Raw genomic sequence first — 70,282 nt, 5'->3', positions numbered from 1 at the left:
CATGCCAAGAAGGGGATCATAATCTCAATTTCTGTAGCATTTATGTCATGCTTTAGTGCAATGAAGGTACTTCAGGATACCTAAACTAGACATTCCACTCCATGTCAAGATGCTTCAATACGCCTATAATGTATATTTAACAATATGCACTCACATACAGGTTTATTGCTATGAACCAAATGCCATGTCATCTGTTAAACGGGGCACCCACGTTAGGATCGATTGCTCATAAAACTACTGCGCTGACGCTACCTCAAAGAATGAATAACCCCACGGTGTATGGGAACAAAAGAAAGAAATGCTACAAAATGCTACTTCAGAAGGCCTAGCTATTTAGCTAATCATTGAAAGGGCCAAAGTCCCATAAGTGGGGCATCTTACTTATCATCCTACAGCTTAAATAACCATAGTGAATGTTTGGTACGGATACATATGCAAATAAAATTGCCAGTTGAGGTACACACATAAGTCCAACATCTATTCAAAATATGATTTATTGTCCCCCTGAAGCTTCTCTCTAAACTTTCCCTTGAAGCTCTTAAGCTTACAACTCTACACGAAGACTCCATACTTATACACTCAAGAGACTCCTAAAAATAGTAAATACATTAAACACACAGTTGCAGTTCCCATGATTCATCTAGGTATCCTAAACAACAACATAGAAACTCACCATTTGACTCTTTGATAATCTAACTAGACTTAAAAGACTCTTACATTTTCCACACACAATTACACACCATCAAACCCTAGATTTCACATAAAATTGAATACCAAAAACCCTAGAATCAAGAAACAAAAAAGAACAAAACAAGATCTAAAGGCAGAAACAAAGAAGAATTCAATTTCCCTTACCTCATCCGCTTCGGAATCACAAGACGAAGACGAATCCTCATCGTTCTCCTCCAAAACACCTGGATCTTCGGTGTTTTTGAGCAATTCTAGGGCTCTTTGGCATTGATCGAGAACGGATTGTAAGGTTTCCCTCCTGACCTTCACCTGCTCTTTCAACCGTCCATTTCTCGTACGATCGACGGTGAGGATCGAGGGTTTTGAATCCGATACCTCCACCAATTCCATTGCCCTAGAAAAAAGAGAGTTATACTCAGACGCCCTCTCCGTCTCACCCTATTTTTTCTCAGAGCTCGACATCATAGATGAGCGCACCGCTCTCTTTCTCTTCCCCCAATTTTTTTTTTTTTTTTTTTGTATTCTTCTCCGAGGTGAGCTGGGTTTTGACAACTCTTCGTTTTGGATTTTGAGTCTAATAATCAGTCAAAATACCCTTCTTCAACCCATCAATTAAAACACTTTGAAAACGAGATTCCGTTTGGAAAATCAAAACGGGACTTAAATAACCGTTGATTTGACGTGTATTTATTGCTTTTATCATCCATTTGTCTTTTAATGGACGTGGCTCAAATGGTTGATGCCCCTTTTTTTATTTCCCTTCTTCAGTCTAATAATCAGTTTTGGATACAAGGATAAAGATTTGGGCATAGCAATTGGATCCATGTCTTAAGGTCCGAAATTATTTTGGATAACTATGGATTCGTCGAAAATTTAATCTCAAAGGTTAGTCGAGCATCCTCGCAAGACTCCTTTTCACTGCTGCTATCTTCTTTATCTGGTCCGAACGAAATAGCAGACTTCATGACAGGTAAAAACCCATAATGCTGTGTTTGGTTGCTTTTTAGCACTAGGTTTATTTTAATCCCACTCTTGTAATGATTACTTGTGGGGTGAATTTTTTAATCCCACTTTTGTAATGATTGCCTTTTCATCCCATCCCAAGATAACCCCAGGAACAAAAATAAACTCAGGAACCAAAAATAAGCTTGAGAAGAATTTTTTTCTACCCAACAGTTCAAGCAACCAAACAAAGGTTTTTTTTTCTCCCACCATATCTCCCAGGGTATTTTTTTCTCCCACATAACCAAACATGGGATTTTTATTTTACCAGGATACTTCCAGGACTTTTTTTTTCCCACCTATCTCCCAGGGTATTTTTTTTCTCTCACATAACTCCCGGGAACAAAAAAAACCCGGCAACCAAACAGAGCATAAAAGAATTATTCTTAACAGAATTATTTGTGCTGCAAGAAACCGAGTTATATTCCTGAAGCTGGAAGATGATCGTAATGAAGATAATGCCCGGATAGCCCAGATATGGAACCTTTCTCTATTTCGTTCTGCTCTAGCGCTTAAATATTGTGTCTGGATTCCCCCGCAGCCCAACGAAGTCAAGCTTAATACTGATGCCTCGTTGTCCAGTGATTCCGCTTCCATCGGAGGCATTCTCAAAGGCATCTGTGGAGATGCCCGTTCTATGTTTTCCATTGATGTCGATCGTAGGCCTATTTTTGAGACATTGAATTAGATGCAATCATCCAAGGAGTCCATTTGCTTGACAAAGCCGCCAATCCAAAGCTATGGATTGAATCTGATTCCCTCCAGGCAGTGAATATAATTAGAAAAGAATGGCCTTGCCCTTGGAAAAAAATTCCACCATTAGAGAACCTTCTCATCGTTCTCAATAGATTGGAATCTTGGAAAATTTCTCACATTTGGAGAGAGGGTAATAGAGCTGCTGATTATCTCTCAAAAAGTAACTGTTTATGTAAACGGAACCCGATCCCTCTTAATCTCATTCCTCTTGATCTTTCTGTAATTCTCTCCGAGGATTTTTCGGGAAAATCCTATCTTCGGTTGTAATCTTCTTTTTCTTTAATATATTGTGGTTGGGGTCTGCCTAACCCCAAATTACTTACCAAAAAAATAAAAATATTTTGGATTGTTACCCAAATGTAGCAAAAAAAAATCTGATTGAGTGTGCTAGATCCAAATGGAGGGTGCCACCATGAGTTTAATAATAAAATATTATTTTATTTGATGTCGTTGGACTTTGGCCGAAATTTGAAACCAAGGGTGCTCCTACCCTTTTTACCTTTGTTTATTGATATCTATTTATGAGAGATATTTTCGTAGCATTTAAAAACCTAACTTAAACAACAAATAGGGCAGTGATAAATCGACCCCCCAAAATGATAAATCGACTCCCCATGTGTCTATCTCTCTCCTCTTTCTCTCTCTAACCCAGAGGAGAGAGAAAGAGACATGGGGAGTCGATTTATCACATTTGGGAGTCAATTTATCACTCCCCAACAAATAACATTTTATTCTCTCTGTCTCTCAAAAACGACGAACCTAGGGTTCTTCGACATACAGTCCTCAAGTTAAAATGGATCATGACCCAACATCAGAAAGTAGGATCCGAAGACACTTCAAAAAGGATCCGACCGATAAGGGATCCGAAACGGATCGTGGCCAAGACATAGGTGGAGTTGATCCGATAAGGGATCCGAACGGATCGTGGCCAAGACATAGGTGGAGTTGATCCGAAGGTGGTTGATAAACACCCCTATTCCTATCTTTTTTTTATCTTTTTTTGTCTAATTTTAAATAAAAGCAATAAAGAAAGGCGCAAGAAGCTGATTTCTCGGAGAAATTTTTTTCCTGAAAAGGGGTGAAAATTTGATTTATCAAAGAAAATCATTCTCTTCAAATCAACTTCATCAGTCTTCTCTCATCTTACATATCTCGTACCCTAGTTAGTAGAAGATGATGCTTTAGGTATTGAGCTCTACAATTTAGCAAATCCTTGTTAAATTTATAGCTTGATTAACTTTTTCTAAGATTGAGTTCTACTGATGACAACAATAGCCAATCACATTACCCTCTCCTTCTCAAATCTTACAGGAATTCTTGTTTTGTGTTTTGATGCTAATCCTTCAATGGGTATGATTTGAAAATTATTCACTCATAACCTCCCCATCAAGCCAACCACATCGCCTTACTCATTGTTGACAAAATCACCCAGCAAAAACCTATCTTATCATGCACAAATAAGTGGAAAAGTAAAAATAAACATAAGCAACATGATGAACTCTGAGATTTTACACGGTTTGGCCAAGATGCCTACATCTACAAGCGAGAACACAATCTTCCACTATGAGAAAACAAAATCACGAGGATTATGACCGAACACGCAAACTCACAAGTTGCAACACTTTCCTTGTTCTCTCAACCAAGGTTGTACCCACGAGCAACATGAGAAAAACCCACCAGAGAAAAAAACAAAAGTCTCTTTCTCTCATACCCGCCTCAAGAGAACAATCTATTGCTTTTTATATCTTAGGTTTTACTAAAACCTTACAACTGGTTTCCTTCTTTTTTACTTCCCACCGTACGTGGGAAACAAGCAACTTCTCAACATTTATTTTTCTTTCCAGCACATGAAAAATGCACTCGGTATATGAAAACTGACTCTTGAGGTATCTTAAGTTCTATTCATGTTGTTGCATTGTGCATATACAGATGTAGATTGCTCTGGATCTTCTAGTGATAGGAGGTCAACATCTGGTATTGTACCTTTGTTGAATGTAACTGGGTAAGTTAGAAAAGCAACAAGTAGAGATCAAGTGCAGAAACTTAATACAGAGCAATAGCAAAAGCAAGTTGTGAGTTGGTATGATCGATTGAAGGCCTCTATGACTTCGGTGTTCTTGTACATTATTCTATGCCAATGGTATGTGACAATCATGCTGCTATCCATATAGCATCTAAACCATTTTTTCATGAGAGAATTAAGAATGTAGAGGCATATTATCACTTAATTGGGGGGAAATAGAAGCAGGCATTATTTCTATTTCTTCAATTTGATTAGTGCGATTTGCTAGGGACCATCGCAGAAGGCATTTCGCAAACCGGCTGTTGCATGAGAGAGCAGCCGCATAGGATGAATTAAATGATTAAGACAAAATGTAAGCCTATCTGGCTGCTCTCTCCTGCAACAGTCGGCCCGCGAAATGCCTTCCGGGATGATTCTTAGCAAATCCCCTGGTTTGTGGATCAATTAGCCGGCGTGATTACCAAAGCACAAGTCAACAGTAGAATCTTATTTCGAAGTTGGGAATAATTGACATACATTCCTCGAGTTGAGGGGGAGTTTCGAAGATTACATTTAAGTTTATTTCATATAAAACCCTTTGCCTTTTTTCCCTTTAAGAAGGGTAATGATGTAATTCCTCATCTTAATTCTTAAGGAAGTATTCAACAAATGGAGAGAATTCCATCCTTGTGAGTGGGGCACTTCTCTCCCTCCCTCTCAGCTTCTTTTACTCTTCATATTTCTCCCAAATTTTTTTCTTCGGAGGTGATATATTGCCCCCTCCACCCCCTTCTTGCCCCCAACCCCGTGGCTTTTCTTACTTGGAACAGTCCCCTCTGGCGTATTTATGACTAAATATTTGCACTAGAGCGAGCTGTCCTGTTTTTATGCCTTGGCTCGTTGTATCTTTTCATAGTAATGTTATCAGCCTCAAACTGTTATGGTCCTAAGTGGGGCTTGCATGGGACTAGGTGACGCCCAGCCTGGTATAGACCTGGAAATATAAATGGAAAATGATATGGGAATCATCTTTGAATAACTTCCTGTTTGGTTGTTGGTGATATTTCTGGATTGTAATGGCCTCTTAATAGCCAATTAAAAAAGTGGAAATTAAAGAATGCTACTATCATAGTTTTAAAACCCTCCTTTTTACCTTGGCTGTGTTCCGCGTTTTACCGCGGTGTTCTATGTTTTGCCCTACAGAGTCAATAAAAACTCCATTACTCTCTCAAATTATGACCACGTCAACCGAGTACTCAGCCACATCAACTGAGTACTCAACCGAGTGATGGCAAGTTGAGTAGAGTTTTCTTCGTCCGTGTTTCTCGCCACATCAACGTTTTTAAACACTATTCTATCCAAACAGGAGAGTGTCAATATCACTTACGAAGAGAAAAGCATTAGTTGGTGTTCTTGGAAATCGATGGTTATATCAGTTTTCCAACTTCTTGTAGATGCTGGCAACTCAGATTTGATTCGTCCGCCTTTTAATTATAACTGGAATCGGTATCCTATTCCAATTTTACCCAATTCCTGCATTTGGTTAAAAATGAACAGAATAAATGAGGAGTTGTCATTGGGAGAGAATTAAATGGGGGAAGTGATATGTTCTCACTCTTTTTTATACTTGGGAGCTGGGACAGCCTCATCTAGTGTAAAAGAGTAGTCATAAATTCACTAGAAGGGGCTGTCCCAAATAAAAAAGGGGTGAATATACTATTTCCCTTAAATGTGAAAAATTGCTGGAATCTGTTTCCAGCCCCGAGAGGTTGTTTTCTGATTTCTCTACAGTCAAAGAGGTGGGGCCCACCAGTCACCACCACTGGTGTGGGTTCGTGGGATGTAGACACTGATTAAAGAAAGTCATAAATAGGTGGGCCCCGCTGCACCCACAAAAGCGTTACAAGTGTACATACATTTATGCAAATGGAAAGGGAACAATCCACATGCCATATTTTTAATTAGTTTTTCACAGCTGTTACAATACTCAGAAGTGGGAAGTGCTATCAACGTCACATTAGGAAGAAAAAAAAAACTGTAGAAATCAGCTGCAACTCCTGCAAGAAAAGGGTAAAAGGGCGCCCCCCATTCGTCAATAAAATTAGAGGAATGCTAAGCTGAGAGGCACACTTGCAAAAAAAGGGTAAAAGGGCGCCCCCCATTGGTTAAAAACTTAAAATCTATTTAGGACAGTTGTCATGGCATGGTTTTTTTTTGCAAGGGCATGTCAATCTAGCATTCCCCATAAAATTAATATCACTGAAGAAACAACTTTAAACTGAGATTAGATTTGGAAATAAAGAGGATGGATTTAAATCAGGTGGCTATTACTTTGAAGAGGAATGCTAGACTTAAGGGAGCACCTGCAAAAATCAAGTGAAGGGGCTCCCCCATTGGTTGGACATCACCATCCATCAATGCAGAGTCAAAGAGGATGGGGACGACCAACCAATGGGAGGTGCCCTTCCACTCAAAGGCTCCCTTTAGTCTAGCATTCCACTATGAAAATTTGACCTAACACAAAATTAGTACATTTTTCTTACCGAGTTACACCCGCTTGTATAAAGGTTATACTAAGGTGTAATGGAAAAGTAATTTTACACATGTTTTGAGTATAAAAAAAAAAGTCCCAAAAACATATGTAGAGATTTCAAAACTCAGTTTTTATATGGTGGCCGACATGAAGGGCAGAGAGAGAAAAAACTCTCCCCCATAATTTTTGATGATATTTTCTCTCTCCGCCCTTTATACGTAAAGGGCGGCCGCCATATAATTTCTCATCAAAACATGTGTAAAATAACTGCAAGGTTTAAAATTTCGGTTTCGGTACTGGTTTCGGACTTTGAAATTTCAAATTTTCGGTTGAAATCTGGTACAAAACCCAAAATTAATTTTTTATTCAATATTAAATTTCGGCCAAAATTCCAAAATTTCAGCCGAAATAAACGACCGTTTCGGTTTTGGGTGATTTTGGAGCAACCAAACGTGGGTTTCCTGCGGAAATTCCACAAAAGTCCCAAGAACCAAAATAATTCTGGTATCCAAACGGAGCATTGTTTTTCTTTCCAATCTCCTAATAAACAGTAATAATAATTGCAGAGAGAGGTTTTGATTCCACCGAATAAAAATCCAGCTACTTAACAATTCAAAAATAAAAGAAGAGAATTTTCGTCATCATCAGAAATCTTTGAGCAGCTTCCGGACCTGTTCAAGTGTAACAAACAGGACCACAGTGAAAGGACCCTGCCTCGTTATGGTGGGAATAAAACCCTTATAAAGAGCCATAGGCCCCTCGGAGCGCACGGTCGTCAAGGCGCAATCTAGCGCACCGGCGTACGGAGCCTTCCCACTGGGGTCCACCTTCATGTTCATCACCCTTGTTTTTATCACGTCCACAGGATTAGACGCCACCGATGCCACAAATCCGGCCGCAAAACTCGCGGTCACGTGGGTCCCAAGCCCATCCTTCATCAACCCCTTCTCTAAGATCATCTCCTTGAACTGATCGTACGAAGCCAATTGGGAGGCTGTCACGATCATCGCACGATTAATGGTCAGGGATGATCCACGCCACAGGCTTGTGACCCCCTCTTGTTTTGACATACGGGTGATTGCGTCCACCACACTCCGGTAGTTCCGACGCTGCTCCGGCGGGAGTCGACCGTCCGCCTGCATCCTTACCTGTTGAAGTATAAATGATTAAATAATTGGTTACTTTCACATGTTAGTAGAGCGCTCTGCCCTAGGTTCAAAACCCAATAATTCTCATTTTTAGGGTTTTGGCGAAGGCCAGGACAAAATTTACATGAAATTGGATCTTTACAAGAAATGGGTGGAATTTCGCCAAAATTTACTCTTTTTTATCTACAATTTACCTACAAATATTAGGATTTCCATTGAAATTTATGAAATTTCCACAGAAATCAACAAGATTTCCCCCAAAATTGTTTTAGTGAAAAAAAAAAAAAAAAAATAAACCCTAAATTATTATTATATTTTTACATGATTTGAGCCGAAATTTCTATCTACAATCAATCTTGGTGGTGGCCAAAACCGGTACCGAAACCGAAATTTAAAATCTTGCGTGTAAGAGTGTTGAAGCATGAATGATTAAATAACACCAACTCTAACAACATAAGCTTTTGGACTAATTGGTTATTTCACATTACCATGGCGACATCGGCAGGGTTGCCGACCGCGGCTCCGATCCCGCCGGCGATGAGCCCGGCGGCGATTTTCCGAACGAGGGGGATGTTGCCGGAATTGGGATCGGTCCATTTCTTCTTGAGGATTTCGTAGAGGCCCATTCGGGTCGTGGAGTAGAGGGTTTGCCGGAGAACGGTGGCGGATATGCCGGAGAATAGGGCAGGTACGCCTTCTAATTGGACGATCCGGATCCCAACCGAGATGGGTCCCGCCCGTGGTGGTGGAGGGGTTATGGTGGTGGTGGTGGTGAAAGTTAGGGCTGGATGGACGGTCCGAATGGGCTGGCCCGCGGGGGCTAGGGTTTCACCTTGGAGTTGCATTCGGACCTTGATTAGATCCAACGGGTGGGTTGTACAGCCAGCAACTATAGAAGCAATGCCTCCCTCTATGAATCCTTTAAGACCCATTTAGATTTTTTTGTGGGTTTTATTTTCTTTTTCTTTTTTGGATCTAAAAGAAGGAATCGGATCTGGGTTTTTGCAAATAGGAAGAAATTGATCTGGGTTTTTAATGGGAAGGTTTTTAGATTAAAGAAATGAGAGAGATTGGGTTTTTTTTCTTTCACTTTTTGCTTAGGAAAGTGAAAAATCTAAGAGGAAAAAGACCAGTTAGAATTAGGGTTCATCTCACTGGAGACCAGGAGATGAGAGTGGAGAGCAAAGGCAATGGAAGAAGAGTGAGGAACGTTGGGCCTCTGAGACATGTGCAGAAGAAAAAGAGATTTTATGAAGGTGGTTTTGGAAGAGAAGAGAAGGAGAGTATTTATAGTTAGATGAACGGTGGGGATTTACAAGAGGGAAAGAGGGAGGAAAATAATAGGCTTCGTCTCTGTACAACGCGTATTTTTTGAGAGAGAGTGAATCTGAGCTTAGACGAGGCTTCTGGGAATCTGTTGCTGCGTAATTTACGCAATCTAACCAGATCCACGAGTTAAAGTATATGCTATTTTCTAACTAGGGTTTAATCTCCCATTAGGTTACACCTAAACCACTAATGAGTTTTATATGGAAAATTATATTTCCACCCTGGGAAATGATACCAGCACAACCATATTTTGATATTTTCACAAAGGGTACTGAAAATATTCGCACCCCTTGAGGATAACGCGCACCCCTTGAAAGAGGTATGTGCCAGACTTAACCCTTTTTAATTCAAGTTACAGGGATGCGAATTTATCATTGCCCTTTCACAAACCATCGTGTCTTTTAGTATGTAAAGAGCTGTCAAAAGCTTATAACATTTCCCAAAATGATCTCATTTGCCAATTGAAGAAGAAGAAAAGATGGTTGGGTTTGTGAAAATATCTAAATATTGTTGTGCTGATAGCATTTTCCTTCCACCCTCTTTTTCAATATTTTTCGGGAAGTGACATATCCACCCCTCTTTATTACTAGGGACACCTAGCGCCAGTGTACGTGGCAATCAGGCCCATCGAATTCTTCTGACGTCAAGTACGTCAGCCCCACTTTAATCATTTATACACCGGCTCTGGGTGACCTAGTAATCAAAAGGGGCAGATATATCACTTCACTTTTCTGATATATAAAAAGATCTCACCATAGTTTATGGAAAGATCTCACCATAGCTAAGCAACACATTGTTCGGCAAAAAAATGAGATAGGAAAAAATTAAGTTAAATACGGCTTGGTTCAAACAATCACAGTAAAAGAACGGAAACACAAAAAAAATGTTTAAAATTGGGAAATGATAAACGCGCCCCTTTTCATCACATGGGACACCCAACTGCAGTGTACGTAGCAATAAAATCCGTTGAATCCTAGTTATGAAAAAGGGCGCATTTATCATTTCCCTTAAAATTTTGTAATTTACATAATACAGTAGGGCTAAAGTTGGAATGTCGGGCAAAAAATGCGTATAATATGTTTAAAATGCATTTTAATCATGTTTAAAATGTTTTCCTAGAAAAACTAGAGTTTGTTTTTTCTTTTAACTGTAGAAGTTTTAAACAGAGTATTAAATGGCAAACCGGGCCTTTTTTCAACCGCGTTTTGCTAACTATGAGGAGGACTCCATTTTACATTGAGAGGGGGTGGCACCGTGAAAAATAGGGGCGAATATGTCATTTCCCTTTACCCTCTTTTTGCTTTTTGATGAAAATAATGCCATTTTCTTGGTGTATTTTCATTTTTACAAGAGACAAAGACCTGCCAGGACCAATGGTGACAATTAGAAAATTTCTTTTATGAATCTGTTAGAAAATTCCTGCAATCCAAATTCGGTAATGAGAAAATTAGCCGATTATGTAATTAACAAGTATTGAGCATCTTGATTGCTTAGGCTTAGTGTCAGCTCGCTCATACGTGTTGAGCTTTGGTTTCTCCCTTCCTTGCATGTTTCCACGTTAGGGTTTGTTTTATTCTTTTATGAATCAAATTGGTAGGGGTCCCACTAAACCCCAGCTTGCCCATCAAAAAAAAGATAATGTGAAAATTTTCTACAATGAAAGGAAAATGATATATTCCCCCTTTCCTTCCTTGGGACACCCCATTGTACTGTAAAAGCGTAGTAATGAATACACTAGAGGGGTCTGGCCCAGGGAAGGAAAGGGGGCGAATATATCACACTAGAGGGGTCTGGCCCATTACAAGATAGTTACGTATTGCTGGAGGAACTAATGAAAATGAAGATTCATGGCATAGTGGCCAAAAATGCTACAAGCAACAATGTTTTGGGGGATATGAAAAGGAAGCCCACTTGGGTTTTGCATAGCTTCCTTTCTTTGTGAAGGAGGAAACAATGTGGTCGACAAAAAAACACTACAAAAAAATGATCAGAGTACCACTCACTCATAAAAAATGACCAATACACTTATATATCATAGAAAATAAAAAAAAAGACCTATCTAATGCAAGACAATTTACATGGTGGACTGCTTTGCACTTTCGTGCAACCCTAAAAAAATACTGGTGGTCGCACTTTTTGGGTGATCCAACCATTCATTTTGTCGGGCCCTGATTTTATTCTCTAATTCAGATCTAATTTTATTCTGTAATAAAATCTTCTCCATAGAATGATCTTAACCCTTTTGATTTTAGAAGGTTTAAAATGGACACCGCAATATAAAAAAACTACATGGATCGGGGTTAGGATTGAAAAATATTTTCTGGGCACACCCCCAACAAATGAAAAAAATACGTGTGCCGACATTGTTTGGGTGGGTGATCCAACCATTCATTTGTTGGGCCCTAATGTAGATAGTGTGGGCCCGTAAAATCTTCTCCATAGAATGATCTTAACCCTTTGATTTGAGGAATTAAAAAAAATGCATAGATTGGAAGGTTAGGATCATCGATCCTATGAACAAAATACACTATCTCATGAAAATGACAAAAATAAACTTATCTCATATAAAATAATAAAATATTTCAATCTCATGGAAGATGGGTTAAGGTACTCTGGCTATTATCTTTTATGACATAGGGGTATTCTTGCTATTTTCTCGTAATTAAGAACATTTATAAAGTGGAAAAATGGGTGTGAAAGAAATGGAAAAGGATGCTTGGCTTAAAGATGTTTCTTCTATAAAAAACTCATAAATCAGAACCCTCCTTTTCCTCTTAGCGTCAGCATTTTGAGCAGTTGTTCTCACTGACTATCAGCCAAAGCATTAATAAGATAGGGAGATCAATCTACCATCATTCAAAAAGAAGACTTCCAAGCAGGTTTTTGTTTGCTAGAGAAAGTAACATGGTTCTTGGAAGCGTTTTAGTAATTACAACCCCTTTATTTTGGTAGCACCACCACCACCCCTGTCTCTATATTAAACTAAATTTTTCAGCACCTCAAATGAATTATATGAATAGGACAAAATCTGCTGAAAAGTGAGCTTGTGTGTCTGTTCTATTGTGCAAAAGTCAGCCGCGAAATGCCTTTGCGCAAAATTCCCTAGCAGATTCCTCTCAATGAACCATAAAATCGATTTGAATTCGCGTCTGTCGAATAAAAATTAAAATGAAAACCCTTCTATGGTGTCTCATCTGGGGAAAATGTATGGAAAAAAAATGCATAAAAAATTATATTTTTCGTTGAAAACAGGGAATTCTCTCTCTGCACTGCCCTATATGGGGTCCCCTTTTGTTTATGACCTTCGTTTATGAGAAAAAAATTCATGAAAATTCCCATAAAAATCCAATAATTTTTTTCCATGCATCCAAACAACCTCTATAGCTTGATGAGGGTGAGAAATAATAGTAATAGTGAGATTTTATATGGTGTAAGGGCTTACTTTTGATCCAACAGCAGCTCACTTTTTGCAATTATCAAATATCAAGGATGAGATATCAAGGATAAAAACCAGGGGAGTGATAAATCGACTCCCCATGTGTCTTTCTCTCTCCTCTGGGTTAGAGAGAGAAAGAGGAGAGAGAAAGACACATGGGGGGTCGATTTATCATTTTGGGGGGTCGATTTATCACTGCCCTTAAGACCAGGCAAGAGTGAAGCCTTTTCTTTTATGGAACCCACTACCGTAGAGTACAGTCCTGGCTTTGGATCAACTGTGAGTCTGTGACCAAGAACTTATTGCAATTATGTAACCCAAGCATTCAATAATGTGTACTATTACTCGCTGTTCAACAGCCAGAAATACACGCCATTTGATGTTAAAATTACATGATTGACTTGAATTTTGGGTCATAGGAGGAGATCCAAAGCAGTGCTTAGAAGATGAATGGTTTAGATCAATCAAACGTAGGACCCACTCTACAGTAATGGAAGCAAAATTTCCCCTCAGGTCCAAACGGTCCGTTGATTTTTTTTTCTTCTGTGTGTTTCTGTTGAACTTTCAATTTTGAGTTAGAATTGATTTGAAGAGAGGAGAGGTGGTCAGCATATATGAAGTAATACTTAGAATTTTTATAGATGTATTAAAAATCAATATTAATTTAATATCACTAAGGCTCTGTTCACTTGCCTTCTCGAGAGATGAGAGGAAAGAAAAATAGGAAATATTTTCTCGCGATTCTTGCTTTTTGCCGTTCGTTTGATTTCCCGTCAAAATCGAAAAACCCATGTGGAAAATCAAGAAAATGATGTGGTAAATAGATTTTCCCTCTAAATCCCGATTCCCCTTTCCCATGAAATCTTGCAAAAACAGTGGGAAAAGCCAAGACAATCGTGCACGGGAAAATTTTCTTTTTTCTCATCGCTGTGGCTCTCTCCTCTCGAAACCCTCATTCGACGAAACCCTCGACGAACCCGCCGGCAACATCGTCTTCTCCGGCGAGCTCCACCACCGGCGAACACTACAAAGGTTAGTGCTCTTCTTCCTTACTCTCATTTTCTAATTTTTTTCGCCCAAACTCCCCATTCCCTCTCGGTTTTTCATTTTATTCGAGATTTTTTCGTATTTTTTTGTGGTCAAACGTTGGTAGGGTTCAGATATCTCCTCCCTCTCCCTCATTTTTTCATTTTTTTTACTGAATCTCTGCATTCCTTCTTCGTTTTTCATTTTTATTGAGGGATTTTGGCCTTTTTTCTTCCAACTATCCTCGAGAAGTTCTGATCTGCACTAATATTTTTTTCATGGAAATATCAGTGTTAGTGTTGAGAAAGCTTTTATTTAGGTTTTTTAGGGTTCAGATCCCTTTTCTTCCCTGTTTTAGGGTTCGGATCTGGAGAACCCCCTCTCCCTCGGTTCTACGGTTGTTGTTGGTGTATGGCTGTTTTGGTATGCATGTGTTAGTGGTTGTTAGTGTATTTGGGTTTTAGGGTTCGGATTTGGTTGTTATGGCTAATTTTGGGGGCATTTTGTTTGCAATGGATTGTCTAAAAGCTTTAATTTGTCAGCTTTTATTTGGGTATTACGGTTCAGATCCCCTTTCTTCCCTTTTCTCTTCATTTTTATGCTATTTTTCTGTCTACAATGGCTTCATATAGATTTTTTTTCTTTTTTGTGATAGTATGTACGTGTTGTTTATGCGGTAGCATTAAATGTGAAAAAAAAATTTGGTTGTTGGTGATGTGGGTTGGGGATGCATTTTTTGTGGTGGATTTGAGGTGCTAATGTGGGTTGGGGATGTATTTTTTTGGTGGTGGATCTGAGGTGCTGATCAGGGTAGGGGATATATTTTTGTGGATGATGTTGTTTGGTGTTACGGTGGTTGTGGTTGCTTGTTGGTGCTTTGGTAGTTAGTGGTGGCTGTAGGAGTTTTGTATCGATGGTTGTGACTGTGGTTATGGTGTCTTTGCCGGTTGTGTTATTATCCTAAATGTTATTTGTTTTAGTATTTGGTAGGGTTACCATCATGCCTCGTCAACCAGCAGATAGGCGGATGTTGATCCTTCGAGCTGCAGCTATAGTAATATCTGCGGCGGCGGCAGTTACGCTTAGGGTTCGACTATACCTTGAGCAGAATATTACAAGAACCCCTTACGAAAGCGGGTACTTAACCCGTAGGACCTTTGTTAGACGTATCACGCACGCAGAGAACCATTGTGTTGCTCTTCTTCGAATGGATGTTCGGTGCTTCCGCTCCTTCGTGGGCCTTTTCAGAAGCACAACATTGTTGAAAGACACAATTCACTGCACTGTTGAGGAACAGGTGGCTATTTTCTTAACTGTCATTGCACACAATGAAAGGAATCGTACAGTTAGGGCAACCACAAGAAGGTCAGGGGCTACTGTTTCAAAGTATTTTAATAAGGTTCTCGACGCTGTTCTCATCCTACAAGACATGTTCATAGTACGTCCATCAAGGGAGACACCACGGGCAATCCTTGATAATCCTAATTTTATGCCTTACTTTAAGGTACGTTTACGATAGCTACGCATTTCGACTGAAGGTTGTTAATTCAGGTTGACATTTGAATGTCCTTATTATAGGATTGTATTGGTGCAATTGACGGGACCCACATTCATGCAAAAGTATCTGAGGATATTCAAAAAAGATATATTTGTCGTAAGCACTTCCCATCCCAAAATGTGTTAGCCTGTTGCGACTTTGACCTAAAGTTTACCTACGTCCTTTGTGGGTGGGAGGGGTCGGCATCGGACTCACGGGTGTTAGCATCTGCTATATCAAAGCCGAACGGGATTCCCATTTTGCCAGGTAATAATTAGCTTATTAGACTGTTTGTATTGATGCAGTTTCTGTAGTACTTAGCTAATTTAATTGTAATCCTTTGTTTCATTGTAGGAAAGTTTTACCTTGGTGATGCCGGGTATCTGTGTCTGTCCCATTTTATAACTCCAATCCGAGGTATTGGTTACCATCTCAATCAGATTAGAGGGCGCAGACCTAGGAAAGCCGAGGAGTTGTATAATCAAAGGCATTCTTCAGCCAGGAATGTAATCGAGCGAACTTTTGGTGTCTTGAAGAAGCGATTCAGCATATTAAATTCAGCACCCATGTATTCATATTCCAAGCAGATCGACATAGTGTTGGCCTGTTGCTGCGTCCACAACCACATTAGGAGGGAGATGCCTGACGACTCCTACATTCAGGATGTTGACGATGAGCTGGCATCGCTTGTAGCTGAGGAGGAAGAGGAGGAAGAAGGACCTGTTCCTCCTCCTCCTATGACCAGGGCCGATGATATAAGGGAAGGTCGTAACATTCGAACCGCAATCATGAATCAAATGTGGAATGATTTCGAAGCACGTCGTCATTAGGAAATGACATGGTCGCAATAGTTGTGCACCACCTGTGTTTGGATGTGGATTTCATAATTTCGATGTGTAGTTTGCTGGAACCGTAGCTTATATTCCTTGCTTTGTTGAGATTTATGTAATTTCTATGTTTGCATTAGTATTGGTTCATGGGTTAATGTTACTTCTATGTTTGCATTAGTACTGGTTATCTATACTTCTTTGAGTGAATATTTTTTATATGAATGTTTTTGGAAAGTTGCAGGCGAGATGGCAACAACTGCAGGTACGACGGAAAAGAAGTCGAATGTCGCGTGGAATGGAGCTATGGATGGGGTTCTTTTAGCAGCCCTTAAGAATCAGATAGCTGAAGGGCAAAAGACTGGTGCCGGGTTCAAGGAGTGCGCTTACAATGCTGTTGCGCATGAAGTGTCTGATGTCCTGAAGAAGACCTTGACTAAAGATAATGTCAAGAATCGGTTAAAGACACTCAAGACAACCTACAGGACTCTGAACTCCATTATTAATCTCAGTGGCTTTGGCTGGGATGAAACCTTGTGCAAGATATCGGTTGACGAAGAAGTTAAGAATGATTACTTGAAGGTAATAAATTTTTATCGTATATCACTGCGAGTCATTTATAAGTTACGTGTTTAAATCAAGGAAGCGTGACAATGACAATTATTGTTTGCAGATGCATCCAGAAAACCAGAGGTTCTTTTCGAAACGATATCCACTCTACGAAGAGATGAAAGCTGTATGCGATGATGATTATGCACGTGGAGAGGAGGTGAGAGATAGGAGAGCGGCCCCCACTCAAGCGACGTAGGAAACACCGGCTGGTTCTTCATCGACCCTACCGGTTGGGGTCGATGATATGGACGACAGCTTCCTCCGTACTCCGCCACGTGCTAGACCTTCTTCATCTACACCTGCCGCAGATGCATCCATGGGCTATAGTGACTCCTCTCCTATCAGGGGCCCAACTTCTGCTACTGGTGGGAAGAAGTCAAGGAAGCGTCCTAATGCTGCACTTCTATCGGAGTTGCAAGTTGTGTCTTCCAGCATTAATAGGGTTGCTGATGCCATAATTTTTACTGGTGAGGTGCACAGCCTCCCTGACCTTAAAGATGCGGTGCTGAACATTGGTGGTTTCCCCAGAGATGACCTCCTTGATGCTTATGTGTACCTACACGGGCGTCACAAGGAAGCTGAGGCATTCCTTTCTTTGGACAATATGGACCGCGTTTCGATGTTGGGGCGCATTATGCGGCGCTTGCCTACGCAGTTATGAGTTCATTTTTTCGGTCGATGTTTTTTGGTGGTTGGGTCTTTTTGTTGAACCGTTTATATTTGAACTAACCATGTGATGGGTTTGATGGACTAACTTATGTATGGGTTTGATGGGTTTGTTGGTATGGGTTTGATGGACTAAATTATGTATGGGTTTGATTGCATCAATAGTTTTTGTATGTTATCTTATAAAGCTTGTGAATGAAAAACCTTGCTTGAGATCTAAGTAAATGTTCTTTACCTATCATTTGTTATTGCAACTATTATTTGCTTATTTTGCAGGTAAAATTCAAGAAGCATCCCTTTTATTTGGCAAGATGCAGGAAGAAGGAATAAGACCTGGAAAGGTATTCAATATTCACATATTCTAAATGGTTTCTGAAAGAACAATTTTAGGAAAAATGTGAGCAAAAGTCCTTACTATGAACTGACTAACTTGCATATGGCTCTTGAAGTTGAGATTGTATTTGGAGTGTCCTGTTTCTGACGATATTTACTTTGCTCATATAAATTTTGTTAAACATGAAGCATCTGTTTATTGGTACAGCACAATGACCATCAATTTATATGGCTAAAGGCATGATCACATTCTAGCCTTGGACACATTGGTCTACTACTAGTACCACTCCCATTTTGGCATCTCAGGATTCCTTGACGCTTTGAGTCTTAGGCAATGTCTGTCAGCCAGGAATTTTTTTTCATGATAAATCCGTATCTCCGAGTGGTGAGAGAGGGATTTGAGAATTTTTTTTCATTATAAATATGTATCTCCGAGTGGTGAGAGTAGGGCAGGGGGAGAAGGAGAGGGATTTGACAGTACACGATGGAGATTAGCATGGGAAGTGGCCAAAAATGAGGAAAAAGTCAATTGTATTTTGAGTAGAGTTTTTCAGTAGAGTTTTTTTTCCTAATTTTTAGCCTCTTCTATCACTTGGAGACACTAGTTTCATGTTTTTCTTTCCTTATTTTTAGCCACTTCATCTCATCTCCACTTGGAGATGCAGATTTATCACGAAAAGAAATTCATGGTAGCCAAACATGCCCTTATTGTACCTTACTTTCTATGTTTACTTCCTGTCCTTGCATTTCCTTTCTTGCGCTTTTTGTGCCTAAGCCTCACATTAGCATTTTCTGTGACTATGCAGATCAGCTACATTTTTTTTTTAAAACATTTGTTGTGGGTCTTTTGAGTGGCAGAAGAATCTTGATTCTGCCACAGATGAGAAGGATGGGGGTTAGACAGGAAAGATACGCAGAATGTTTTGTTCTGCTTTTGTAGCCATTGAAATCCACGAAGAAATCAAGAATTATATTTGATTACGTTCAAATATTTTGTATTTAGTCGTGTTTTTCTGTACTTTTCTGGTAATTACTTTTCAGGAAAGGCTGCAGCAAGGGGTAGCAGAGAAGTGTGCAAATCCCTGTTTGGAGCGTATAATTTACATCATATTTAGAGATATATGCTCCTTCAAAATTCCTTCATCAAATTCCATTATTTGGTCAGATTGGATGTAGCCCTTCAATTTTTGTAGATGAAATTATTATGCTGCAGATCAGGCAACTCTATTTTCATAGTCGAGGTTGTATTTTTTTCATGTAAACAATGACATAAGTTTTAATACATTCCAATATCATTTTTTTGTTTCTTATACACATTCTGGTGAATGTTCTGCGTTTGGTGGTGTTTTTTGGTAGGGATTTTATAGGGACCATCGCAGAAAGCATTTTCGTGGAACGGCATGTTTCATGAGAGGGCTGCTACATAGGCTCAGATTTTCAGTATATTATTCTCCTTGAAAATACAAAAAGGTTTCCCCTTATCAACTACAGAGAATAATATACTGAACATTTTGTTTTGCATATGAAAACTTTTGAAACCTTTTACTGTGGAACATCAAATGGGTGACCTGTTCAGACAATATTTGGTATGCTTAGCAATGTTGTGGGACCACCTATATACATTCGAATTATGGTAAGGATGAAGATGATTCATGTTGATGGTCAGCCAATCTTCATGTTATTTTTCATTTTTTACAGTCATATCATATATAAGAATAGTTTACTGTTCCTTCTAGTGTTTTTACGTTTCTAAGGAACTCAAGATCCCTCGATGATTTTTACAGTAGGTAACCATGGATATCTCAAACTACAGGAGAATAATATACTGGATATCTCATTAGGTAACCATGGATCTTACAGTAGGTAACCATGGTAACCCTGCATAAGCTTGAAGATTTAACTGGATTATGCAATATACTGGATATCTCATTATTTCAATGCACAATACTTAGTTGCTATCAAGGAAGTTTCTTGCACAATTCTACTTGTATTATGGAATAATATTTTAAAATTTGGGAGGTCGCTCTGTCTCTTCTGTGGGAAACTGAAGTCTGGGTACTAATGAATTGGTTATGTCTTGGGTATCACAAAAACCAGCTTTAGACCAACAAGGACAAGATGGTGTTTTTTTGCATTATGCATTTCAATGCCATATACCAACAAGGACTAGATGTCTTGGGTATCATGCACATGGAATGATCTTTTAAAATTTGGGAGGTCGCTCTGTCTCTTCTGTGGAAAGCTGAAGTTTGGGTACATTAATGGGACTATTCAATGCCATATACCCCAAATTTTGTTGAATGAATTGGTTATGTCTTCTTGGGTATCAAAAACCAGCTCTTTAGACCAACAAGGACTAGAGTGTAGTATGTTGTTGAGAAAAAAGGCTCTGTGACAACCTCTTAATCGCAATCTATACAGTATCTATCCTACTTTTGACGTTCAATCAAATTGTGATGGATATACAACTAGATCAGGCATTTTGTTTGATCATTGAAGCCCACAAATCCAAAATCAATCCCGAAAATTCATAATTTGGCATGTTAGTCAGTGGTAATCTGGATCAATTGGTCTGTACACAACATTTAGGCCCTTTTTTTGTTTTGGATTTTGAGATAACGTAGAGGCCCTATTGGTTTTGGATTTTGAGAACCTAATGTGAGTTCATAATTGATTATTGGACTCCAATTTATGTTTAATTTAGAGTCCAATAAACCAACCGGGTTTATAGATACAAATATAATAGAAGAATCTCTTATCTCAAAAGAAAGCCATCATATCTTACATTATTTAACTAATTTAAACCCATATAACCCATATTTTCCCTTGCTTTCTGGGCAAGTGAACAGCGAGAAAATAACTTTCCTGCATATTTTCCCTCCCTTTCTGGGCAAGTGAACAGCGAGAAAGCGTGGGAAAATCACAGTTTCTTTTCCTTTCCTTTCCATTTTGCCACGTCAGATTCCTTTCCTTTCCTTTCCTTTCCCGGGAAAACAAGTGAACAGAGCCTAAGAGATCTTCTTTCTAGAGAGATTTGATTCGGAATTATTATATGTTTATTCGGATCACTCGGAGTTTGAATCCAACTTCATTCGGATTCGATGCGTCATAGGTTGGCATGATTTTGTAGCCATGAAGAAATATTCCATGGAATATTAATGGAGCCATTTGTGAGTGATTAGCGGCAAGGGAGATGGACCACAAATATTCCATGGAATAATGGGATCTTTGCATGCTCTCTCCACCCGTCTCTCTCAAGCCTCTTCCCACCTTCCTTTCTCAGGCTCTCAGCTTCTCTCTTACAATTGGGCCCACAAATATTCCATGGAATGATGCGAAGTGATGATATATTTGCCTTTTTTTTACTTGGGACAGCCCCCTGTACTGTAGTGCATTTATGGCTAATCTTTTACACTAGAGGGGGTTTTGGCGAATGTATCATTTCCCCATCTAGAGATGGTGTAAATTATGGGCCTCACCTAGATTTGGGTGGAGATGGTGGGCTCACCCATGTGTACAAAATAATGGGTGGAAGTTATAATTTCAAGAGTGGAACCACCCACCCTCGTAGAAAAACTAATTAAGCATGGGTGGGTCATCTTTGGCAACCATGAAAAACTATTCCACGGAAAGAGGAGAGAATTGAGAGGGTGGAAGTAAAGATGGCATCAAGAATCAATAAAAGCTAGTGAAAAGAAAATGCATATTTAGAATTTGGGTTTTTGTTTTACTGGTTTTTAGGAGCTTTACATACTCTCCTCACTCCCAAGCATTCATATCACCATGAAAAAAAAATTAGAAAATATAAGTTTAGCTCATGCATCTATATAGTCATGGCCAGTAAGACTAAAATGTACCCACAACACAGTACTATAGCAACATGCAGAGGTTTCACAGTTTTACAGATGTTTATGGATATGCTTACTTAAGGCTGAGGACTTCAATCTCGAAAATCAGAGGTGAGTTGGGTAGTATTCCCCAATCTGGAAATCCGTTAGCACCGTAGGCATAGTCAGGAGAGCACTGCAAATTCATTGGACAAGAGATCATTAGACGAGATTGATTAATCACCAAGAACCTAATATAGCTAAGCAACTCATTATATCTATAATATTTTCGGCAACGATAATTCAGAGGTTACTAATAACATAACATTTAAAACGTGTGAACCATGGATCAATCTGCTTGATTAGAATGCACACACAGACACAGACACAGACACAGACACATACACATACACATACACGGAGGAGATATTCAAACTCTTTGTGTAGCTAGAGACACCCTGGAATACACGCCCAAGATTGTAGAAGACAAGACCCGAAAAGAGAACAAGAGATTGTTGGGCATTAGTAATGCCTTGTGGAGAAGAGTTGGTGCGTGGGAAGAGTTGCAGTTTTATACTCGGATTTTGTGCTTGATAATGACACCTTTGATTGTTTCTTAACACACCATGATTTGAGCGAGCGAGTTTTAAAGCATTCCCAACCAACGAACCAAGTTAATTCAGCAGTAATAGCAGTCATACATCTATAATCTTCCTCTGCTAATCAACAGTTATTTGCCTTTTACTGCTCCATGAGATGTGGTAATTATTAAGAATAGACCTGGTGCCCAATCACCTGACCCATCCGGATCAGAATAGACATCAACCTGAAGTTTAGCACTCCCTTTTGAAGAATTAAAAGTCTATTGTAAACCATTCCTTTGTTATAAACCTTTCAAAAAAAAAAAAGTTTGAAGATGATCATCTCTTTATTCAAAGATTATATTTAGACTAGTAAAGGTCCGGTGCTGAAGTGAGCCACATTCGTAGAAGAGCCTTGCTCATCTCTCTTAAGACTTCTAATGTGAATCTCTTCAAGAAAGTCAAGAAGAGGAAGAGGAAATCACAGCTGACGGAGAAGGATTGATGATTCGTCGAGACCCTTTCTTTTTAAAATTTGCATACCACACCCCAAGTGATCAAATAGTACTTCTACTTTCTTCCTTATTATTTCACAAAACTTTATTTTGGAGTCATTCTATCATATTGATGAGGCTAGCTAAGCAATGAAGTGTTGAGAAAACTTCCCAACATTAAGAACAGACATGAAGTAAATTAGCACATTGGCCATAACTGACTTAATCAGGGAAATTCCATTGTCAAGTGATGGGATGTGTTCTCTCGGGTGCATTACTTCCTTTCAACTTATGGAGTGCCCAACCACCAATCCATCTCTAGTAATCTAGTCCTCCTCAATGCCAACACTCATAACCACAAACTTGGTGAAATTAATCCGCTGACCAGAAACTATTTTGTAGCATCTCAAGATAGCATTTAGATTCCGCTCATGCACCTCAGAGACCCTCTTCTCTTCTCTTTTGGATTTGCAGACCGCATCCCAAGCAACCAAATGACAATTCCCTATTGACCCAATGACACTGTTTACTTAATCACTCTACAGTTTTTTTTTTTTAGTCTTTCTATCCTACCAATGAAAGAGACATAGTAAAACAACATATTGGACAAAACTGACTTTTTTTAAAAAATGATTGGACAAAACTGACTTAATCAAGGTAACTCTATCGTCAAGTGATGAAAGCCTTTCTTTAAGGTAGATAACTTTCTTTTGACTTATAGAGCACCAAACCAGCAATGCATGTCTAGCCATCAAGGCCTTCTCAAAGCCAACACCCATGACCACTAACTTAGAGAAATTCATCCGCTGCCTACAAACTATATTGTAGCATCGCATGATAGCCTTCAAATTCTGCTATTTTGCTTTAAAGCGTCGCAAAAGACAAGTGTTTTATGCATATTGAAATTGTGAAACTGGAGAATCCAAGGAATCAACACTAAAACTCTCAATCAGAGCCTTTGAGATCTTCTTGCTAAGGGATTCAACCACAGTAGAGAAGAGGACAGGGGAGAGCTGGGAGAGTGTTCGAGGGTACCCCTGCCACAAACATTTGGAGTTCTAGCAGAATTTCAGCAATCAATTCACTATGGAAAACCAAGCTGAAGAAAGGAAATTCCTCATCATCATCTGATGTGACCCAGTCGATCACCTTTCATTTTAGGAGACTTAGTTTCTATTTTGTCTAATTTCTATTTTTTGCACTTAGGGTAGTTTTCATTTCCGAGCACACTTTATATTTTGATTTTGTTGCTATTTTGGGAGCCTATATGTGGGGGTTGTCGACATCATCTAGGGCCCACACCACCTCATGTCTTCTAAAACCAACACTTTTGATGTTATTTGGCGTACAATAATCTTGCAGTCCGGGATGGTTTCAGCCGCAATCCTTTTACCCCCCCCCAAAAAAAAATAAAAAATAAAAAAATGTGGGGGTTGTCTACATCATCTAGGACCCACACCGCCTCATGTCTTCTAAAACCAACATTTTTGATGTTATTTGACATACAATAATCTTGCAGTCTGGGACGGTTTCAGTCGCAATCCCTTTTATCCCCACCCACACAAAAAAATTTCCCTCTTGCTGTTTTCCCCAAGTCCCTGCATCCTTCCAGTCCAAAAGGATTCTTGGCCTGCACAATACTGTGGCTGCCCATTGCCAACAGCCCTCCACCTCCCCTCCTTTACATCTTTGACGTCTTCTTTTTCCCTCGGGCGGATAACCCTGCTGGTTATAGCTCTTCCACTCCCTTTTCCCACTTTCTCCTTGACTTCTCTCCTCTCTCTTGACAAGTATAGCCACTATTCACATTGGGAGGACTGCACAGTCGATATATCCGCAGTTATATACCATGTTTGGGTGCGATATGTGCCATATAAGTCACCTTGCTGCGTGGGGCCTCACACGATCACCTCTCCGACATATTTTCCTCTTGGGTCTGATGATCTGATCTAGATGCCTTGCCTACTGTTCCTTCGACTGTTCGGGTCTTTTCGGCTTCTCTAACATCATTCTTGAACCTCCTTTACACGAGATCCGAGGGCAGGGTGATTATCTTTCTGGTAAGATCTGACCATTGACATTCTCAGGCCATTAGCCCTGATTTTGTTACTCACCAATACCCTTTGGCCGTCGAACTTTGACCCAATTTTAATCATGAGATTACCTGCCCTAGTAGAGGTTGTTTGGGCCCCAGATTTTCCTTTCCTTTTTTTTTTTTAGATTGTGATCTGACCTTATATTGTTGATGCCATATTTATATAGTTGCTCTCGATTGGTGTGATCTAGTAATGCAATGTATGCTTGGGCAGATTTTAATCTCATTGTTGAACTTAGGGACCAGTTGTACTTTTAAATTTGAAGATTTATACATCGAGCTTCTAAACTTCTCTAAACTCATCCACGAACTCAATGATAGCAAACAAGATGGCTTGAGCGAACACGATGAATCTCCTCTTGGCATTAGCAAAAGTGGGCTGTGTTTTTATCTCTGTGTTCAAGCCACTTGACTTTTGCTCTTTGTCAGCAAATGATTTTTTTCTTGGATGGCTAAGCTTTTTGCCTCTTCCAACTGATCTTGCCTTGTCGACAACTCAACTTCTACCAGCAACAAGAATTCCTCTTTCCTGTCCTTCTCTGAGATTTTACATGGGTTGAGCTCCTTGTTCCATATTTTAAACTTAGCTTTGATAAAGGATAGACTGCGAGTGGTCCCTTTGAAAAGAAAATCTTGAAACCATTGTAAAAATTACATTAAAAAAATAAATCTTATTTCAATCACTGCATTAGGTCTTTTTTTTTGAAATGGTAAAAGATTTAATTAATAAGGGAACCAAGAAGGTTGTTGTTCGGGTCTTATAATCACTGCATTAGGTCTTCTCCAACCTCGTACTGATTGTCCCTATGTATCGTCTGGACACATAGGGACAAGAACATGGTTTCTATCACTATCATAAGCTACAAGAACCAAAAAAAACTAAGGAGTGCTAGCCAATTTCACACTTTGCCTATTTTGGATGGATATTTCAGCATATGAAGACCACCAGATCACAGGGATCAAACAGGAAACCTATATTCCTATCAAAGGGCTCTATTTAGGCCTCATAATTAGAATGAAGATAAAAAAACCCAAAGAATCTTATGGTTGAAACCTGATAAAACTAGCAATGATGATACAATCTCTTCCCAGTCTGCAAAAACTCAACGGCTTTGCCAAAGAACCAACTAATCCACATAAAAGCAGTACATTAGATCAAATAAGACCAAAATGCACAGAATAAATTACTCTCTAAGAAGATTGTTGTTCATCGATCCAACAGACTTGACTAAGCATAAAATATTTCTTCCATATAACACTAGTGTCTATCTCTACAGAATGCCACCAACTGTCATAATTTGATGAATTTCAGATTTTTTCCTGAATCGCACAAGGAAAGTTTTGATGGTGACCACCTAACACTGGATTAATATCTACGGTACAACCAGCTTACCCACCATAAATAAATAAAGGAAGATGATATCCAGACAAAGTTGTTTTGATAATGCCACGCCTCTCCTTATTTTACACTTTTCTGATTGGCTATTGATAGCCTTTGGGGAATTGAAACAGCCACTAACAGTCAAAAATTAAAATGTGTAAAATAAAGAGACGATTGTCAGTATTAAAAGAAGGGATGAGAATATAGTCTGGCAAAATAAAGCATAAAACAAGCAATTTAAAAAATAAAAATAAAACATCAAGAGAGATGTTACCTGAAGACGAGCAACTTCTCCTACTTGCATACCCATCACACCTTCATCCCATCCTATAAATGATAAGATTGAGTGAATAATACCCATACGCATGAAGCCCTTAAACCTATCTTACATCAAACATTTAGTTATACTATTAATTGCACGCTACATCACTGTCTTGAAAAAATCTATAACATAAATTCTCGTAAAAAGAAGTACATCATCTCAACAACAATAGATCATTTGTTCTAAATTGCTTCATTAAGTAAAATAACTTTAAACTTTGAACATCTATGATCATTAAAAATCATATCAAAGAATGAGTTCCAGTGCTATCTCCATCACTCTGCCATTTTCCTATGCATGGGGTCCCTTAGCAGTGATGACAGTAACTATAATGGGTACGCCATATAAAATCCCATTCCTTTTTAGTTGTTACTGTTACAGGCAGTTCAATAATCAACACCAACACTTGGTAGGTTTTGTTTCTTACTATGACCAATTTGGTGTATCTATAATCACTTTTGATGGTAAATCTGTATTTGGCACATGCAGTGGAGGGCAGATATGTCATCATTCAGAAAAGGAAAAAAGGTGGATGGGAGATATGTCTCCATTTATGCATCAAGTCGGTTTGCTTTGGTGGTTCTCTTTGCTCAATTGGTTCTAGTCATTTGCAAGTAGGAGGCTGAATTCATTGATCTCTCTCTCTCTCTCTCTCTCTCTCTCTCTCTCTGTGTGTGTGTGTGTGTGTGTGTACACAATTATGCTTTTGTGATTTATCTTGTTAGATATGTTTGTGAAATATTAACTCCATGATTAGTGAATTTATCAATCCATATTTGCCTCCCAATTCACACGGTAAAATCTTGTACAGATAAATTAAAATTTGGTTCAAAAGCCACAAACAAACCCAAATTGAAATGATATTTTGGATTTCAAGATCTGTCAATGTTAAGACCTCTAATGATTTTACACGCTCCAAGACAATTAAAGGTCCAACAAAGACATGCTACTTTAGCATAATGTGTAGATGAATCGTCACTATAAAACCGACAGAATCTCACTTATGCCGAATGCTATCTATTGAAATTTGAGTTGATAGCTGGGACAAAGAAAAAGATGCAGCTGAGTTACCTTTTATAACGGAACCTTTGCCAATCTGAAAAGTGAAGGGCTTCTGTCCCGGATCTTTCGTGCTAACAAAAAATCAAAACAATACCAATCAAAAAATAATAATCAAAACAAAAATAATTTACTCCATTATCGATAGGAAAGTATATAGGTAACAAAATCATGTAAATGTATATTATTTTTCTGAATGTTAAAAACAGTAAATTTTATTAGCATAATGAAAATGAGAAAGAAAGTAACACTCACCTCCAAAACTTTTGAGAGAAATCACCATTTTTACCTATAAAACAAGTATATGAGTGGAAGGACATATAAAATTCAGCGAAGAATGTAGCATAACACAAAACTGGTTAAAATACCATATTTAGTCAACTACTAGTAGCAACAAAAGCACAAATATGATTCTTTCTTTTGTTTGTTTGCTTTGTCTTTTTGTGTTTTTTGTTTCCGTGCATCGGCCATCTCGGGCTTATTTGTTTGCAATAAAATTGGCTACCATTCCAAAAAAAAAAAAGCACAAATATTTATGACAAGAGTGGTGCGCTATAAACATCAATCAGGCACTACTAGGACCTATCTTTTGATTTTCTGATTTCCCGAGCATATTTTCATGGCAGTGAAACTAATCAAGCCAGCCTTCTGTAGGGTGTGGTAACTTTCTTCCCTTTGATCATTGGACTTAACAAAAAGAAATCAGATGAAAAAATCCGTGCTTCATACATAGTGGACATTATGAAATGAAGAAAGCTGCCCTCATCTCATGGTTATCTTAAGATAAATTTTCAGAGCCCATGGAATTGTGGAAACGACAGTAGGAGATGCCCTATGCTGTCTTCTAGAGGTTCCCTCGGTGAGTCGGATATGACTTGAGCAGTAAATGAGAATATTAGATAATATTTGACAACTTTAGAGGATGGGACGTAGTGACATATAAGATGAGCAAACATGATATCAACCCATCAAAATCATAGCTTAGATATTTTTGGAGATCTTGAGTAGCGTTCATTGGCGGCTAATTAAGGGCATGTTACAACCACATAACAAATAATATAAAGGAAGGATTTGTTAATTAGGACTGAGTGACTATACCATAGTTACTTTTAAGCTTTCCCATCTTAAGGGTGAAGCCCTTACTCTGCAATTCTCTCTTCACTATAATTTTGTTTCACTTGATAAAAAAAGTCATTCTTTTTTATTTCATTATCCAAGACAAACAGTATTTTGTTATGTCAATGAGGTACCCCAGACCACCCATATATGATTTAAGTAGCGTGCCATGCCGTGCCATGTAAAGGAGTGTCCCCAAGTACCGGCACAGCAAAAAAAATGAGAGAGGAAATGTCCACCAGCAATGGATTGAAGCCAAAGGGGCAAAGTCAATACATCAAAAAGACACCACATCTGAAAGCCAGTACATAATCCCATTCCCATCCACACCACTCCATTTCAATGACACTAAGAATTACATACAACATAGCGTATATTGTCAATCTAAAACAGGATCATACAAAATTACAAACATTCCAACATCAATATCTCCCCCTTTTAAAGACTCTTCTTTCCCAGCCTTAAATAGCTATAATTGACATCAAAGAGTGTAACAAACCATAATACTCAATATTCCATTCCCTTTGGCTACCTATAGGTCACCACACCTATTAAGATAGATTTTTTTTTGAGACGGGCCTATTAAGATAGATATAGGGGACATCCCACTTTTTAAACAATAAAAGAAGAGTATTATCAAACATGCCAAGCAAAAGCCATACCAAAAAAAAAAAAAAAATGCCAAGCAAAAGAGCAATGAAAAGGTGGGTGAATGGCAGTCTCAAAATCCTGACTATACACAGAAAGAACTCAAAAGGCATTATATAATATATACACTATTGCTAATGGCCAACACAACAATCAACTAGGGGTGTCAATGGATCCACTTCGGGTCGGATCCACCTATGTCACAGTCACAATCCATTCAAATTCCTTATCGGTCGGGTCGGAGTCGGATTGTTCTTCAGATCCTACTTTCCACGTCATGATCACGATCCATTTTAATTCGGACCGTCCATCGGACTGTCCTATTATGTCCCACTAAGCTAAGTAAACAATTAACTTTTTTAAAAAGCGATAGAATGGCAGTCCACTATTAGTTTGTCTCTATGCATTTTCTTCAACTAAATTAAAAATTTATCTATGTTTAATCTATGTGTAAATAATGCTTGTAAACAATAAAACTATTCAAAATTACATAAACAAATATAATGTATAATTATTATCAAAGAATATGATGCATAAAGAACAAAACCCCTCCCTCTTTTCCTTCATGAAAGTATGAAATGAAACGACTGAAATGAGTGACATCGCATTTCCATCCGATTCATTACGTGATAGAGAGGTTTTGACCAAAATACCCTTCATAGAACGGTTAGCATTAACAAAATTTTGCAGGGTATTTTTGTAAACCATTTCGGATCGTGACTATCCAAAGGGCATCTGTGGCGTGCCAATACACAATCCAAAAATTTTCGGATCCCAGATTTGATGATCCGAAATATGCCACGGATCCTATTCATATGTTTAGATCCCGTTCATTAACGATCGGATTCGGACGATCCATCGGACCGTCTGGATCCATTGACACCCCTAAAATCAACAAGAAAAACAACATCAAGAAGGGAGTGAGTCAAACATCTCTAAGCTTGTCCAGTGTACTCGAACTCGAGTGAGTCAATCCACCTCACGGTTAATAGATCTCCTAACACGGAAAGCCCTCTACCCGATATGGATCTCGCCTCAATCCTACCCACATTACTGGGGTCCACCAGGGCCCTAATCTCTCATTCATTTTGAGTCCTTTATCCCTAATAGGACCTTAAAAAACCCTACATGGTGGGATCCGTCTTGGAACTATCTTATACACGCTCACCCTCTTCTTAACAAAATTTAGACATTTGCCCTAAAAAAACAGATAGATACAGAGAGAGGGAGAAGGATGCTAACCGAATCCAGTACAGTGAACGGTGACGTTTTGACCCGGGGCGGGTTTCGGACCATTACCGGAGCTCAAGATTTGCTTCTCCACTCCCATTTTTTGGTTTCTGCTGTAAATTAGATTGATGTGTCTAGTCTTCTCCCACTTTCATGTATCAATGACTATGAGATAGAGTACGGAGAAAGTCACTTTTACGATCATTCGAGAACGAATAGGCATCCGAGATCATCGGCTCTGATTATATCTCGTTTAAAGGGGTGTATTATCCTATTGGGGGCGAAACAATCGTGTACCTTTTTTTTCAAGAGATTTTATAGGATGTCAAAACGTACGGTACAACCCACACTATGGAGTATGGGATGATCCAAACTGTTCATTTGTTGCGCCACACCTTAAATAGGTTGTGCCTCAAAAAATCATTTATCCTAACCCTCCATCTATAGAAGTTTCCATAATGTGCCGTCCTTCTATAGATCGGAGGGCAAGGATCAACCTATGGAAATGATTTTTGGGGCACAAGCTATTTATGTTGTGGCCCAACAAATGGACGGTTTGGATCATCCTATCGCATGGGTCGTACCGTACTTCTTGAACAAATTATCACGTTAAAAGGGGGGCGCATAATCATGAGGGAGAAAATCATAGCCCTTTCTCTATTATGGCCACAACAAGTACAACTGCGGCAATATTTCAATCTTCACTTGGGATGTCTCCGTGAGTAAAAAATTTGTTTAGGCTCCCTGAATCTTTCGACTTAAAATGCGGGTATAAAAAAATTTACACCCAATTTTAAGTAAAAGAAATGAACATAAAATTTGTTTTACGCCCATTTTCCATAGAAAGAAACAGAGCCCCAAGTGCAACAACTCAGAAGGGAACGGATTTGATTGATTTCAACATGCTTCTTCATATTAAATTGATCGGCTGATTATCTATCCATCCACATTCACAATATTTCAATTCTCATTCTCATCCTCATATAGTTTCGGGCTTCGCAAACATATTTTATTTTCCGCATATAAATGTTGTGATCAAAGGGTTGCTGAAAATGCTTGCTTAAGCCCACATGGCTCCTTTTTGGTATTGGTTTTGCAAGATGAGAAAGTATATGGTGACCGCCAGGAAGTCAGTGAAGGTGGTACGTTTGACGTACCAACCTTGATATTTGATCCAACAGCAGCCTCTTAAAAACTGGGCTGTTATGAGATCAAATATCGAGAGTGGTACCGCTTGCACGGTACTAAATGCTCGGGCCCCAAATAAAAACTATTGCAAGGTTAGGTTAATCTTGACAGATAAATAGAGCTAGTTAATTAATCAATTAATTACAATTGTGTTCTATCCAAAAACAAACAAACATAGAGAAGACGAGCGATATTTTACCATTCAACTAACGCACCAGTCCTCTAGAGCATAAGAACATAATACAGTAACTATCTGAGGTTGTTGAGTTTGGGTCAGGATATTCATCTAGAAAATCGACCCAACCCAATATGTACCCATGATTTCTGAACCCAACACATGGTATTTTCGGGTCAGGTAGATGTGGGTTAGGTAAAACCCGACCCGAGCTGCAACCCTACTATGCAGCACACTTAATTAATGCATGTTTGGCAATAATGATTTTCTTGGAAAAAATAATTTTTTCAAGGTTTGTTCTTGCTTTTTTAGGTAAAATTTATTTAAGCTAAGGTCATGTGTGGCAAGTGGCAACCATTAATTTGTATTTTTTTTTTCACAGAATGTTACATTAACTCATTAAGACATACGAGAGGGCCTGAGGGAGGTAATATTGGTGCGGGAAATGATAAATTCACCCCATTTATTTACATGGGACAGCCACTTCCAGTATTTTCCCCATGGTATTTTCCTTAGATTGTTTTGAAATAAAACCTGCCTCTGTATTTATTTGATTGTTATTAAAATTGCTTTCCATAATATCACTGACCTTAGTTTCTTAATTTATCAAAGATTGCTTTCCACGATTTTTATTTAGAATTTTGGAGTGTCTTTAATATGGTGCCCATTAGCTTTATTGCTATTTTCATTTCCAAACATTTTTAAGCTTTCCTTTTCTCCTATGTTATTAGGTTGCCTATTATGAGTAGTAATTTGATTATCTGATTCACCGGGTCGCGTGGTAGGTGATTTTGCAGTCACTTTTTATTAGTTAAGTTCGATTCCGTGTCTGCTAAAGACAAATGCCTCCCCTCCCCTCTCCTTTATCAAGTGAAAACTATGACGAGATCCGATTGGAGCTAAATCCCATAAAAGCAACATAATGAAATTTGATATATATTCACCAATAACTAGAATTACCACCATTAGAGTTTTGATTGCTATAGCAGCAATTCATAATTTGGAGATCCATCATATGATGTAAAAACAGATTTTCTAAATGATGAATTAGATGAAGAAATCTATACGGGTAAACCTCAAGGCTTTATAATTCAAGGCCAAGAACACAAGGTGTGTAAACTGGTGAAATCATTGTATTGTCTAAAACAAGCTCCAAAACAATGGCATGAGAAATTTGATAGTATAATGTTATCAAATGGATTCATAATTAATGAGTCAGATAAATGTGTTTATAGCAAATTTAATGAAAACACAGGTGTGATTGTGTGTCTGTATGTAGATGATATGTTGATCATCGGAATAGACATTAAGATTATTAAAGAAACCAAAAAGTTTTTGTCAACTAATTTTGACAAGAAAGATTTGGATAAGGCTGATGTTATCCTGGGTATTGAAATTAAAAGAAATCTAGATGATTTTTTTTAACCCAATCTCACTATGTGGAAAAAATACTCCAAAAGTTTAACCAGTTTGACTATAAACCAATGTCTACACCTTATGATTCAAATCTAAGGTTTTGTGTAAAAATAAAGGAGATGGTGTTAACCAACTAGAATACTCTAAAATAATTGGGAGTCTCACGTACTTAATGAACTGCACCAGGCCGGATATAGCCTATGCAGTGGGGAGACTTTGTAATTATACTAGTAACCCTGGTCATGAGCATTGGGATGCTCTGATTAGAGTAATGAGGTATCTTTAGGGTACTATTAATCTTGGTTTACATTTTTGTAAATATCCAGCTGTATTAGAGGGGTATAGTGATGCTAATTGGGCGTCAGGGTTGGAAACAAAGTCTAGGAGTGGATATGTCTTCACTCTTGGGAGAGCTGCAGGGTCTTGGAAGTCCACCAAGCAGATATGCATTGTTAGATCCACTATGGAATCTGAATTTATTGCTTTAGAGAAAGCAAGTGAGGAAGCCGAATGGCTTAGAAATCTTCTTATGGATATTCCTTTATAGAATAAGCCAGTACCGGGTGTTGAGATCCACTGTGATTGCAAGGCTGCCATTGGAAGGGCAGAAAACAACGTATACAATGGAAAATCCCAACACATTCGTCAGAGGCATAACTCCATAAGACAACTGTTGAAAAATGGAGTGATCACAATTGACTTTGTGAGGTCAGAAGATAATATATCAGATTGTCTGACAAAATGACTAAGTAAAAAAACTTGGTCTTAAGCACATCAAGGGGGATGGGGCTGAGGCCCATGTGTTGAATCACATGTAATGATAACCCAACCTAACTGACTGGAGATCCCAAGAAGTAGGTTCAATGGGAACAATAAGTTACTTGAGTGGTTTGTTTTGCACCGTGTTAAAGTGATATGAATTCGTCAAACCTATCCCTATGGTGTGCGTGAGTGCAACCTGTAACGAAAACAAGATGAGTTATCATAACTCTTAATGATATCTGTAGCTGAATCTTCAGTGGGGTGCGAGATTACATGGCACTCTTGATAGATACACCTATGTGAGTGTGATGTGTGGCCGCTTCTATGAGAATTTGGGTTGATTCTCTAGAGCACTCATGAAACAGGATCGAGCACATGGCCAAAAAGTGCTACATCGAGAATACGTTTATGTTTGAATTCGTTGTGTGTGTGATATGTTGTCTAAGTTTATCACTCAAAGTTCTTGGTTCAAGACTTTAGTTCACCAAGTGCTTGGTAAACTCGATATATTTGTACTAGGTCCAGGTTCAAGTCCAAAAGACACATATACCGATGCATAACTTATTCTCTTGCCTTGATCAGAGTTGTCTTTTAATGATTTTGTTTCTTTTGTATAATTTTGAATTTGTGAGGAATTGTTGACTTTCCTTGTGAAAAAGGAGAAAGTCTTTGTAATTCAAAATTACAAAAAGGGAATTTTATTTGTCTTTTGTGGTTTGTCCTTTAGGACCTACTTTTGATTTTGAATGTCTTTACCAAAATCTGAACTTCCCTCCAAAAGGGCTAAAATCTTGTGAAAACATTTAATCCAAGATGGGAAGTTCATGGGGAAGAGAGTGGCCATATATATTCTTTCACTCTCTTTGTCTTGTGAATGAGAAAGAAGAAAAAGGGGGTTCCTCGTGCATGAGCCGACGGGTGGCCCGGTGGGCTAGACCATACCACACACGCGCACTTCTAGGCCCTACCAGGCTTGGCGCGCGCGTGGGTCCAAAGCCTTTTTACTTTTGTTTTATTTCTTTCCTCTCATTTGTTAATTATTTTACCATTTTATCCTGACTTGTTACCGTTTGAGATACAGTGTAATCATGTTTTTAAAACCGCCCACTTAATTTGCCTTAATTTCTACCCGTTCGGAAACGTCTTAAAACGTGTCCCTTAATTAAGGAATTATGGACGAGTCTTTCGGAAGTTTATAAAATCGTCATTTGGAAAGAGGGATAAACACGGAAAAAAGTTCTTCTCTGGAATTTTTCTTCCTCTCTTCTGCTTCTTTGCTTTTGAACAATTTTCCATCTCTGATCAAAGCTACATAAGCGTGTTCGCAAGGCATCTGGGTAGCATGAGTGCACACCTCCTGGAGCGGAGTTGTTGTATCCTGGAGACATACGCCAAAACACCCAATCTGCACCACGATTCGTCGTATGTGAGGGTGAAACTTGTCTCAAGGACAACGAATTTAGATTCGTGCCTCAACTCACCGATAAGTTCCACTAATTTTTGTTTCGCTGCTGTTTTAGTTCTACAGATCACATTTTATTGCATTGCTTATACATCTACCATATTATCAGATTAATCAGAAGAAAGGTATAAAGGTATAATCCGAAATCTCCCAAATTCCTTACTAACAAGATAACAGAGCTAAATCCCATAAAAGCAACTTACTGAAATAATTTTCACAGCCAGCAGAAGGCCATCTTTAAAATATATCAATGCAAGAAGGGCAGTTTCGGGTCCTAGGAAGCATGTGTCTGAAATGAAGACCGTTGATCTTGGTCCCATTTAGACAGCTCGTGTTTAAGATAAATGTATGAATATATCAGATCTGGTAATATCTAGGCTCTGTTTCTTTAAAATTATGCCAACCGATTGTGAGTCTAAAACTAATTATTTTGAGTCCGATAATTTGATTTGGAGTCACCATCGGTTGGCATCATCTCAAACGAAGAGGGCGTACGAAAATGCTCTAATGTAATGCGATGTGTACGAAAAGGCTCAAGTAAGGAATAAAATGACTGCCTGAAGTTGAGCATTAAATCATAAAAGAATCCAAACTAGAGTGTAGTACAGAAACTAGGCTATTTGTCACTCTAAAGAAGGTTCTGATTTCTGTCACTCTCAGGGGCTGTTTGCAGCGGCAGAGCCAGGAGTTTACAGTAGGGGGCCGGACTTATACACTTGCTAAGCATTGGTCCGCCGGGGGGGCGGGGGGGGGGGACCCTAATGGTTGGGCCCACAGTTAGACGCTTTGACCTAGGCCATTTATCGATCAAGAAAAGGTAAACCGTTGCCTGTTGATGTCCTACGAGATCAACGGTTTTGATTTCACATACATGAGTTGTACTTACGTGTGTATGTTCGCCTAAGCGATTAGAGTTGCTATCTAGAATGAAAACTAATTTTGGCAATACTTTTCCAGAAATTGGTCTAATCAATTATCAGACGAGGAAAACTTGGAACAATGTGAAAGCCTCTTTCAATTAAGTGTCAAAAACCATGGGTTACACACCGAGGCAGTCGGCTCTTCAGCATAAAGTCACGGGCATGCTCCCTGTTGACGAGTGTTCGAATCCCGCCTCCGACTTACCTGATACACGTGGTGTGTGTGTCGTTGCGTGTATCCGTAAGGACTAGTCCTACTCCCAAAGGGGGTGGGGACATCCTACGTCATCAAAAAAAAAAAAAAAAAACCATGGGTTATTAGCGACCACAGCGCAATTTGGCTGCTATTACTTCAACAATGTATTTGAGCTTTTCCATGTTCAAGACTCCCTTCTTTTTAGCCTGCATCAACACACCAAATTCACACACACAAAAAAAAGAACAGTTCAACTAGAATTATACGTGAAGGCTCTTTTTATTTTCCACGTAAAATAGGCATAAACTAAATTTTACACCCCCCTTTTTTTTTTTTTTTTTTTTGAAATGATGGAATTTTATTAGATAAGCAGATCGATGACCAAGATACACGAGCACAATTTTACACACATTTTTTACAAGGAAAATGGGCGTAAAATTTGTTTTAGAGCCATTTTATGTAGAAACAAATGAAGCCGAAATGAAAATTTTGTGGGAAAATTACCCGAAGGAATGTCGTGATTAGCATGTGATCTCTGTTGACCTCATTAATTGATGTACATGTAATTTCCAAGCCGAGCGATTCGATCACCCGTTGAACACGACCCACTGCTCCAGTCGCTCTATTGCAAGTAATCTTCAACACGGATCGCTCTTCGCCCAACATCTCGGCATTGATCTGAAAAAAGAAACAAAGATATATAGAGTTCTTAGCTTTGATTTGAAAATGAAAATTAAGAAAAAAAGAAGAAGGAAAAATACACTTAGACCCCCTGTGGTTTCTGACACATTCAACTTAACCCCTAATGTTTAAAAAGTTACAAGTAGACTCCTTTGGTTTCAATTTGTATAAGGTACTAAGGTAGGCCCCCTCAGTTGACGGTTAGTCCATAGATTGAAGGGTTAGGATGATCCGATGGAGCTGATTTTTTGGGCACACCCAGGGCCCATCAAATGAACACTTTGGATCATCCAAACAATGTGAGCCCATATCCGAATCCAAACACTACCAAAAACACAGTGGGCCCACATTGTTTGGATGATCCAAAGCGTTCATTTGATGGGCCCTGACATAGATAGGGTAAAAAATCAGCTCCCCCTGTGGTTAATGGACTCTAGCCCATGTAGGCCCACTACACCGGTCCATTATCTTGCAAAATAAGGGGCAAAGGGCGCCCCTATTGGTTAATGTTCATTTAAGATGGTTATGATTGTAATTTTTTGTGCCATCTTAAATGGATATTGACCAGTACGGCGCCCTTTACCTCTCTTTTTTTGCCCTTTACCTCTTTTTTTTTTTTTTTTTTTCCCAAGGGCGTCTGTCAGTCTAGCATTCCTCTAAAAATACATATAATCGTAATTAATAAACAATAAGCGCACCCCTGATATAGCCGGAGAAGATCCACAATGACCATTGTTTTGAGGTTGCATTGGTGGGACTGAATACCCCGTAGCAATAGAGGAGGAGTCCTTATTAGAAGTGTCTGAGCTGGCATTGATCTTTTCCATTTCCTTCTCCGTTTGTTGCAAGATGGTCTCTAAATAAGCATGCGCATCCACGAGTATAGACTGCTTATCCATCTGTGTCCAAATATTGTCATTTAGATACATGGTTATGTAGTTATAAAGTTCAAATTTGGGAGTAATCCTGTGGGTAAATGTTCAAAAAAATAGATTGTTACATGCATGTCTTTTTCCGATCGATGCGAGTTCAATTTCCACTTCATTACCGGTTTCTGATTTGTTTTTGGGAGAATGCTAGATGATAACAGCCCTTGCAAGGCCGCCCTTCAGTTTAGCATCCCTCTTATTTTTCTACATGTAAAATGTCACTTTGATAAAAATGGGAAATGCTATTCGTCCCCTTTTGTTCCCCGGGCCAGCCCCTTCTAGTGTAAAATTGTAGTCATAAATAGACTAGAGGGGAGGGACCATCACAAAGGCATTTCGTGGGCCGGCTGTTGCATTAGAGAGAAGCAACCTCAGATGAATCAGACGAATAAGACAAAATCTGTTGAAATCTGGGCCTATGTGGCTGCTCTCTTATGCAAAAGCCAGCCGCCAAATGCCTTCTGCAATGGTGGCTAGCAAAATCCCTATTAAAAGGGAGCCTAGATATCATTCCCTCGCCCCATTTTTCTTCCATGGGCCACCCACTCGTAGTGTAAATTGTAAAACATTAAAAGGGTAGTCATAAATAGACTAGAGATGGGGGTGCCAATATCAAAACAAAGGGGTGAAAACAATGTGGATGTGGTTTGTACTTTGTAATGCCGATTACCTTTGTGATGTTGGGGACGAGAGACCTCAACGTGAAGAGTTGGTGGTTCAATCGATTCCTTCGATTCCTTTCCGTCATCACATGCTTTGCCCCATTCTCATTCCCATTCCCTTTCTCCTCCTCTTCTTGTTTACCCTCTTCTTCACGTCCTTCTTGGAGGGTCGATCCACCGTCCATCCACAGATGAAAGAGATCTGAATCAAAGCTATTGAGCTCTGGTAACTGCCCACAACACAAAGATCCCTCCTCCATGCCAACACTTCCCTGAAAAAACTCATCCTCCTTCTCCTTTAGAAGCCACTCAAAACCCTCCATTCCTTTAAACGGAAAAAATACTCTACAACACTGAGAAAAAATGAATGCCACCCTCTCTCTTTTATGGAAAATCAACTGCAACACTAATGAATGATTTGTCGGACCCAATTTACTGCGACAACTACTTTTCTTTTCTTTATTTCAACAACCCCACTCCAACCATTCTCCCCACCACAAATTGGGCACATTTCCCATTGTGGATCAATTACGGGCCCCAATGTGAGCAAGTGTTGCCCCAAAAGTAGACCCGGCAAAGAGTGACCCTGACCAGTAGGTCGACCCAGCCCGCCCGTAATTTCCTTAAATAACCATACTTGACATCAAAGAGTGTAACAAACCATAATAATCGATATCTCATTTCCTTTGGCAACATCTAGGTCACCACACTTATTGGGATAGATATAGAGACATCCCACCTTTTACACAATAAAAAAGGAAAATGATCTAACATGCCAAGGTAAAGAGCAATGAAAAGGAAGGTGAATGGCAGCCTGAAAATGCTAACATAAACAGAACGAACACAAAGTGGATCCTGTGAGGATACAATTCCATTCAATTGTCTATAATATACCACGTAGTTTCAAAACTCCCCCCGAGTAGACTCCCTTTTTTCTTTGGCCGCGTTCCGCATTTTGGCTTGCAAAGTCAATAAAAACTCATTTGACTCTCCCAAGTTATGACCACGTCAACCAAGTACTTAGCCGCATCAACTGAGTACTCGACCGCATAGTGCCGAGTCAATTAGGATTTTCTTTGTCCCGCGTTTGCGTTTTGAAACAATGATTATAAAACATGAACTATATTCCCATATTCTACCTGTCTCTACTCATGTGTCCGATCCGACTGATAGATCGATCTGAGAAGTTGCAAAGGAACTTCCTATAAAGGGAAAGCGACCGAGATAATCAATACAAAAGAAAGTAACAAAAGCAACACAAGAATCAACAAGAAAAACAACATCAAGAGGGGAATGAGTCAAAGATCTCTAAGCAAGCTTGTCCAGTGTACTCCAGATCGGGCGAGTCGATCCACCTCACGGTTAGCAGATCTCCCCAATCTTATCCGCAAATCTCTATCCATCCATCTGATAACATTTTAGGAACCCTCCCACCACAATAAGCCTATTCGCATCACTGTGATCCGTAGATCTAATACCCCCAGGGCCCTAACTTCCGCTTCATTTTGAGTCATTTATCCCTATCGGACCCTAAAAAACCTACATAGAACTGTCTTTCCGGAATTATACAGTTTTCCATAGACTATTTTTCTCTGTCTTACTCTCTTCTGAACTAAATTTAGACATTTGCCCTAAAAAAACAGAGAGAGAGAGAGCGACAGAGAGAGAGAGAGAGAGAGAGCGAGAGAGAGAGAGATATGCTAACCGAATCCGGTGCAGTGGACGGTGACGTTCCATTCATACTGTCCCATAGGAATTGTCCAAGTTGTCTGATAGTGATCCTTTTCAACGATCTGGATTTGCCAAAATCAAGATTTCATGTCGAATTTGGTAAAACCCCTAGAGACAGGTATGTTTCTTCCTCGTTATGAAAACCTTTGTGTTTTGATTTTCAATATTAAAAAATGCATATATTAAGTAATAGGGTCACAACAATTTCAAGATGGCAATGTTTATGTTCAGCCATTCTGTTCTGCTGTGCAGTGTGTGCACAAGACTCTTGATGCAGATTACTGAATTGTATCAGATACTTCTGAAATTCCCGTGCCATATACTCCCCAGCATTATCTAAAGCTAAGACACATTTTTTTTGACAAACTGAGTTTGAATCTCTTTATGAAACACTAGAAAAATATTCAAAACCTCACGCCTTTCATTCATTAATTATAACTAAGTCATACAACAGTAGTTACCACAAAAAAAAAAATGACTTGACTGCCTATGAACTCTAGCTAGACCCAAATATCAGAATGGATGACTAAAAAGGAAACTTTCTTCTATCAACTGTAGAATAAAAGGAACAGATTGATGCTTGTCTAACTCACAAGTTTCACAACGGTTTTGATTCCACATACATGCGTTGTACTTACGTGTGTATGTTAGCCTAAGCGATTAGAGTTGCTATCTAGAATGAAAACTAATTTTGGCAATACTTTTCCAGAAATTGGTCTAATCAATTATCAGACGAGGAAAACTTGGAACAATGTGAAAGCCTCTTTCAATTAAGTGTCAAAAACCATGGGTTATTAGCGACCACAGCACAATTTGGCTGCTATTACTTCAACAATGTATTTGAGCTTTTCCATGTTCAAGACTCCCTTCTTTTTAGCCTGCATCAACACACCAAATTCACACACACAAAAAAAAGAACAGTTCAACTAGAATTATACGTGAAGGCTCTTTTTATTTTCCACGTAAAATAGGCATAAACTAAATTTTACACCCCTTTTTTTTTTGAAATGATGGAATTTTATTAGATAAGCAGATCGATGACCAAGATACACGAGCACAATTTTACACATTGTTTACAAGGAAAATGGGCGTAAAATTTGTTTTAGAGCCATTTTATGTAGAAACAAATGAAGCCGAAATGAAAATTTTGTGGGAAAATTACCCGAAGGAATGTCGTGATTAGCATGTGATCTCTGTTGACCTCATTAATTGATGTACATGTAATTTCCAAGCCGAGCGATTCGATCACCAGTTGAACCCGACCCACTGCTCCAGTCGCTCTATTGCAAGTAATCTTCAACACAGATCGCTCTTCGCCCAACATCTCGGCATTGATCTGAAAAAAGAAACAAAGATATATAGAGTTCTTAGCTTTGATTTGAAAATGCAAATTAAGAAAAAAAGAAGAAGGAAAAATACACTTAGACCCCCTGTGGTTTCTGACACATTCAACTTAACCCCTAATGTTTAAAAAGTTACAAGTAGACCCCTATGGTTTCAATTTGTATAAGGTAGGCCCCCTCAGTTGACGGTTAGTCCATAGATTGAAGGGTTAGGATGATCCGATGGAGCTGATTTTTTGGGCACACCCTATCTATGTGAGGGCCCATCAAATGAACACTTTGGATCATCCAAACAATGTGAGCCCATATCCGAATCCAAACACTACCAAAAACAAAGTGGGCCCACATTGTTTGGATGATCCAAAGCGTTCATTTGATGGGCCCGGACATAGATAGGGTAAAAAATCAGCTCCCCCTGTGGTTAATGGACTCTAGCCCATGTAGGCCCACTACACCGGTCCATTATCTTGCAAAATAAGGGGCAAAGGGCGCCCCTATTGGTTAATGTTCATTTAAGATGGTTACGATTGTAATTTTTTGTGCCATCTTAAATGGATATTGACCAGTACGGCGCCCTTTACCTCTCTTTTTTTGCCCTTTACCTCTTTATTTTTTTTTTCCAAGGGCGTCTGTCAGTCTAGCATTCCTCTAAAAATACATATAATCGTAATTAATAAACAATAAGCGCACCTCTGATATAGCCGGAGAAGATCCACACTGACCATTGTTTTGAGGTTGCATTGGTGGGACTGAATACCCCGTAGCAATAGAGGAGTCCTTATTAGAAGTGTCTGAGCTGGCACTGATCTTTTCCATTTCCTTCTCCGTTTGTTGCAAGATGGTCTCTAAATAAGCATGCGCATCCACGAGTATAGACTGCTTATCCATCTGTGTCCAAAAAGTGTCATTTAGATACATGGTTATGTAGTTATATAGTTCAAATTTGGGAGTAATCCTGTGGGTAAATGTTCAAAAAAAAGATTGTTACATGCATGTCTTTTTCCGATCGTTGCGAGTTCAATTTTCACTTCAAATTTATTTTAATTAAGTTTAAATTTCTCCCTCGATTTGCAGATAATAAATGAGAAACTGACCAACATTTTGTGAAATTATTGTTTAATTTGTAGAATCACATTTAATTCTAAAAATGCAAGAATTATTTTGGAATTTTTAATTAGAATGGGTCATTAAAAATTCAGATATTTTGCTAGATTTTTTCAAGGGAAAATTATTAAAAAAATGCAAAGTTTTGTCTAAATTGTGAATAAAGGGTAGCGATTTGAAATTTATAAAAAATGTGTTGTCAACTAAGAGAATAAGGCTTTTAGGACAAATATACCCTCCATACCTCTTGTTTCTCTCCACCTTTTTGCACTTATCCCTATGCACTTATTACCTTCTCACCTACCACTTTCGTCTTCCTCAAGACTTTTCTAACATGGAAAACTCCATGGAAGGGTTTTGAAGGTTGCCATTTACAACAGGGTTTGGTAATCATGAGAGTTTATTCATGATAAACTTATCGAAGCAGTGTTACAAAATGCAAAGAAAATTAATTTTGAGCTTAAAACTGAATTTTGTTGTTTTCCCCATTTTCAAGATAAATCCATTTTCTTTGCATTTTTTTATTCTAAAACATCAAAATCAAGCTTCAATTTATGGTTGCCTGCATGACACTAAGATCACAATGTATATTCCTATTATCCTTCGAATTTTTACTCAATTTGAAAATAAAAATCTTTGGAATTATCCCTATTCTACTGGCTTCCGTCGGAAGTCCGAACAAAACTTCGGACTTCCGAATGGAAGCCAGTATACATAACCAAAATATTGGTTCCATTCGGAAGTTCGAAGGTTTGTTCGAACTTCCGAGTCGGACTTCTGAACAAACGTTCGGACTTCCGACGGAAGACAGTCAAACTTTGTAGTTCGGTAATTGTCATATGTTAGTACATCCTTTTGGTATTTTTTTCGTAATTTTAATACTTTGCTTCCATTTTTTCGTAATTTTTCATTTAAAACTTAGCACTTTAGCCACAAATCTGTAATGATTACTATTTTTTGCAAGTAATGATTACTATTTTTTGCAATTATGCTTTTGCTAGCCACCTTTGCACCCATATTACTTCTGCCAATCTTTGCATCAAAGGATGGGCCACAAGCCGAGAAGTTGCCTCGGCAAAGGTGGCTAGCAAATTCCCATACAAAAAAGGGAAATGTTATCCACACTACTGTATTTTGATGAGGGCACTCCTCCTTTAATTAAAAGTACGGTATGGTCCCCCATAGGATGATCCAAAGCGTCAATTAGATGGGCCACAGCCTAAATTGGTTGTGTCCCAAAAATCATTTCCATAGGTTGATCCTAACCCTCCGATCTATAGAGGGTTAGGACCAACCCTCTAACATTCTAATCAGAGGGTTAGGATAAACCTACGGAAATGCTTTTTGGGGCACAACCTATTCAGGCTGTGGTCCATCTAATGGACGGTTTGGATCATCCTATGGTGCGGGGCCATACCGTACTTTTAATAAAGTAAGGAGTGTCCTCATCAAAATACGGTAGTGCGGATAACATTTCCCAAAAACATCTTAAAAAATACGGCAAAAATCCGGGTGACACGCGGGTCGACCCGGCCCGTACGGGCCCGGCGTGAGAACCACATTTTATACCCCGGAACCACTAGGGAACCACATTTTATACCTCGGAATCACTAGGGAACCACATTTTATACCCCGGAACCACTAGGGAACCACATTTTCTACCCCGGAACCACTAGGGAACCAAATTTTATACCTCGGAACCACTAGGGAACCACATTTTCTACCGCGGAACCACTAGAGAACCACATTTTATACGCCGGAACCACTAGGGAACCACATTTTATACCTCGGAACCACATTTTATACCCCAGAACCATTACGTAACCACATTTTATACCTCAGAACTACTATGGAACCACATTTTATACCTCGGAACCACTAGGGAGCCACTAGGGAACCACATTTTATACCCTCGAAGCACTACCGAACCACATTTTATGCCTCAGAACCACTAGGGAACCACATTTTCTACCCCGGAACCACTAGGGAACCACATTTGATACCTCGGAACCACTAGGGAAACACATTTGATACCTCGGAACCACTAAGGAACCACATTTTCTACTCCGGAACCACTAGGGAACCACATTTTCTACTCCAGGACCACTAAGGAACCACATTTGATACCTCGGAACCACTACGGAACCACATTTGATACCTCGGAACCACTAAGGAACCACATTTTCTACTCCGGAACCACTAAGGAACCACATTTTCTACCCCGGAACCACTAGGGAACCACATTTTATACCTCGGAACCACTACGAAACCACATTCTATACTCCGGAACCACTACGGAACCACATTTTATACCCCGGAACCACTAGGGAACCACATTTTATCCCCCAGAACTACTAGGGAACCATATTTTATACCCCGGAACCATTACAGAACCACACTTTATACGCCGGAACCACTAGGGAACCACATTTTATACCCCGGAACCACTTGGGAACCACATTTTATACGCCGGAACCACTAGGGAACCACATTTCATACCCCAGAACTACTAGAAAACCATATTTTATACCCCGGAACCATTACGGAACCACATTTTATACCTCAGAACCACTAGGGAGCCACATTTTATATCCCGGAACCACTTGGAAACCACATTTTATACGCCGAACCACTAGGGCACTACATTTCATACCTCGGAACCACTAGGAAATCATATTTTATACCCCTGAACGACTACGGAACCACATTTTATACCTCGGAACCACTAGGGAACCACATTTTATACCCCGTAACCACTACGGAACCACATTTTATACCTCGTAACCACTAGGGAACCCCATTTTATACCCCGGAACCACCATGGAACCACATTTTATACTCCGCAACCATTACGGAACCACATTTTATACCTCGTAACCACTAGGGAACCACATTTTATACCCTGGAACCACTAGGGAACCACATTTTCAACCCCGGAACCACTTGGGAACCACATTTTATACACCAGAACCACTAGGGAACCACATTTCATACCCCAGAACCACTAGGGAACCACATTTTATAACCTTGAACCTAGTACGGAACCAAATTTTATACCTCGGAACCACTGATTAACCACATTTTATACGCCGAAACTAGTAAGGAGCGACATTTTCTACCCCGGAACCAGTACGAACCAAATTAGGTATAAACAAGTAGTGGTCTTTTTCCAACAGAGAAAATTGTGGTTCTAACTTTCTTTTAAAACCTAAGAAAACAATGAAAATAATTATACAACCAACATAAAACAACTTGGGTAATTTCTCTGTTTTTTTCAACACAAAACAATGAAAACAACGAAAACCTTCATAAAATGTTAAAACCCAACAAAACTGAAAACCTTAATAAAATGTTAAAACCCAACAAAATATGAAAACCTTCATAAACTATTAAACCCTATTAAGGTAGAGGAGCATGGACCTACTTAGAGCTATATTTATCACCTAAGTTTAAATTTGTCACAAGTAATGGTGTTTTTTTTAACAAAATACAATGGGATTGGAGCTTCCAAAGGATGGCAATGGCTGCACTGGGTGTTTTTCACGTTGGATGGGCGAGGAAGAAGAAAGAAAAACGTAAACATAGGGATTAGAGCATAAAAAATGGTGGGAAAATGAAAGTGGGGGTATATTTGTCCTAAAACTCATACTCTCTCACCTGACAGCCCTTTTTTTACAAAATTTAAATATCTACCTTTTATTCACAATTTAGCATAAACTTTGCATTTTCTTAATCATTTTCCCTTTTTTCAATCATTTGGTTAATTTTGTAACCATGCTCATCCACAAGAATTACCCATAAATTCTGATCATATATATTTTTAAATACGCAATATGTAAAATGTTCTTTGATACGACTTTGGTACCTTTCTCTTTATTTTAAATTTCTCTTAGGCCCAACTTGTTTAGAGGGACTTTACATTTAGGATGATATTTATCTAAATTAACCATAATCATATCATTTTCCTCGAAATCCTGGGAAGAAAAAAATCTCCCAAGAAATTTTTTTATCGACAGAAATACTTTTCTTGGAATCCAAACATGTCTATTTGATAGCATAGTAGACAGTGAATTGGGAATTGTAAAATGCAATGAAGAAGTTTACAATAAAGAAAGGGGTGTGGATGGATATCATATTACAAAATAAGATTATTGTAAACAATACAAGTTGAGATTCAAACGAAATCCTGTTTTTATAACTTTTTGTTAGTACATTAAAAAAAATGAAAAATCTTTTTATGTAATTCTTACTTTCATATATGCAAAATCAAAAGGCTAAAAAAAAAAAATCCACTGTTTTACGTGCACGCTCCCCTTATAACGTGATCTGACATAAAAAAGCATTAAAGTTGCTCACTTTTCACGTCAAATCACGTTACAAGGGGAGCATGCGGGTAATCATGCTGGTAATGGAGGAGGAGTGAAAATATCATCGCCCTAAAAAAAACTCTTTTACTACAGTGGCCATATGAAATCAAAGTTTTTGGAAAATGAGATCCGCACTCCTTTTTTTTGGTAGTGACACTCTCCACTTCATTACCGGTTTCTGATTTGTTTTTGGGAGAATGCTAGATGATAACAGCCCTTGCAAGGCCGCCCTTCAGTTTAGCATCCCTCTTATTTTTCTACATGTAAAAATGTCACTTCGGTAAAAATGGGAAATGCTATTCGTCCACTTTTGTTCCCCGGGCCAGCCCCTTGTAGTGTAAAAAGTGTAGTCATAAATACACTAGAGGGGAGGGACCATCACAAAGGCATTTCGTGGGCTGGCTGTTGCATTAGAGAGAAGCAACCTCAGATGAATTAGACGAATAAGACAAAATCTGTTGAAATCTGGGCCTATGTGGCTGCTCTCTTATGCAAAAGCCAGCCGCCAAATGCCTTCTGCAATGGTGCCTGGCAAAATCCCTATTAAAAGGGAGCCTAGATATCATTCCCTCGCCCCATTTTTCTTCCATGGGCCACCCACTCGTAGTGTAAATTGTAAAACATTAAAAGGGTAGTCATAAATAGACTAGAGATGGGGGTGCCAATATCAAAACAATGTGGATGTGGTTTGTACTTTGTAATGCCGATTACCTTTGTGATGTTGGGGACGAGAGACCTCAACGTGAAGAGTTGGTGGTTCAATCGATTCCTTCGATTCCTTTCCGTCATCACATGCTTTGCCCCATTCTCATTCCCATTCCCTTTCTCCTCCTCTTCTTGTTTACCCCCTTCTTCACGTCCTTCTTGGAGGATCGATCCACCGTCCATCCACAGATGAAAGAGATCTGAATCAAAGCTATTGAGCTCTGGTAACTGCCCACAACACAAAGATCCCTCCTCCATGCCAACACTTCCCTGAAAAAACTCATCCTCCTTCTCCTTTAAAAGCCACTCAAAACCCTCCATTCCTCTAAACCAAAAAAATACTCTACAACACTTGAGAAAAAAATGAATGCCACCCTCTCTCTTTTTATAGGGGAAACCCATAAAAATGGAAAATCAACTGCAACACTAATGAATGATTTGTAGGACCCAATTTACTGCGACAACCTCTTTTCTTTTTTTTTTCATGTGTAAGTTTGGCAGGACCCCGACCACTTTATTTCAACAACCCCACTCCAACCATTCTCCCCACCACAAATAGGGCACACTTATGAGGATCTTAATTATTTTTGTAGGTCCCATTCTGGATCAATTACGAGGAGGCCTTGTTCTGTTCACACTTCACATTATGCGAGGAGACCCAATTGGAACTCCACCGAAAATTGTTCGAGGCGGCCTCGTTCTGTCCACATTATGGAAATGGTCACCTCCATTTGTCAGTGGAGGTCTTTGTTCAACCACCAAGATCACCAACCTCATGAAACTCATAATCTGTCATTGTAATAAACAAACCCACAAAGATGAAAATTCGTGGAACTTAGGAATATGAAGTTTTACAAGGGTTAATCAAATAGGATACTATTGGGATTTTGGCTCGTTTCCCAAGAATTGAGTAGGCCCACCCTATTTCGAGAATGAGTGGGATTTTCTTATAATTTCCTCGTTTAGATAGGACACAAGTAAAGAGAGGATGGTTGAGTTTTCTCTTGTTGTAGATTCCTGAGTGAGTTAAGTGTCCCTATCAAGTTTCTTAGTTTGACTAGGAGAGTGAGAGACTTCTGTCCATTCGATCATCTATGAACATGGACGAAACTAGGAGAAAATAATCTACAAAATCTAAAGAAAATATCTTATGATGAATTAGAGAAGGTCTTTCTCTTGGTCTCGGTAGAGATAGGAAGGCTTTGAAAAGGAGATTTAGATACCCACAAGATTTAGATTTGGATTTCTCACATCTTGCAGTTGAGATTTGGATCTCGATCAACTTCCAAATCAGCTACAACAGTGAAAAAAGATATGATTTACAAATCTGTTCTGCAAGACATTATTTCGAAATCCCCCTCTCTCTCTCATACAACATGACATGAGGATGATTGATGTGTTTTGTGTATCCAAAACTCAAATCCAAATCCAAATGTTTTGTAAATCAGATTTCTTTTCACTGTTGTAGCAGAATTGGAAATTTAACGATTTTATCCAGATCCAAATCTCGACTGCTAAATGCGAGAAATCCAAATCTAAATCTTGTGGATCTCCAAATGTGCCCTTATATGTCCCTGCTTGTCAATAAAACTTCAACTGTGGTGGTTCAAGTCACTGTTTTTTCATGTGCGCTCCAACAATGGAAAAGCATGAAAATTTGGAGAAATTTTTCTTTCTAAAATTTTCCAAAAAAATCCTGCTATCCAAACAGGGCCCAAGATAATGCTCATGTTTTACTATAAAAATGGCTACGAAGATTCAAACCTTTGAGCAGGCCATGCCAGTACAAGAGTTGAACTAAGTTCATCGACAATATTGGCATTTTCCATCACATAGTTTTAAATAAAGATTACCCAACAACAATACCAATTCGTAAAAGGAACAATAGTATTCTATCTTGAAAATAGGGGTTTCATGCTACTGGTGCAAACAAACAGCGACGGAATAACAAAAGTTTTGTATAGTTCCGAGTTTCTCATAGCCGCGCAACATAAGAAATTGCTTGTGAAATGTAACACACCCATCACAACCGCGCAACATAAGAATTTGCTTGCGTGACGTATCTCACCCATCGATATGGATTGTATGTCTTGGATTTCTTCGCTATTTGCAAGTATCTTACCTGCATCCAAAGGAAATTTGGGCATCTAAATGAGATTTCTGTCGATAATAAATTGTCATAGCCAAGAGTTCAAAACCAATAGCTGCATCATGTACACATGTTAGCAAGAAAGGAAAGAAGAAGAAGAAAGCACACCTAATCAGATAGAACTGCACAAGCATTGATTCATAGATATGCAATTGTTATCGAAGTACTTAAATCAATTTGGGTCCTTCATGTTTATGTTCAACATAAAGGCCCTGAGGCATTTATATGATAACGGGTATTTTGAGCAATCCACAGATGCTGGCAGACATCTGTCAAATTTGCATAGGATTTTATGCATAGAATGGGTTTCGCAAGTCTAATCCCGCGAAGAATCTCCTGCAACAGCAGTGCATTTCAGAGAAAAGGGATCTGGTTCGGGTCACCAATCACATCATTAATCATCGCAGAAGATCAGCCACTGAATTGACTGATGGGTTGGCAAAAGATGGTGTTGGGCTGGAGTCAATGTGCGTCCATATTGCACCTGAAGAGGAATGGATTGTCTAGCCTCAACTTGTGGTGGTATTTGTAACTGGTTTCTAATGGATTGTTGCATCTCTGATGGGGTTTATCCCTGATTACATTGGGGACAACTTGTCCCCTGTTCTGTAATCGTTTTTATGTTAATAAATTGTCACTTTCCAAAAAAAAAGTCAAATCCCGAGAAGGACCTTAATTTTGCCACTCTGATAGCTTATAGTTTCCTGGGATTTGATGGATTAGTTAGCTCATAGAATATGAGCAAGGAGAAAACACTTGTTTTGATACATAGGGAGGACCGGACCGGAGGAACCAATTGCATGATTAGTTACCACTATTTCAATAGAACGAATGTTTTAAGATTGTCTCAAATGGCCACCTTAATTTTGCCACGTGTATCAAAGTTCGTCACTTTATCAAAAGAATAGAGATATTCTTGTAAAAAAATGAGGTTATTCACGCGGCACAATATATAGGGCAGTTAGGGACTATTATGAAACGTCCATATCTTGCTAGTAGCCACTTCCATCTTATGTGACTAAAAGAATACAGTTGTCAAGTGACAAATGTTAATACAAACACCTATAAGGGCCAAGTATCACGAGTACACTGGCACTATGGAACTGACACACTGCTTAATAAATGAATTTGGAAGCACCTGGTGGCTTAAGAGATGCCAGAAAACATTCCCAACTATTATCATCAAGGAAACATGCTTACCGTATTACCGCCACTAATTGAAATTTGAAATATTGTGTGCCCCTATGTAGAGAACTAAGACCACATATACAAACTACAAAGCTTAGATAAGATATCTCTAAAGAAAGAAAGGAATCGAGTTCTATACAGTTCAAGGACGAGTATTAAGTGTGCGTTTTTGCTACAATTACCACTGATCCAACTGATGAATGGTTTACAACAGTGCAAAGAAGAAAAATTACTCTTAGTGTAAGCTAATAATGAATATTAAAAGATAAACGGAGAAAGAAATTCAAGGACTAGTTCACCTGAAGCCTTGAAGCATTGTACATTGGTATTGTGAAAGTCATGCTCACAGGTCCGGCTTCCCTTGCAATATTTGCTGATACAACAAATTGAAAGAATATCAGACCAAATTTAATCACAACGTACATAATAAGACAAGAAAGCTTTTGTAACAGATTCATTATTAGACGGGCTGGAACTTAAGCCATACCATGTGATTCCTGTGAAAATGTAAGCTTCGCACGTAGAGTATGTTCAGATCCACCAACGATCTGAAATATGTCACGGGTAGTAATTTAGTATATGAAAGGACAAGAGGTCTTCACAGAAGGAAAAAAAAAAAAATAGCAGATAAACATAAACAAGTTGCATTTGAAATTCGCCAACAGGTTAACCACTTGGTTGCGATAAATGAAGAAACGTCCAAATAAGGTAAGAAAAGTTTGCCTTTTTTAATCCCCATTCAAGTTTTTTGTTTGTTTCCTTGAAATCAGTTGTGTTTCCCACTGCTCCAGGTTCCAATTCAAAACTAACCCTGTGGAAAATTGACAAAGGAAAACATTAATCAGAAATTCGGCTAAAGAAACTTCAATATACTATGCCAGGAAAGTCATTACTCATACACATCAACAGAAGAGCAAAATCAATCAAAAAGAAATATGAAATCAAGTAATTAAAATTTTTCAGTGTTTCCAAGAGAAGAAATAAAAAAAGATGACCGTCTCGAGCTATGGATGTGTGAAACTGTGAGATTGAAGGAATCTACTTGGAACATATGGAACTATCGAAATTCAGAGTACATGCATTGCATGCCTGGAGATTGCAGGAACATCCAGATGAACTAGAGTATTAATGGTAAGAGGAACTAGAAAATTAATGACGCCAAAATGATGTAATATCATAATGCATCAAACAATTTCCATTTAACCTTAACAGGTATAACTACAGTAGCATTTGAACCTTTGAAAAAAAAAATTATGAAAGGGAAAAAGAAAGAGTACCTTGTTGTATATGTCGGTAATGGCATATTTACTGAAATAGTGTTTGCAGAGACCGTTGAGGGGAAGTCAGCACGTATTTTCAGAATCACTTCTGCCTATAAAACCATAGGAAAGTACAAACAATTAATACCAGTTGAAATGATAAACCAAATTTCATTACTGCTTTTTGGAGATTGAAAGCGTAATCAGCCAATGTAGCAGCCCCCTAAACCTGAAAATAACCTGAAAATCTGATTTATTTCATCATTTAAACCTATTATCTTTCAACCCACAGCAGTTTACACAGAATTTCCAGATCTGTCCAAATTACCAAAATACCCTTTTGGCCTAAATTGGACCGATTTGACCCTGTTTTGTTGCTGCAGAAATTTATTACTGTTTTTTCATTGGATTATTGCTGATTTCTCATCAAAATAAGGTTTTGGTACTGTTTTAATTATTCTACTTGGTCGCACGTTTAAAACCCCGTTTTAGCCTTTGCCCAAAACTAGTTCCCCGAAGGACCCTTTAACTGTCGACTAATTTGTTTAAGGTTTATTTCATGCTAATTGTGTTCTTTCTCATTATTTAATACAAAATTTAAGCCGCAATATTGCTTCTGTCCGCCAATTAATTCTGCCTTAAATCAACCCTAGTTAACAAGTAGGTGTCTTTAGCCCTAGAACCCATTATCCCATTAGGAGTGTAGGATTTTCCCTCGTTTACGTATTGTCCTGCATCACGGATAAACCAAATTTTACTACTCAAATTAACAAGAGTTGCCCAAGCATGAAAAATATGAAGAAATCAGATAGCATGCACCTTAAATGCTCCAGCTTCTTCAATCAATGCATTAATACGAAAAGGAGGCTTGAATTCCTGTGTCATGCGATAGTTCATAACAGAAAATTCTCCATCTGAGGGTACCTGTGAAAAAGCAGGGATAAAATGTCAATGTAACTGCAAACAGGGAAACAGTACTAAGTACTAACCATGGTTTAAATTTCGGGCCGAAATTTCGGCCAGGACCGACACCAAAGGTAACTGAATCTGAAATTGCCTAAATTTCAAAGATTTCAACCAAAATTGCCAAAATAACCAAAATTTTGGCCGAAATTTCCACTGCAATCTTGTAAAATACCGAAATTAATTTCTGAAAATTTACTAGATTTTGGCCAAAACCTACACCGGAACCGACATTTAAAACCTTTGTACTAACCAACTTTAAAAAAAAAAAGCATCGCCTTTCATAAAAAAAAGTTAAAACGCAATTTCAACAGTTGACACTATGGGTTATAATCTCAAATAATAATAAATTTCCACTCACCAATGTCAAAGTGTGGTCCATGTCAAAACTGTCAAGGTGGACAGATTCATGGAAATTACAATCATCTAGTACCACAGCCCCTGCTCCAGCAGAGCTGCTGTAATCTGTTGCAGGAAACATCTCTATGAGATAATGGACAGTTTGAATGTAACATGAACTTAAATTACCTACCGCGGTCCTTCTATAAACAGACAAAGATGAGCTAAGCATTTCACACAGATAGAAACATAATGTACATGCGTAAGGATCGAGCTGTCCCAAGAAGAAATAGGTCCAGTAGAATAACCGGCCGGCAGGCCGGCCCGCCCACACCCACACACAAAACAAAAAAAAACATCCCAACAGAGAAGACCCATATCTAACCAGCAACAACAGCAAAAAGATGGACGAAACTATGGTCTACACCTGTTTTCAAACACCCATAGACAAATAAAACCAATCCATGCCTTCTCTACCAGATGAGAACGAAAATATCGCACAAACCGCTGCCTAAAGAAAAACTCAGATAAAATAACGGATCCGAAATAGTAAAAAAGAGGAGCAGAAGCAATCTCTGCAGTGCTTGAAGAAGCTAAAACCCACCAGCAACGCCAATAGCACCGTTTCATTTTCATTGGATCCTCCTGCTGGGGCAGAAAAGGCCCTGATAATCACTGCCTTCGAGTTCCTAAACACCCTACATAGGCCCACGGGGGCCCGAGTTTCCTGTCCAACTTCCATTGAAGTACATTTTTAAAGTGTTTTGGGAAGGCTGACTCCATCTGGACATTGCTCTAGTGTTGACACGGCACCGTAGAATATTCCTTTCCATTTCCTTAAGAATATGATTTTAAATTTCCTCAAAATTTCCGACATTACATAAAAGTTTCCATTTCCATCTCCACCGAAACGAAATTTACATGATTTCCTTTTGCATCGTCATTATTTCCCCGAAATTCCTGAAATTCGACCGAAATTTGATCGAAATTCCCAAAATCCAACCAAATTTCTAGAAATTCAACCAAAATGGTTAGAATGACAAAAAAAATGGAAGATGTTATTATTTACATTTCGTTTCATTTCACTAATGTAGAGAATAATATTTAGTAGGCAACATCATTGAACTGCACAACAAGGTAACCCATACCTTATGCATGGGATGCCACATCGGCATGGGACAAATAATAAGCCGTCACTTTGTGGTGTTGACATAGAGTTGGGTCCTTAGAGGAGGGACTAGTCATTGTACTTTCTTATACTTCATTACATTGTACTTTATTGACTTAACTGTTCTAGACAAGCGCGACAAGGCATGTCACTAGGCGTTCGATGTGATTAAGCCATTATGGATGGTATTGTTCCTTATGTGTTGATTTCTAAGTATGTATTTGTGCTTATTCTAGCATTCACCAAAGTTTCATCTTCAAAATTTCATCATTTGCATATTGTTTTTAAAAGATTAAAAAGTTTCATCATTTGCATATATTTTCATACTTTTCAGTGATTTCACAAGATTTCCACCGAAATTTACACCGAAACCGAAATGCAGAGATTGCTTCTGCTACTCCGATGCAACAAAAAATTCGCACAAACCACTGCCTAAGGAAAAACTCGGACAAAATAACGGATCCTAAGCCCCTACTGGCAGTCATATGGGAAAGGAAGACTATGATTAAAATTATCCCAAAATTGCGCATGTCCCCTCTTGGGTGGGTAAAGTTCAATTCCAATAGAAGCTCAAAAGGCAACCCAGGGTGAGCCGGATTTGGAATATTTAGTGACAATAATGGTCACACTCTTTTCTTGAACTGTTTGGGGTGAGCGACTTCAATGAGGCAGAAGCTAAGTTATCAATTCCGTTCCGTTCCGAATGGATGAAAATTTTCGTTCCGGGACGGAACGGCCATAAATTCTATTCCAGTTAGCGCTTCGGTCATTTTGGTCGGAATTATGGATGAAACGGGCGGAATTCCCCACTTTTTTTGTTTTTCATCTCTTGTTGTTTCCTCTTCTTAGTTCTCCTCTCTTCGTAAGATTTACATGTCAAAAAGGGAATATCCCCCATTAGGATCTATTAAAAATAGTTTCAAGACCCAAATCTAAAAGGATAAAAAGTCAGCTTTCCAATTCTAGTACAAAATTCGAAAAAACGGGTCGGGTCAAAATCTTAACTTCCAAACGATGGGGTATTTTTTCAATTTTAAAAATTCATAAATTCTATATATCCAAACATTATTAAATCCCAAACGAAATTCAAGTAAAAAATCTCATAATTTGGTCTCTAAAAAATTTTCATCCTGTCAGGCACTTGTCAACACACGCATTTCAGCTGATAGTGTTTTTCCTTTAAGAAAATGTTGGATTTTTTTTTGGAGTGGAGAAAGTAAATGTTGCATATTTTACATATTTGGCTCATTTAATTGTTTCTTATATCTTTTTAACAATTTCAGATTTTTTTGGATTTTTTTTCATATTTTTAACTATTTAAAAAAAAATTCCTTCATCGTAGCGGAACAAAAAGTTTCGAACTAAATACGGAACGGAACGGACGAAACACCAAAATGTTCCATTCCAGTCGCCAAAACAACACAGCGAACGAAACGGAATTGATAACTTAGGGCAGAGGTGAAAGCCCTCCTTTGGAGCTTGCGAGGGTATGTGAAAGAGCCACGCACACCATTAATCGTCGAAGGAGACTACGCAAATGTCCTGGCGTGGGCATAAAAATAATTGCAATTTGACAACTATCTACAAGGATAAGAGTTTCACAAGCAACACTTATCATTAAAAATATATTTTTAAAAGATAATGGTTCATCAACAAAATCCTAAACTATGGTTGGCACATGTGGCTAATTCAAGCAGTAAAAGACCATATCTTATTTCATATTTACCTCGACGCTGAAAAGCCCTCCTCGTTTCAAATTTACATCGGCCTATGACCTATGATAACGGCTCGAGAGAGATTTGCAACAGTAATGACCATATCGAAAGCCCATCCCCAGATTGGGCGTCGTCGGGTCCGGGGTGGAGAAAGCTCAACTTCACATGTATATGTGGCTTACTAAGGGATGAGCAGGAACAACATCTTGGGCCTTTTCAAGGCCTATCGGGATAGTAGACTCTAATGAGATGGAAGTTAGAGAAGGAGCTAAGGAGTCTAGAGCAGAGCCAATGTGATAATCTTTTAGTTGAGGGTGAATCTCTCAATGCCATTAGATGGTTGACGGGAAGTCACCCGATAGGGATGCAACTCAGGTCCGGTTGGATCAGGTTGAGGCAAACCCTAGCCCAACCCGAGATAGCATTCCCTTAACCCAAACCCGACCCAACCCGTGCCTCGGGTCGAGGATGGTCAACCCAAACCCAACCCGTCTAACCTGATTTTTTCCAAATCGGGTCGGGTTGGGTTCAGGTTAACCTAGGGTCCAACAGAAAAATACGAAAAATAAAACATAACACTAAGACATCATGATAAATTCAGAGGACAAAGGCCAGGCTTGGGTCGGGTTCCCCAAGGCCTCAACCCTAACCCAACCCGAAATTAAATCGGGTTGGCTTTTCCCAATCCTAACCCATACCAACCCAACCCGAAGAAATGCCAACCCGACCCGACCAAAAATCAGGTTGAACCCAACCCAAGTTGCACACCTATGACCCGATCCCATGGAAGTTTGCGCACTAGTTTGATAAGTTCCAAAATTGTGTGGAGGAGTCATCCATAGCCTTCCAGCATGTGAGAAGATCGGCTAACTCAGAGACCGATAGACTGGCAAGGGATGGTGTTGCTAGGGAGGGGCTTCAGTTCTTTGATCTTCTCCCCCCTTGAAGGGTGGTGTATTTCTGAATTTTCTCTTGTTCACTCCCCCCCTATTCTAGTCTCTCTAGGTTGTGGGGGCATTGTATTTTCCTTCTTTCTTTAATATATTTTTTGGAAACAGAGTTTTGTGAATTATCCCCGGAACTGGAAGATCATTTTGAGATCTTCGAGCAGATTCGAGTTCACCATTCAAAGAAAAAGACCCTATCTGCACAGAAAAGCATAAACTGGAAGATCATTTCGAGATCTTCGAGCAGATTCGAGTTCACCATTCAAAGAAAAAGACCCTATCTGCACAGAAAAGCATAAATTGGCGCGCGCGCGCACACCCCAGAAGATATGTACACTTGCAAAATATTAAATTTATAAGTACATATAACTATAGAAACTTGAAAACTAAAACAACCATTCAACAGTGAATTGAGCACTCATAAGCAGAAGTGATTATAGCAATTTCAAAATGCCAACTAGTGATGAGAGAGGATGATATATATGCATTCTCAGAAGACTACTGAACAAGGGTAAACAGATGATGATCATAGTAATGTTCATGACCACAACCAAGTAAACCCAGAGAAATACCATAGACAGAACGCCCGCCTCTACCGATGCTCAGGTCCTCATTAAGGGCTAGACGGATTTCTGGGCTGCCAGTAAGATAACTTTTCATTTGAATGGTCCCATCAATCTCAGAAGTGAGTAAGTAACCCTGTTGATCTAACATTAGTTTATACCAATATGACTTGAAATAGGAAATTGAGAAAAGGATGGCATAAAAAATTCAATTACATAAACAGATTTATATTAAAGAACCAAAGGCATTATGGAAACTATGCAGTTTCATGCACAGACAAAGAAAATCTAGAATACAGTGTAGGAAGAACGAGCACACAATAGCTGTGTATTTTTATTTTATTTTATTTTATTTTAATGGTAAAAGGCATACAATTTTTTAAAAAAAAAAATAGGTGTGTACTGTGTATTAATGGAATAAGTTCTTAGAAAAATGAAAAATCAGAAATGAACTGGAGAAGTGGAGAGATTAACCCACAAGGCTTCAAGAAGGATATTTATAAAGCCGTTATTGTCACATGGTCCGAGCTGAAATATCCAATTTTTCAATAGAAATCGAAAATGAAGGTTTCATTCAATACATAAATCAAGTTGCTACAAGAATATAATGGATAAGCATGGGAAATTTATCTCTTTCCAAAACAAATTTTTTTATGTGGTAGGCCACTGCCCGCTGGGGGGGTACTTTTCATTGAGCATGGAAACCACTTTGGAACTTTTAGCTAGGCTTCAAAAACAAATGCAAAGATGCATTTAATAAATATGACAAAGTACAAAGTTGAGGTCCAATACTAGAATGCATTGAAAAGATGCAATTGGAGATTCATTACGGAGGAAAAGCGATAAAAAAGTACAAGAAAATACACGTAGTCCCAGTGGTGATGTGATAAAAAAATGAAGGCATATATATCACACAAGTACTCACACTAGAGCTGAATGTAACACTTATTTTCTCAATTATATCAACAAATATCTCCTCTCTCTTCCTTCCCCCCGGTTCGTTGGCAACAACAGATTTTGTAACAGCTGTACCAGGCATTCGCTTGGATCCTTGCTGCAGAATGCAAGTAAAGGCAGTCAATCATTACATTGATTAAAGTGAGACAATAAATTTAGATGTCATTGAAACAAGAAGCTTCTTAAGAACGAAAAAAATTAGGGTTATGCTAACGAGTGCCCTTAAGGTGCATTGTGAACATGTTTTTACATATGTTTTGAGATTTTTCTAAACATTTTATGACTTTTTCGTTGGAAAAAAGTTTGAAAATATATTCCCAATGCACCTTAACGGGTGCAAAACCTAATAAATTATATGATTAAGTGTACAATGACCAAATAAGCTAATGATACCATAAACATGGCAGCAGGACCAAGGGGTGGGAGACGTGCAGCATCAACCACAATTGGTTCATTAAATACGTATGACTTCAACACTTCAGTAGATGTTGTTTGTGGATAACCAAAGTCCTGAAGAGAGATAATAGATTATCTGATAAATGAGATTGCAAATAGATAAGGTAGTTAATGAAATTCACAGGCAGATTACATACTAAAACATTAACAAATAATGAAAACCATCCTAGCGCAGTGCTCAAAACTATCCTAAAACACTAACAAGTAACTAACTTAGATTAACAAGGTCATTAATGAAATTCACAGGAATATTACATTCTAAAACATTAACAAGGAATGAAAAGCATCGTAGTTTGGTGCTCAAAACTATGAAAATACTTAAGATCAACACTCGGGAGTTCATAAATTATTGATAGTGAAAGAAAGCAATAATATCTACGACACAGAGTATACGCATAGATGGTATTGGTGAAGAGCCGCATGGTTTTGGTTGATATAGTGATATACCATATTATCTGAAAGTGATGGGATCTGCTCCCTACACTTTTTGCCCCTTTGCCTAGGAAAAAGGATTTCTTTTCCTTTTTGCATGGGTCAAGGTGATTGCCATAGAGAATAATCCAAACTGATATAGGGGATGTTTAAAGGTGTTCTAAGGTTTCAAAAACATAGGATGTTGATTGTTGGTGATTCTAAAGCCACTTCCAAGTGTCCAGGACTCCGGATAATGCTCCTAAAGCTGAAAACTATAGTGATCCTATGCATGTTCATGTTACTATAGTGAAGTTTGGTGACTCAAATTACATTGAATGGTCTCATGCGACCAAAATGTGCATTGGTGGTAGAGGGAAGCTCGGGTACCTGGCCGGGTGAAGCAACCAAAGGAAGATGACCCACTTTATGATAAGTGTGAATGAATGCAAGAACTTGATGGTGATGCATGGTTAAACAATTCTATGCAGCCACATATTAATAGAGGACATCTACTATTAAAAATTGCAATGGAGAATGTAACTTTTGGACTGCAAGTAGGTTTTTATCATAAAGCACGAGGAAGATGGCTTGACAGAGTGATACCAGGAAGACCTTTTTATAAGGGTTACAAACAGACTTATGGAATGGATTAACATAGAATCTTTACTCATATAGCAAAGATGAATTTCATGCAGGTTATTTTATCATTGGTTGCACATTTCCCTTGGTTTTTGTGCCAATTGGATGTCAAGAATGCATTCTTGAATGGAAAACTTCAAAAATAAGTCCATAACGCTTCCTCCGGAATTCAAGGTTCCAAACAATGAAGGAAAGATATGCATGTTGAAGAAGTCAACATGGGTTGAAACATAACATAACATAGGATCTAGCTTTGTCCAACTTTAGAATGGAAACTGAATGCACTTCCAAATGTTTGTGTAACATAACATAGGATCTAGCTTCTTCTTTTTTTATGGGCAATAGGATCTAGCTTTGTACTCAAGAAAGAAGTGCCAACTGTCAATGGTCTAAACTGAATTTATGGATGACATCAACTAGATCTCTAAAAAACATTTAGTATCATTGTTGCGAGATTAAAAGGCATTTTTTTATGATGATTTAAAGGCATTTTCAGCCTTTTCATAATGTTATTTTATCTCTTTTCATTTTTTTTAGCCTTCTTTAGCTGACTGTAGGAATGCATAACTATTGGCGAATTTGGAAATCATGTTTCCATGTAATAGTGCCAAAATGAAAATCTCATTTACAGATAAAGTAATATGGGTTACATTGGTGAAAAAATGGATATTACAAGTTGAAATATGGCTACCCTAAGAAAAATCATCTTTAAGCATACAGAGCTGAGTGAATCTTAGATGTGACAAAGATTGAACCAGTGCTATAGTAGATAACATTAAATTGATAAAATGCAACAATATTAGGAACCACAAACTAAGTTCAAGAAAGATGGTTCACAATTTTAATATGTTACCTACAGTCATTAATCATAATTAGACCATCCTAACAAGAAAGAGCACAAGTTCTTCATAGTAAGCCTCAACACATCAACTTCCCTTTCTGACAAGCAGTACAGTTTCACATGATAATGTGCAACGGAGGACACTTACAATGACTTCATCTAGCAACTCATATACGAGCACAAAGTTCTTCCTTAATGAATCTTCGTTTAGAACCCCAAGGTAATCTTTAATGATCCGTGCAATCCTCTGTAGGAGCTCCAAGACAAGAGAAGGTGACACATTAACTCTTGTGGTTGCAACAAATAACAGCCCGGCAACCTTCACATGTATATAGTTTACACCATCCACATTCTGTGAGGCAGACAGAAACAGAAGAAAGCATCAGCAAATTGCTTGGAGAGAGAGAGAGAGAGATGCAATTTGATTCAAGTAACGCCAGAGAATACTGGAAGTTAATAGTGAATGGTAATTTGTATCTAATGGATGGAAGAGACTATCACTAAGTGATAGCTGATAAGAAAATAGGTTATATATAAATTTATCCAACTATCCAATTACTGTGATATTTCTAACATGATTACAAGGATACATAGTAATGGGTTTGTATTCGTGAAATATCAGATAGTATTGTTTCGTTCCATCCACCTTTTTTTTGAACAAATTAAACTGAAAAGCAACCGTAATCATGGTTAACCAATGCATATACCACTGTTGGCGGGGCTATTAAACTGAAAAGCAACTTTTCAGGGGAGGGAGGAAGGGGTGTGAGGAGGGGGCAAACTTAAGAGTATTTTACGGTAGCAAAATAAAATATCAGCAAAACATACTCAGAATCTGCATTAAAAGCAAAGACTGTCACAAGTATGGATTTTTTCTTTGAGATGATACCAGTGCATACACTCGATACATATTTTAAAAAATGTTCAAGAGACTCCCAAATCACACTGATCTACCAAATACATGAACTTCTTAAAGCACAGTATTTGATGTTTAAGGCTTACAAGTATAGGTAATGAGAGATTCGTGTTGTTAATCTAAAAAAATAACTTTAAATTTAGAATTAACAAACCTAAAATAGCTTGTAATTTTACTTTGGCAAGAAATTTCATCTCCAATCACTAACACAAAATGAGGGGAACACCTAAAACTCTCATCAAATATGCATAAACACATAAAAATATGGCTTGAAACTCAATGAGCGGACTCAGTTTTGACTTTCAACCCAAGTAAGTCAATCAAAACCTCTTTTGGCCCAATCAAGTATTGACTCGCCCAAATTGACTCCATTTTACCTTGGCAGAGTTTTTGTCTGAGTATGAAGTTTTAAACATTGCGTAAAATAAACATAATGCCAAATCAGTTTTCTGTAAACAAATACCTACAAAGACAGGTGGTGCCTCCTCGCCTTCATCTCCTTGCCAAAACTTTACTTTGCGAAAAAATATTTCTGCACTTCCTTTTTGTACTTCACCACGATCTGTGTTATTAACAACCAAAGGATTGGAAGGTAATAAATACATTTACTCAAAAGTTACACTAGTCCATCAAATTCTATAGAAATTGCCAATGCAAAGAGAATGACAGCTAAAGCACTGAAACGTGAAGAGATAATTCTATAAATGAGAAAACAAGTTGTACCAAATATATATATATATATATATATATATATATATATATATATATATATATATATATAGAGGAAAGTGAAGCTACACCGCCGGTGTAGCTAACTTAGCTACACCGCCGGCTTAAAATACAATGGGCCCACATTGTTTTGGTGATCCAAACCATTCATTTGATTGCCCTCACATAGATAGGGTGTCCACCAAAAATCAGCTCCATAGGATTATCCCAACCCTTCAAACTGTGGAGGCAAAAATGGACAAATTTGTGAAGGTTTTTACACGTTCATTTTTGCCTCCACAAATTGTAGGGTTGGGATGATCCTATGGAGCTGATTTTTGGTGGACACCCTATCTATGTGAGGGCCAATCAAATGAATTTTTGGATCACCAAAACAATGTGGGCCCATTGTATTTTAAGCCAGCGGTGTAGCTAAGTTAGCTACACCGGCGGTGTAGCTTCACTTTCCTTATATATATATATATAACATCATACTTTTCCCAAAGGTGTCCTTTTGAAGGAAAATGCAGAAAAAGACTCTTAAGACATAATATGAAGAGGTGGGCTCCCCCTGAGCACAGTTTCTTGAAGCTTAACTTTGATGGGTCAAGCTTGGGGAATCCAGGTCCAGATGGTATGGATGGGTTATTAACAGATGAAAAGGGATCAGTTTTATGGGGCCTCTGCGGGTTCTATTGGGGTGGCAGATTCCTTGAAGGCATAGGTGCGATCGGTCCATCAAGGAATTAAGTTGACAGCTAGAGACTGTCTACTTAATGTGGTGGTAGAAGGGGATTCCTTGAATGTCATCCACTGGCTTAACGGTTCTTCTACTCATCCCTGGAGGCTTGATCGGTTTTTTGACGAGATTCTTGATTGGACGAGTTCTTCATCATGGGTGTTTCGCCATGTGCGTAGATCTGCCAATTCGGTCACTGACGCTCTAGCTAGAGATGGTGCATTTATGGAAGATATGGGCGCTATTCGATTCTCTTCCACCTTGATGTTTTGCTTTCTAGTTCTTTTATCATCTTGTTGTTCTTTTTGCTCCTCTTTGTACGTGACCGTCTCGGTCTTCTATTTTAATGAAATTGGCTATTATTCAAAAAAAAAAAAAGCCATAATATGAAGAGGTATATATCATACTGCTGGATTTATTGTCAACAATATATCAGAAGCACAAGATGTTGATTAGATATTAATGTGCAAATATTAAAATTCAAAACCCTCGTAGAAAAAGCGTATAAAATATCAACGATGTCACAATTATGAAGAGGTGGGAAAGATTTAATTCGGGGATATCCATGGGGGTCAAGTTCACACAGTTGTTGGAACTTGGAAGAGTTCTTATACTGCCACACACCACTAAAGCGGTGGGACCTCATCATATCTTTCATGACTCATTCGGTCACCTCCAATCAAGGGGCATTGTCCCTGGACGATGGGTTTTTTAATGCTATGACAATTACATATGGGGTGTTTGAATTGAAGTTGTGCATAAAATTGATCTTGCAAGAGTGGCTGTCATAATTGACCCCAGAATCGTGTAAGACTTGTGAAGTCACCTTTCTGATGCACATCCAACAAGTAATGACTTTCAACCACACCCACTCCCAGAGAGGGAGGGCGGTTGAATGTTGCAAGAATAAAACAATCTAATCCTATGTGTTAGGACTTATGACAGTAGTCCTAGAAACTGATGCACAATGATGTTAAAGAGCTCGAATCTATGACATATTCATGGTGCAGAGTTTAAGGATTGCCAGATCTATATGAAACAATTGTTTGATTGGTTTTGTCTTCATTTTGCAAATGTCAGTGTGTTTTGAGAGGATATTGGACTTGAGCATGGAAATCACCGGGGAGAAACATACTAAAGTTTCTAAACAGAGATCATCATCATCATTTGTATTTTCTTTTTGCACAAATGTGTTTCATTAAAAGAGAAAAACACGAAGAAATGCTTCATGAGGGATGCCCCGATCGGACTGACAAATTACAACTGTACCAATTCCCCATTGTAATTTATGGGCTTAGCTTTCTAGTTGTTTGGTATGGGTATGAGTGTTAGGAATAAGGATTACAGTATCTAGATTGGCTTGGGTAGGAGTTTTAGGGTGTGTTTAGTTTGGTTGCACAAAAAGCAGGATAGTTTAGGGGTTTTGCTTTGCATTTGGTGAATTGGTGCCACGTCAGCAAAATCTCTTGTTTGGCTGCCAATGTAGAGCATCGAAATCCCTAGAGACTACTAGACAAGTTTCATAGGTAATTATTGTATGTCTGGTGACGTTGCATCCATGTCCCCTATTTATACCTTCCAAGCCAGATTTCTTAGAAAAAGGTGGAATTTGGCTCGGAGAATGGTGCTTTCTCACTCTCTCTCTCTCTCTCTCTCTCTCTCTCTCTCTCTCTCTCTCTCTCTCTTCCCTCTCACTTCTCTTTCTATAATGGTAATGACATCCCCTCCAACTACTCTACGAGGTTGGCAACCAAACACTACTTATCACTATTCTACAAAGTAAATTCTAGGTAAATCAAATGCTTGTCTCCTCCCTATTGACTACTTATACCACGGATCTACAAGGTAATCACTATTTGGTAGAAAAAAACATACAGGTAGTTGTTTTTAAAGGAGAGAAGAAATTAATCCTAAAAATTTTGTTTTTTTTTTTCACACAAAGGAGGAATGACCCTTCCCTCAAAGTGGGTCGAGAGGCTGATGTGATTGCGGACCGAGAGAGAGAGAGAGAGAGAGAGAGAGAGAGAGAGAGAGAGAGAGAGAGAGAGAGAGAGAGAGAGAGATCAGAACCTAATTAAAAAACCCATGAAGGTGTAGCATGCTGAAACATTCACATATACTTATTTACTAAATCTTAGCAAACATATAAATGGGAAACCCTAGGAAGAAAACCCTTCAAAACCCACATGCAAAAGAAGAACAAATCATTGAGGAATTAGAGAGAGAGAGATACTTACAGTCGCGAAATACGATATTATCGCCTCTCTGTGAGAGCACGAAGAACTGCGAAATCATGACTAATCGAAAACCCAGTAAAGTTTTTGGGTCGGAATACTAATTTCAGATCTGATGCACTGCATTTCGGTTCCAATATTTTTCTTCCGACTTTCTGCTTCTATTCCCTTCTTATATTTGCGCTCCAGGTAAATTTTATCTGTTTTTATAAAGAACCACCTATAATACTAGGTATTCTAAAACAACCACCTCTTATATGCTAAAGAGTACCTGTCAATTGGGTAATGAATCATTTACGGAATCTTCTATAGATCGGAAGGTTGGGATCATCCTATGGAAAAGATTTTTCGGGCACAATCTATTTACGTTGTGGCCAAACAAATGGACGGTTTGGATCATCATATGGAGTGGGCCGTACCATACTTCTTAAACTTCACGTGTTTGCATGGCCACCCATCATATAATTTCTCTATTTGAGAATACCATGTTCTGTTTTTACTCCTAAGAGCACATTTGGCTACCATGATTTCTTTTTTTCATAATAAATCGGTGTCTCAAAGTAGAGATGAGGGTGAAGTTGCTAAAAAACAAGAAACAAAATCCCGGAAGCTAGTGTCCCCAGTGATGAGATGTGGCTAAAAATTCGGAAACAAAAAACTCTGCTCAAAAATCTGATCGACCTTTTCCCGATATTTAGCAACTTCTCATCACCAGAGAGACACTAGTTTCATGGATTTTGTTTTTTGATTTTTAGCGATTTTCACCCCACTTGGAGACGCCGATTTATCATGAAAAAATATCCTGGTGGCCAGACATCTGGCCTAAATGTAATAGAAGATGATATTTTCACTCCTTTTTCAATATGCTAACCCATTCTTGCTTGTTTTTATAATCTCTTTCTGTCTGCCTTCTACTTCATTGTCATAAAAATAATAATAGAGGGAAGTCCAAGTGCTGAGAAATGGGTGTAAATATCTTGATGTTCCACTGGAATCGCCTAGGTTTGATGGGTTGTGGACTTATCAAGAGATTCAAGACACAAGCCTCATTGATGGTAGAAATTTGGCAAAAAAATATATAATTAAAAAGGAAAATATAATCCGCATTCCCCTGTCTCAAATCTCAATCATGGCACTCCATTCTTTACTTTTATGCTCTTCCAATTGAGAAGGGCTAGTACTGCATTTGAATTGGCAGAATCAAGAGTCAAATCGGAATCCAATTTTGATTCCTATGTGAACGGAATAGAAAAAATTACAACAAAAATTTAATTATAAAATTCTACTAAAATTTCATTCCAAACTGGTGTGGAATGCGAGGAACAGATTCTGACATTTTCCTCCATTTCGCTCAGGTGTCATTTCCACCCTCTTGATTCCTTTCATTTTTCTGAACCAAATACCGGAATGGGAGAGATCAGAATAGGATGCCAATTCCAGCTTTTGATTCCGATGATCCAAACTCACTCTTGCAGCACACTGGGAGAGCCACTCCCTGTGCCCCATGCATGCATGCATGCATGCCAGACAATTTTTAAATGCTCTATGAGGGAGTGCAATTATCAAAACAACTGATAGAAGATACCATATCCCTCAAAGAATAATTTGGTCACATTCTTGGCACCAGCTAAGGATGATTAAAGGAAAGAGACCCACTCCAGTCTATCTCAAGAGGTCTTAAAATGGTCTTCCATATTAGAGCAAATGATGGAACCCATTACAAAACAAGGAGGTGACCACATATCATCATTAGCTTCCCACCACTAGCCCAATGAATAAAATGACCACCTTACTAGGGTCCAACAACTCATTAAGAAAAATACAAAGTGGAGAAGGGAGTGCAATTATTAAAACAGGAGTGATTTATCATTTCCCATATAAGCCAACGAAAAAGGGTTTGCCAAAACCAACAATTAAGAAAGGGTCTTCATGCAAAAGGATGACTAAGTGATCCAACCTAATCAAACATGGTTATAGTAGTATAATTTCCTACAACAACCATAAGAAAATTTGTATGTGTTTTGAAGTTGTGCCCCAAAAATCGTCCAAACCGTATGATGATCCAAACCGTCCATTTGTTGGGCCACAACGTGTATAGGTTGTGCCCCAAAAATCTTTTCCATAGGATGATCATCCTACTCCTCTATCTATAGATCGGAAGGTTAGGATCATCCTATGGAAATGATTTTACGTTGTGGCCAAACAAATGGACGGTTTGGATCATCATATGGGGTGGGCCGTACCGTACTTCTTAGACTTCACGTGTTTGCACGGCCACCCATTATATAATTTCGCTATTTGAGAATACCATGTTCTGTTTTTACTCTTAATTACACATTTGGCTACCATGAATTTTTTTTCATAATAAATCGGTGTCTCGAAGTAGAGATGAGGGTGAAGTTACTAAAAATCAAGAAACAAAATCCCGGAAGTTAGTGTCCCAGTGATGAGATGTGGCTGAAAATCCGGAAACAAAAATCTCTACTCAAAATCCGATCAACTTTTTCCCGATATTTAGCAACTTCTCGTCAATTTGAGATGCTAGTTTCATGGATTTTGTTTTTTGATTTTTAGCGATTTTCACCCCTCTTGGAGACGCCGATTTATCATGAAAAAAAATCCGGTGGCCAGTCATCTGGCCTAAATGTAATAGAATATGATATTTTCACTCCTTTTTCAATATGTTAACCCATTTTTGCTTGTTTTTCTAACCTTTTTGTGTCTGTCTACTACTTCATTATCATAAAAATAGTAATAGAGGGAAGTCCAAGTGCTGAGAAATGGGTGTCAATATCTTGACGTTCCTTTGGAATCGCCTAGGTTTGATGGCTCGTGGACTTATCAAGACACAAGCCTCATTGTTGGTAGAAATTTGGCAAAAAAAAAATCTAATTAAAAAGGGAAATATTGTCGGGAAGTGATGTATCCGCTCCTTTTGATTACTTAGGGCACCAATGGCCATGGCCATGGCCAGGTACGTGGCAATCAGCCCCATTGAATCCTTCTAGAGTGAAGTACATCAGCCCCTCTGCAGTCATTGGTACACTATTGCGGGGTGTCCTAAGTAATCAAAAGGGGCGGGCATGTCACTTCCCGTATTATCCCCACTTCCTGTCTCAATCATAACACTCCATTCTTTACTTTTATGCTCTTCTAATTGAGAAGGGCTAGTGCTGATTTGAATTGCCAGAATCAAGAGTCGAATCGGCATCCAAATTTTGATTCCCATGTAAACGGACTAGAAAAAAATTATAATAAAAAATTAAATTAAAGTTTTCCACTAAAATTTCATTACAACTGGTGTGGAATGCGAGAAACAGATTCTGACATTTTCCTCCTTTAATTTCGCGCAGGTTTCATTTCCACCCTCTTGGTTCCTTTCTTTTTTCTGAACTAAATACCAGAATGGGAGGAATCGGAATAGGATGCCAGTTCCAGCTATTGATTCCGAAGCATGCATGCCAGATAACACATGGGAGTGAGACCATCTCGTCCATCTCCCAAGGCATCGTCAGAACATTTTTCTTTCTAATGCTTTCGAGACTTGTTAAAATTTTCAAATGCTCTCAGTTAATAAAGTGTGGGAGTGCAATTACCAAAACAAAGTGGAGAAGATATCATATCCCTCAAAAACTAATTTGGTGACATTCTTGGCACTTGCTAAGGATGATTAAAGGAAAGAGACCCACTTCAATCTTTCCCAAGAGGTCTTAAAATGGTCTTCCATATCAGAGAAAGTGATGGAACCCATTACCAAACAAGGAGGTGACCACATATCATCATTAGCTTCCCACAA

At 38.6% G+C, this 70,282-nt stretch overlaps 8 protein-coding genes across 8 annotated transcripts in view; 2 read left to right on the top strand and 6 right to left on the bottom strand.

Moving 5' to 3' along the window:
- Positions 1-1,234, bottom strand: part of LOC143889518 (uncharacterized) — a 5,688-nt gene extending 4,454 nt beyond the window's left edge. The window contains exon 1 of the mRNA XM_077393764.1: positions 856-1,234. Within this exon, the coding sequence (XP_077249879.1) occupies positions 856-1,080 (225 nt within the window). The 5' untranslated portion in view covers positions 1,081-1,234. The remainder of the gene's footprint in view (positions 1-855) is intronic.
- A 6,254-nt stretch (positions 1,235-7,488) lies between these two features.
- Positions 7,489-9,534, bottom strand: LOC143889517 (mitochondrial uncoupling protein 5-like). The gene is made up of 2 exons (XM_077393763.1): positions 8,620-9,534; positions 7,489-8,131 (listed from the first exon to the last, which is right to left on the bottom strand). Exons 1-2 carry the CDS (start codon positions 9,061-9,063, stop codon positions 7,628-7,630), a joined length of 948 nt encoding a protein of 315 aa, XP_077249878.1. The 5' UTR covers positions 9,064-9,534; the 3' UTR covers positions 7,489-7,627.
- Positions 9,535-13,529: 3,995 nt separating this feature from the next.
- LOC143890692 (uncharacterized) lies at positions 13,530-16,449 on the top strand. The gene is made up of 4 exons (XM_077395375.1): positions 13,530-13,928; positions 14,903-15,426; positions 15,501-15,726; positions 15,814-16,449. Exons 2-4 carry the CDS (start codon positions 14,923-14,925, stop codon positions 16,287-16,289), a joined length of 1,206 nt encoding a protein of 401 aa, XP_077251490.1. The 5' UTR covers positions 13,530-13,928; positions 14,903-14,922; the 3' UTR covers positions 16,290-16,449.
- Positions 16,450-16,535: 86 nt separating this feature from the next.
- LOC143890573 (uncharacterized) lies at positions 16,536-17,094 on the top strand. The gene is made up of 2 exons (XM_077395291.1): positions 16,536-16,868; positions 16,960-17,094. The coding sequence occupies exons 1-2, from the start codon at positions 16,536-16,538 to the stop codon at positions 17,092-17,094; spliced, it is 468 nt and encodes a 155-aa protein (XP_077251406.1).
- Positions 17,095-21,583: 4,489 nt separating this feature from the next.
- On the bottom strand, positions 21,584-30,818 carry FKBP12 (FK506-binding protein 12). Its single transcript, XM_077393762.1, has 5 exons — positions 30,663-30,818; positions 27,912-27,945; positions 27,669-27,730; positions 26,550-26,602; positions 21,584-21,920 (listed from the first exon to the last, which is right to left on the bottom strand). Exons 1-5 carry the CDS (start codon positions 30,748-30,750, stop codon positions 21,819-21,821), a joined length of 339 nt encoding a protein of 112 aa, XP_077249877.1. The 5' UTR covers positions 30,751-30,818; the 3' UTR covers positions 21,584-21,818.
- A 5,734-nt stretch (positions 30,819-36,552) lies between these two features.
- On the bottom strand, positions 36,553-39,450 carry LOC143890827 (transcription factor bHLH35-like). Its single transcript, XM_077395507.1, has 4 exons — positions 39,050-39,450; positions 38,149-38,349; positions 37,274-37,447; positions 36,553-36,975 (listed from the first exon to the last, which is right to left on the bottom strand). The coding sequence occupies exons 1-4, from the start codon at positions 39,362-39,364 to the stop codon at positions 36,892-36,894; spliced, it is 774 nt and encodes a 257-aa protein (XP_077251622.1). The 5' UTR covers positions 39,365-39,450; the 3' UTR covers positions 36,553-36,891.
- A 1,882-nt stretch (positions 39,451-41,332) lies between these two features.
- On the bottom strand, positions 41,333-48,627 carry LOC143890802 (transcription factor bHLH35-like). Its single transcript, XM_077395481.1, has 4 exons — positions 48,298-48,627; positions 42,806-43,003; positions 41,935-42,108; positions 41,333-41,650 (listed from the first exon to the last, which is right to left on the bottom strand). The coding sequence occupies exons 1-4, from the start codon at positions 48,610-48,612 to the stop codon at positions 41,567-41,569; spliced, it is 771 nt and encodes a 256-aa protein (XP_077251596.1). The 5' UTR covers positions 48,613-48,627; the 3' UTR covers positions 41,333-41,566.
- A 1,374-nt stretch (positions 48,628-50,001) lies between these two features.
- Positions 50,002-66,649, bottom strand: LOC143889515 (Clathrin adaptor complexes medium subunit family protein). Its single transcript, XM_077393761.1, has 13 exons — positions 66,490-66,649; positions 63,273-63,367; positions 62,038-62,241; positions 59,933-60,049; positions 59,508-59,636; positions 58,592-58,718; positions 54,212-54,315; positions 53,707-53,811; positions 52,906-53,000; positions 52,352-52,439; positions 52,116-52,176; positions 51,928-52,001; positions 50,002-50,413 (listed from the first exon to the last, which is right to left on the bottom strand). The coding sequence occupies exons 1-13, from the start codon at positions 66,545-66,547 to the stop codon at positions 50,315-50,317; spliced, it is 1,356 nt and encodes a 451-aa protein (XP_077249876.1). The 5' UTR covers positions 66,548-66,649; the 3' UTR covers positions 50,002-50,314.
- Positions 66,650-70,282: the final 3,633 nt, after the last annotated feature.

This window comes from Tasmannia lanceolata, unplaced genomic scaffold, assembly GCF_043159265.1.
Source record: "Tasmannia lanceolata isolate RefF3 unplaced genomic scaffold, GAP_Taslan_0.1 ptg000013l, whole genome shotgun sequence".
NCBI classification, from domain to species: domain Eukaryota; kingdom Viridiplantae; phylum Streptophyta; class Magnoliopsida; order Canellales; family Winteraceae; genus Tasmannia; species Tasmannia lanceolata.
The sequence above is the reverse complement of the archived record's forward strand: the minus strand, read 5'-3'. Positions and strand labels throughout refer to the sequence as shown.

Excerpts from the sequence above, each read along its gene's own strand:
- LOC143889517 (XM_077393763.1), bottom strand. The coding sequence starts at position 9,063 with ATGGGTCTTAAAGGATTCATAGAGGGAGGCATTGCTTCTATAGTTGCT. Across the intron at positions 8,132-8,619 it reads ACCCTGCCGATGTCGCCATG|GTAAGGATGCAGGCGGACGG; the intron begins GTAATGTGAAAT and ends ATACTTCAACAG.
- LOC143890692 (XM_077395375.1), top strand. The coding sequence starts at position 14,923 with ATGCCTCGTCAACCAGCAGATAGGCGGATGTTGATCCTTCGAGCTGCA. Across the intron at positions 15,427-15,500 it reads ATTTTATGCCTTACTTTAAG|GATTGTATTGGTGCAATTGA; the intron begins GTACGTTTACGA and ends TCCTTATTATAG. Across the intron at positions 15,727-15,813 it reads CGGGATTCCCATTTTGCCAG|GAAAGTTTTACCTTGGTGAT; the intron begins GTAATAATTAGC and ends GTTTCATTGTAG.
- LOC143890573 (XM_077395291.1), top strand. The coding sequence starts at position 16,536 with ATGGCAACAACTGCAGGTACGACGGAAAAGAAGTCGAATGTCGCGTGG. Across the intron at positions 16,869-16,959 it reads TTAAGAATGATTACTTGAAG|ATGCATCCAGAAAACCAGAG; the intron begins GTAATAAATTTT and ends TATTGTTTGCAG.
- FKBP12 (XM_077393762.1), bottom strand. The coding sequence starts at position 30,750 with ATGGGAGTGGAGAAGCAAATCTTGAGCTCCGGTAATGGTCCGAAACCC. Across the intron at positions 27,946-30,662 it reads CGTTCACTGTACTGGATTCG|GTAAAAATGGTGATTTCTCT; the intron begins GTTAGCATCCTT and ends CTTGTTTTATAG. Across the intron at positions 21,921-26,549 it reads GAGAAGTTGCTCGTCTTCAG|TGCTCTCCTGACTATGCCTA; the intron begins GTAACATCTCTC and ends ATGAATTTGCAG.
- LOC143890827 (XM_077395507.1), bottom strand. The coding sequence starts at position 39,364 with ATGGAGGGTTTTGAGTGGCTTCTAAAGGAGAAGGAGGATGAGTTTTTT. Across the intron at positions 38,350-39,049 it reads TCGTCCCCAACATCACAAAG|ATGGATAAGCAGTCTATACT; the intron begins GTAATCGGCATT and ends ATTTGGACACAG. Across the intron at positions 37,448-38,148 it reads CTTCTCCGGCTATATCAGGG|ATCAATGCCGAGATGTTGGG; the intron begins GTGCGCTTATTG and ends TTCTTTTTTCAG.
- LOC143890802 (XM_077395481.1), bottom strand. The coding sequence starts at position 48,612 with ATGGAGGGTTTTGAGTGGCTTTTAAAGGAGAAGGAGGATGAGTTTTTT. Across the intron at positions 43,004-48,297 it reads TCGTCCCCAACATCACAAAG|ATGGATAAGCAGTCTATACT; the intron begins GTAATCGGCATT and ends TTTTGGACACAG. Across the intron at positions 41,651-41,934 it reads TAATCACGACATTCCTTCGG|GCTAAAAAGAAGGGAGTCTT; the intron begins GTAATTTTCCCA and ends GTGTTGATGCAG.
- LOC143889515 (XM_077393761.1), bottom strand. The coding sequence starts at position 66,547 with ATGATTTCGCAGTTCTTCGTGCTCTCACAGAGAGGCGATAATATCGTA. Across the intron at positions 54,316-58,591 it reads AGGCGGGCGTTCTGTCTATG|ATTACAGCAGCTCTGCTGGA; the intron begins GTATTTCTCTGG and ends TTCCTGCAACAG. Across the intron at positions 52,177-52,351 it reads TTGAATGGGGATTAAAAAAG|ATCGTTGGTGGATCTGAACA; the intron begins GCAAACTTTTCT and ends GACATATTTCAG.